The sequence below is a fragment of the Papio anubis genome, chromosome 7 (assembly GCF_008728515.1).
Source record: "Papio anubis isolate 15944 chromosome 7, Panubis1.0, whole genome shotgun sequence".
In the NCBI taxonomy this organism is placed as follows: domain Eukaryota; kingdom Metazoa; phylum Chordata; class Mammalia; order Primates; family Cercopithecidae; genus Papio; species Papio anubis.
The window spans coordinates 135,270,013-135,340,117 of record NC_044982.1 but is presented as its reverse complement, the minus strand read 5'-3'; the positions used below and the strand labels follow the sequence as shown (position 1 = coordinate 135,340,117).

At 37.7% G+C, this 70,105-nt stretch overlaps 2 protein-coding genes across 4 annotated transcripts in view; both read right to left on the bottom strand.

The window, feature by feature from the left end:
- The window catches only part of LOC116268508 (cAMP-regulated phosphoprotein 19), a 36,807-nt gene extending 29,637 nt beyond the window's left edge, over positions 1 to 7,170 (bottom strand). The window contains exon 1 of one of the 2 annotated variants that reach the window (XM_031668668.1): positions 7,075 to 7,170. In XM_031668668.1, the coding sequence (XP_031524528.1) occupies positions 7,075 to 7,109 (35 nt within the window). In that variant the 5' untranslated portion in view covers positions 7,110 to 7,170. The remainder of the gene's footprint in view (positions 1 to 7,074) is intronic. The other variant, XM_031668672.1, reaches the window with a different exon arrangement.
- Positions 7,171 to 10,972: 3,802 nt separating this feature from the next.
- Positions 10,973 to 44,953, bottom strand: LOC116275832 (protein FAM214A-like). Of its 2 annotated transcripts, XM_031668666.1 has the most exons (11): positions 44,487 to 44,667; positions 42,496 to 42,698; positions 42,044 to 42,169; positions 39,472 to 41,284; positions 36,029 to 36,142; positions 32,074 to 32,153; positions 31,104 to 31,212; positions 24,550 to 24,708; positions 18,089 to 18,157; positions 15,663 to 15,862; positions 10,973 to 11,965 (listed from the first exon to the last, which is right to left on the bottom strand). In XM_031668666.1, the coding sequence occupies exons 2-11, from the start codon at positions 42,633 to 42,635 to the stop codon at positions 11,812 to 11,814; spliced, it is 2,964 nt and encodes a 987-aa protein (XP_031524526.1). In that variant the 5' UTR covers positions 42,636 to 42,698; positions 44,487 to 44,667; the 3' UTR covers positions 10,973 to 11,811. The 2 variants fall into 2 exon arrangements, with proteins under 2 accessions (XP_031524526.1, XP_031524527.1); XM_031668667.1 differs by lacking the exon at positions 18,089 to 18,157 and having other exon boundaries at positions 11,490 to 11,965; positions 44,487 to 44,953.
- Positions 44,954 to 70,105: the final 25,152 nt, after the last annotated feature.

The following is a 70,105-nucleotide window of genomic DNA, read 5'->3' as shown; positions in this document are numbered from 1 at the left end:
TGTGATAGTTTGCTAAGAATGATGGATTCCAGCTGCATCCATGTCCCTACAAAGGACACAAACTCATCCTTTTTGATGGCTGCATAGTATTCCATGGTGTATATGTGCCACATTTTCTTAATCCAATCTGTCACTGATGGACATTTGGGTTGATTCCAAGTCTTTGCTATTGTGAATAGTGCTGCAATAAACATACGTGTGCATGTGTCTTTAGAGCAGCATAATTTATAATCCTTTGGGTATATACCCAGTAATGGGATGGCTGGGTCATATGGTACATCTAGTTCTAGATCCTTGAGGAATCGCCATACTGTTTTCCATAATGGTTGAACTAGTTTACAATCCCACCAACAGTGTAAAAGTGTTCCTATTTCTCCACATCCTCTCCAGCACCTGTTGTTTCCTGACTTTTTAATGATCGCCATTCTAACTGGTGTGAGATGGTATCTCATTGTGGTTTTGATTTGCATTTCTCTGATGGCCAGTGATGATGAGCATTTTTTCATGTGTTTGTTGGCTGTATGAATGTCTTCTTTTGAGAAATGTCTATTCATATCCTTTGCCCACTTTTTGATGGGGTTGTTTGTTTTTTTCTTGTAAATTTGTTTGAGTTCTTTGTAGGTTCTGGATATTAGCCCTTTGTCAGATGAGTAGATTGCAAAAATTTTCTCCCATTCTGTAGGTTGCCTGTTCACTCTGATGGTAGTTTCTTTTGCTGTGCAGAAGCTCTTTAGTTTAATGAGATCCCATTTGTCAATTTTGGCTTTTGCTGCCGTTGCTTTTGGTGTTTTAGACATGAAGTCTTTGCCCATGCCTATGTCCTGAATGGTACTACCTAGGTTTTCCTCTAGGATTTTTATGGTATTAGGTCTAACATTTAAGTCTCTAATCCATCTTGAATTAATTTTCGTATAAGGAGTAAGGAAAGGATCCAGTTTCAGCTTTCTACTTATGGCTAGCCAATTTTCCCAGCACCATTTATTAAATAGGGAATCCTTTCCCCATTTCTTGTTTCTCTCAGGTTTGTCAAAGATCAGATGGCTGTAGATGTGTGGTATTATTTCTGAGGACTCTGTTCTATTCCATTGGTCTATATCTCTGTTTTGGTACCAGTACCATGCTGTTTTGGTTACTGTAGCCTTGTAGTATAGTTTGAAGTCAGGTAGCGTGATGCCTCCAGCTTTGTTCTTTTGACTTAGGATTGTCTTGGAGATGCGGGCTCTTTTTTGGTTCCATATGAACTTTAAAGCAGTTTTTTCCAATTCTGTGAAGAAACTCATTGGTAGCTTGATGGGGATGGCATTGAATCTATAAATTACCTTGGGCAGTATGGCCATTTTCACGATATTGATTCTTCCTATCCATGAGCATGGTATGTTCTTCCATTTGTTTGTGTCCTCTTTTATTTCACTGAGCAGTGGTTTGTAGTTCTCCTTGAAGAGGTCCTTTACATCCCTTGTAAGTTGGATTCCTAGGTATTTGATTCTCTTTGAAGCAATTGTGAATGGAAGTTCATTCATGATTTGGCTCTCTGTTTGTCTGTTACTGGTGTATAAGAATGCTTGTGATTTTTGCACATTAATTTTGTATCCTGAGACTTTGCTGAAGTTGCTTATCAGCTTAAGGAGATTTTGGGCTGAGACAATGGGGTTTTCTAAATATACAATCATGTCATCTGCAAAGAGGGACAATTTGACTTCTTCTTTTCCTAACTGAATACCCCTGATTTCTTTCTCTTGCCTAATTGCCCTAGCCAGAACTTCCAACACTATGTTGAATAGGAGTGGTGAGAGAGGGCATCCCTGTCTTGTGCCAGTTTTCAAAGGGAATTTTTCCAGTTTTTGCCCATTCAGTATGATATTGGCTGTGGGTTTGTCATAAATAGCTCTTATTATTTTGAGGTACGTTCCATCAATACCGAATTTATTGAGCGTTTTTAGCATGAAGGGCTGTTGAATTTTGTCAAAAGCCTTTTCTGCATCTATTGAGATAACCATGTGGTTCTTGTCTTTGGTTCTGTTTATATGCTGGATTATGTTTATTGATTTGCGAATGTTGAACCAGCCTTGCATCCCAGGGATGAAGCCCACTTGATCATGGTGGATAAGCTTTTTGATGTGTTGCTGAATCCGGTTTGCCAGTATTTTATTGAGGATTTTTGCATCGATGTTCATCAGGGATATTGGTCTAAAATTCTCTTTTTTTGTTGTATCTCTGCCAGGCTTTGGTATCAGGATGATGTTGGCCTCATAAAATGAGTTAGGGAGGATTCCCTCTTTTTCTATTGATTGGAATAGTTTCAGAAGGAATGGTACCAACTCCTCCTTGTACCTCTGGTAGAATTCAGCTGTGAATCCATCAGGTCCTGGACTTTTTTTGGTTGGTAGGCTATTAATTGTTGCCTCAATTTCAGAGCCTGCTATTGGTCTATTCAGGGATTCAACTTCTTCCTGGTTTAGTCTTGGAAGAGTGTAAGTGTCCAGGAAATTATCCATTTCTTCTAGATTTTCCAGTTTATTTGCGTAGAGGTGTTTATAGTATTCTCTGATGGTAGTTTGTATTTCTGTGGGGTCGGTGGTGATATCCCCTTTATCATTTTTAATTGCGTCGATTTGAATCTTCTCTCTTTTCTTCTTTATTAGTCTTGCTAGTGGTCTGTCAATTTTGTTGATCTTTTCAAAAAACCAACTCCTGGATTCATTGATTTTTTGGAGGGTTTTTTGTGTCTCTATCTCCTTCAGTTCTGCTCTGATCTTAGTTATTTCTAGCCTTCTGCTAGCTTTCGAATGTGTTTGCTCTTGCTTCTCTAATTCTTTTAATTGCGATGTTAGAGTGTCAATTTTAGATCTTTCCTGCTTTCTCTTGTGGGCATTTAGTGCTATAAATTTCCCTCTACACACTGCTTTAAATGTGTCCCAGAGATTCTGGTATGTTGTATCTTTGTTCTCATTGGTTTCAAAGAACATCTTTATTTCTGCCTTCATTTCGTTATGTACCCAGTAGTCATTCAGGAGCAGGTTGTTCAGTTTCCATGTAGTTGAGCAGTTTTGATTGAGTTTCTTAGTCCTGAGTTCTAGTTTGATTGCACTGTGGTCTGAGAGACAGTTTGTAATAATTTCTGTTCTTGTACATTTGCTGAGGAGTGCTTTACTTCCAATTACATGGTCAATTTTGGAATAAGTACGATGTGGTGCTGAGAAGAATGTATATTCTGTTGATTTGGGGTGGAGAGTTCTATAGATGTCTATTAGGTCTGCTTGCTGCAGAGATGAGTTCAATTCCTGGATATCCTTGTTAACTTTCTGTCTCGTTGATCTGTCTAATGTTGACAGTGGGGTGTTGAAGTCTCCCATTATTATTGTATGGGAGTCTAAGTCTCTTTGTAAGTCTCTAAGGACTTGCTTTATGAATCTGGGTGCTCCTGTATTGGGTGCATATATATTTAGGATAGTTAGCTCTTCCTGTTGAATTGATCCCTTTACCATTATGTAATGGCCTTCTTTGTCTCTTTTGATTTTTGATGGTTTAAAGTCTGTTTTATCAGAGACTAGTATTGCAACCCCCGCTTTTTTTTGTTCTCCATTTGCTTGGTAAATCTTCCTCCATCCCTTTATTTTGAGCCTATGTATGTCTCTGCGTGTGAGATGGGTCTCCTGAATACAGCAGACTGATGGGTCTTGACTCTTTATCCAGTTTGCCAGTCTGTGTCTCTTAATTGGAGCATTTAGTCCATTTACATTTAAGGTTAAGATTGTTATGTGTGAACTTGATCCTGCCATTATGATATTAACTGGTTATTTTGCTCATTAGTTGATATAGTTTCTTCCTAGCCTCGATGGTCTTTACATTTTGGCATGTTTTTGAGATGGCTGGTACCGGTTGTTCCTTTCCATGTTTAGTACTTCCTTCAGGGTCTCTTGTAAGGCAGGCCTAGTGGTGATAAAATCTCTAAGCATTTGCTTATCTGTAAAGGATTTTATTTCTCCTTCACTTATGAAACTTAGTTTGGCTGGATATGAAATTCTGGGTTTAAAATTCTTTTCTTTAAGAATGTTGAATATTGGCCCCCACTCTCTTCTGGCTTGGAGAGTTTCTGCCGAGAGATCTGCTGTGAGTCTGATGGGCTTCCCTTTGTGGGTAACCCGACCTTTCTCTCTGGCTGCCCTTAAGATTTTTTCCTTCATTTCAACTTTGGTGAATCTGGCAATTATGTGTCTTGGAGTTGCTCTTCTCGAGGAGTATCTTTGTGGCGTTCTCTGTATTTCCTGGATTTGAATGTTGGCCTGCCCTACTAGGTTGGGGAAGTTCTCCTGGATGATATCCTGAAGAGTGTTTTCCAACTTGGTTCCATTTTCCCCCTCACTTTCAGGCACCCCAATCAGACGTAGATTTGGTCTTTTTACATAATCCCATACTTCTTGCAGGCTTTGTTCATTTCTTTTGCTTCTTTTTTCTTTTGGTTTCTCTTCTCGCTTCATTTCATTCATTTGATCCTCAATCGCTGATACTCTTTCTTCCAGTTGATCGAGTCGGTTACTGAAGCTTGTGCATTTGTCACGTATTTCTCGTGTCATGCTTTTCATCTCTTTCATTTCGTTTATGACCTTCTCTGCATTAATTAGTCTAGCCGTCAATTCTTCCACTTTTTTTTCAAGATTTTTAGTTTCTTTGCGCTGGGTACGTAATTCCTCCTTTAGCTCTGAGAAATTTGATGGACTGAAGCCTTCTTCTCTCATCTCGTCAAAGTCATTCTCCGTCCAGCTTTGATCCGTTGCTGGCGATGAGCTGCGCTCCTTTGCCGGGGGAGATGCGCTCTTGTTTTTTGAATTTCCAGCTTTTCTGCCCTGCTTTTTCCCCATCTTTGTGGTTTTATCTGCCTCTGGTCTTTGATGATGGTGATGTACTGATGGGGTTTTGGTGTAGGTGTCCTTCCTGTTTGATAGTTTTCCTTCTAACAGTCAGGACCCTCAGCTGTAGGTCTGTTGGAGATTGCTTGAGGTCCACTCCAGACCCTGTTTGCCTGGGTATCAGCAGCAGAGACTGCAGAAGATAGAATATTTCTGAACAGCAAGTGTACCTGTCTGATTCTTGCTTTGGAAGCTTCCTCTCAGGGGTGTACTCCTCCCTGTGAGGTGTGGGGTGTCAGACTGCCCCTAGTGGGGGATGTCTCCCAGTTAGGCTACTCAGGGGTCAGGGACCCGCTTGAGCAGGGAGTCTGTCCCTTCTCAGATCTCAACCTCCGTGTTGGGAGATCCACTGCTCTCTTCAAAGCTGTCAGACAGAGTCGTTTGGGTCTGCAGAGGTATCTGCTGCTTTGTTATTGTTTACTCTGCCCTGCCCCCAGAGGTGGAGTCTACAGAGACAGGCAGGTTTCCTTGAGCTGCTGTGAGCTCCACCCAGTTCGAGCTTCCCAGCAGCTTTGTTTACCTACTTAAGCCTGAGCAATGGCGGGCGCCCCTCCCCCAGCCTCGCTGCTGCCTTGCCGGTAGATCACAGACTGCTGTGATAGCAATGAGGGAGGCTCCGTGGGTGTGGGACCCTCCCAGCCAGGTGTGGGATATGATCTCCTGGTGTTCCTGTTTGCTCAAAGCGCAGTATTGGGGTGGGAGTTACCCGATTCTCCAGGTGTTGTGTGTCTCAGTTCCCCTGGCTAGGAAAAGGGATTCCCTTCCCCCTTGCGCTTCCCAGGTGAGGCAATGCCTCGCCCTGCTTCAGCTCTCGCTGGTCGGGCTGCAGCAGCTGACCAATACCGATCTTCCGGCACTCCCCAGTGAGATGAACCCAGTACCTCAGTTGAAAATGCCGAAATCACCGGTCTTCTGTGTCGCTGGCGCTGGGAGTTGAAGACTGGAGCTGCTCCTATTCGGCCATCTTGCTCCGCCCTCATCAGTGTTTTATAAATTTCCTCATAGAGGTCTTTCACTTCTTTGCTTAAATTTATTCCTAGGTATTTTACTTTTTTTATAACTATTGTAAATGTAATTGCTTTTGTTTTCAGATTGATTGCTACAACAAAAGGTTTTAAAATATTATATAAACTTAGCTCATAAAGCAGTGGCCAGGTTTGAGAGGACTGACTCCAATTTTGAAACAAGTTCTATTGTGGGTAGGTAAAATGCTATCAAACAGCATTGCATGCTACAGAGAAATCTTGTGTGAAAGGAAGAGTCAATTGATGAGAAACTTCATTGATGTCTATTTTAAGAAATTCCCACAGCCACTCCAACCTTCAGCAACCACTACCCTGACCAGTTGGCAGCCATCAACATCAAGGCAAGATCCTCCACCAGCAAAGATTATGACTTCTTGAGGGCTCAGATGATTGTTAGTATTTTTTAGCAATAGATTAATTTTTTTTTTTTTTTGAGACAAGGTCTCACATTGTCACCCAGGCTGGAGTTCAGAGGTGCCATCATAGGCCACTGTAACCTTGAACTCCTGGGCTCAAGTGACAATAAACTATTTTTTATTTTTATTTCTTTTAGAGACAGGGTCTCACTTGTCACCAAGGCTGGAGTGATCTTGGCTCACTGTAACCTCAAACTCTTGGTGTCAAGTGGTTTACCTGTCTCAGCTTCCCAAAGTGCTTGGATTACAGGTGTGAACCGCCATGCCCAGCCCCATCATCTGTTTTTTGTTTAGGGTGTGGTTTTAGACATGATGCCATTGCACACTTTTTAGACATGATGCTATTGCACACTTCTAAGGTATAATATAGTATAAACAGAACTTTTTAAAATTATTATTTTGAGGGGAGTTTCACTCTTGTTGCCCAGGCTGGAGTGCAATGGCATGATCTCAGCTCACTGCAAGCTCCGCCTGTCGGGTTCAACTGATTCTCCTGCCTCAACCTCCCAAGTAGCTGGGATTACAGGCATGCGCCACCATGCCTAATTTTTTGTATTTAGTAGAGATGGGGTTTCACCATGTTAGTCAGGCTGGTCTTGAACTCCTGACCTCAGGTGATCCACCTGTCTCAGCCTCCCAAAGTGCTGGGATTACAGAGTGCGCCACTGCGCTCAGCCAAATGTAACTTTTATATGCACTGGAAATAAAAAAATGTGTATGACTTACTTTATTGCTGTGGTCTGGAACCAAACCTGCAACATCTCCAAGGTATGTGTGTATTCTAGATTAGTGCTGTCTCATAGCACTTTGTGTGATGGAACTGTTCTATATGTGTGCTCTCAAATACAGTAGCCACTAGCTACATATGACTATTGAGCGTTTGAAATGTAACTAGGGCAACCAAGGAATTGAATTTTTAATTAATTCTATTAGCCATAGGGAATAGAATCACAGAGTGACCCTTTAGACAGATATTCTCATTAAGTTTGGGGCAAGGTCCAAGAATTGATGTTTAACCAAAGTTCCCCTGGTGATTCTGATGCATACACGCACAAAATATTTTTTTGATTTGGAACTTGATAGGTGTATAAAAGCTTTAAAAAGAACAGGGTTCCTTTTGAGGTTTAGTTGGCCTAGTTCAAGAGTTTATAGGAGTAAGGAGATGAAGTAATGTCTCCCTCCATTCAATCCTCAAACAATTGAGAGAGGAAGTCCACTTGCATCATCAGAGTGTAGCAAACACCAAGAACAGAACACATTTTGAATGAGAGGAAGAGACTGGAAAATCAACTCAGGGAAACCAAGTGACATACTGAACACCAAAAATCCTGGGATGAATGGTGATTTCTGTGAGCAAAGCCCAGAGATTATTAACTGAATAAACAGGTCAGATAACTGTAAACAGCAGTTTCAACAACTTGCGTGTTGAAAGTGGAACTTAGAAAGTGGATGATCCCACTTCTCTAGACTTAGTGGTTGGAACAGGAAAATTTTGAATAAATTAAAAATAAAGGGCTGGGTGTGGTGGCTCACGCCTGTAATCCCAGCACTTTGGGAGGCAGAGGTGAGTGGATCACTTGAGGTTAGGAGTTTGAGACCAGCCTGGCCAACATGGTGAAACCCTGTCTCTATTAAAAATACAAAAATTAGCTGGGCGTGGTGGCAGTGCCCAGCTACTCAGGAGGTGGAGGCAGAAGAATTAACTGAACCTGCGAGGCGGAGGTTGTAGTGAGCCAAGATCATGCCACTGCACTCCAGCCTGGGTGACAGAGCGTGGCTCCATCTCAAAAACCAAAACCAAAACAAAACAATACAGTGAACAATAGGGTAAAAGGGGATCTGGAAGAGACCTGAAAAACTGAGTCTTTACCTCATGCCTCCTGATAGTATATTACGTTGAATAGCCTCTGAGTTGCATTAGGATATTCATTCCCAAAGTTGTAGGTTTTAAAAAAATTGGACACTTGAGGTAGGCATTTCCTTACTATACCTCACTTACCACGTGGAAAGTTATTATCTTTACTTCCAAGACTATTGATGGAAAGTATATTTCTGGTGGAAAAATACAATGGAAATGAGGAAAAAAGGCAAAATATCAGTGTAGTAGAGTGAAAAAGACACTCTTTAACTCAGATTTGAATTCTGGTTCTTCTACTTATTGCCAGTATGACCTTGGGCAAGCTTCAAACCCCCTTTTAACTGGAGAATAACTGTAGAATTTTCACTTTTTCTGAAGCATGGTTTTTAAGGACTCTGTGACATATAAACTGCCTGTACAATGCCTAGCACATTGCAAGCATTCATATGTTCTCTTCCTTCTCCCCATGTCCACATTTTTGCTGTATCTCCCACAGACAGCCTATGATGGAGTAGAATGGGCTGATTCCAGTGCTATATAGGGATAGTCTAGGGATTTAGAGTTAATGCTCACCAATATGAAAAGCCTACTTCCATTTAGATTGATCCTGTTTTCCTAGGTCTAGTAAACCATATGGTGTATCACATACCAAATTTTCAGCAGTCACCAGCCCTGTTAAAGCAGTAGCTGCAAAGATCAACTTGAGGGAGGGGACTTTTTCATTTACTTTATATACTTATATGGTGTGAACATTTTTTATAATAGACATGTATTTTATAAATTAAGTCAGAAAAGAATCACCACTTTATTCACAAAGTTAATTAGGAAAGAGTGAGGATTTCAAAGATGAAGCCTTTGAAGGAGAAATTTTCCCCTTCGTTAGCCCTCAGGGAATGACAGATCTGGTGAGGGAAAATGGCAAGAGGGGAGAACCTTCTGTTGGGTATTTTCCAGCTAGACCTCATTTCATCACTTTGATTTTTTTAATTCTCATGACAGATTTTAGCATTGTAATCGAAGAAAATCTCCACAGGTTATTTGTGATCCATAGTTCCTTTTTTTTTTTGAGACGAAGTCCCGCTCTGTCTCCCAGACTGGAGTTCAGTGGGGCGATCTCGGCTCACTGCAAGCTCCGCCTCCCAGGTTCACGCCATTCTCCTGCCTCAGCCTCCAGAGTAACTGGGACTACAGGCATGCGTCACCACGCCTGGCTAATTTTTTGTGTTTTTTTTTTTTTAGTAGAGATGGGGTTTCACCATGTTGGCCAGGATGGTCTCGATCTCCTGACATCATGATCCGCCCGCCTCGGCCTCCCAACCGTAGTTCCTTTTTAAAGGGAGTTAGTTATCAGTTATGACTCATTTTATTGATCTGCAACACTGCCAACTGGGCCTGCAGTAAGATCTCTAGTATCTATCACAGGTAACAATGTTGGTTGTCTGCTGGTGTCTTTCTGTGCATGCCAACACTCAACTGTTATATAATCTAGTGATATAACTGAATACAGATAATAGAGATGTGGTAATGCCTTGGCCTACCAAGGGTAGAAAAAGAACCAGTGTGATAGAGATAATGCCAGGGCAAGTGAGAACAGACGCTGGGTAATTTTACCTCACAGAGGAAAAACATAAGTGAAAAAGGCCCTAAGAAGTAGAGGAGCAAAAGGTCAGCACGTGCTTGCTCTGCACAAACTTACCAGGAAGAAAGCACAGGATGTACCCAGGTGTTCCATTCAACTTCAAAGTTTCTAAAAACTGCTCAGAAAGGTTGGAAGACCATGTACTAGAAAGAATTCCTGAAAGACTGCAGTGTGGTATCCATGCAAAAAGACACCTGCACACAAGTATGTGACTATTTTTTGGGTAAACTTTACTGGAGAGGTCAAAAAAGAAATTTTAAAATGTTTTTGATGTTTTCCAAGTTTTATATAAAATTATCAATATTGACTTTTACCACATGCATATCTAGATTTATATATTGAAATACTTATTTCAAGAATTAGATAACAGAATTTAAGAAGAGAAGGCACATTAATCATACTCTCGCCACATTTTCTCAATCACACAGACCTGGAAACATTAGGGGATTCCTGGAGTCAGTTCCATTAGATACCATTAGAGCTGGGACTACAATCCAAACCTTTGGGTCCTTGTCCCATCTGTTTTCCACACAGTCTAAAGATTGAAAACAATCTTCATAAATTTGCACCACTGAAATATATTTTTTTAGTTTTATGGAATATAAATAGCCTTTTTAAACTGATATTTTAAAAGAAATATATTAAGAGGTATCTGCTTGCCATTCCACAGTCTGCTGGCCTGCAGCCACATACTCATCACCTGGACAGATAGATTCTCTTAAGCAGTCTGTCTAATGCCTGGGTCCGAAAGTAGACTTTCCCCTTTCCCAATTCCAGACTGCTTACCAGGTTCTAGATTCCCAGGTCTCCTGGGTCTGGCCTACTTGAGTGGTATGTTTTTTTAACTTGTAGTCATAGATTTCTACCAGCATTTCTAGTATTTTTGCCTTGTTATTTAATCTGCTGTTGCCCACTGTCTGAGCACGAACATCTAAAAACCACCCTGTTTTTTCCAAGGGTGTTGGAAGACAGACTTCTGATGTGCTTAGTGATAAACTGGGAACAACACTCAAGACATCTTCCCCCTTCCTCTTTGCAGCTGTAGAGCTAGAATGAAAATGCCTAATGGCTAATTCACTCAATCACATAAATGTCTCACCTACAAATAAAAGCCAAGTACACGTGTCTTAGTTTTTTTTGCATATATTTACAATATAAATACTAATTTGTTTCCAAAGTACATATTCTTTTAACAGTTTGAGAAAATTATCTAGCATAGGACAGTAATTTAATGTAAAGACTCTATAGTAGTGATTAAGGAAAAATAGAACTGTTTGGGGGATAAGGAATCCTGGCTATGAATGGGCATGATGATCTGAACTTGCAAAGGGAATGTGAAGCAGCTTAGTCCACATTGCACTGCTAATACAATACGTTAAAGGGCTACTGTGTGAGATAGCAACCTGGATATGGTGTTATAAAAACTAAACATGAGAGATATAAGAAGTACACATGCTTGCATAGTGTGTTAATTTTAAAGAAGCTCAACATTTTATTCTCATTTTCAATAACTTAAATGAACAGCACTTAACACATCACACAAAATTAAAGACTTGTGCATATATTTCAGATTTCAACATTAATGTCAAAAATACATAGTATGATTTTACATAGGATTTGTGCTACATTAGAACAGTAGAGACAAACATCACTTGAGTATTAAGGAAAACATTAAATATTAAATAACTGAGAAATAAAATGTGTAAACACTAATCTAACTGGGGGTTTTGCTATTGCAACACGTCCAATGAAGTGGTTTCAACAGTACAAAAAGTATTAGGACATGAGTTTTTCCAGTCTACATGGAATATATGGATTTCATTTCAGGAATCCTTTCATAAAAACTGGTCCAGGATAACGGGAGAGGATCCACTCTCCTGATTGTTAATTTGGTACACTCCATTCTATGCTAATTTTTACTTGCAAACTTGGGTACTGAGTAAATACTTTAAATCATCACTCCTTATCAACATCTTGGTGAAAACTGAGGGTTTGTTGGCGATTCAGTGTAAGATTTGAGTTCATATGCAGCACCGCTATCAACCTCCATTGACTTTCTAGAGAACAGGAGCCGTACATCTCTATGGAGGTAGATCTTTCCAGATTTAGAACTCTGGAACCTAAACAAATAAACAAAATATAAAACATTTCAGAGAATGAGTCTTTAAAATAAACTAGAATAATTAAAATTTGAAAGCAGGAAGAACTAATCTTGCTACAATATTAGGTCAACACTAACTCTTTAACATGATATTTAAGGTCTTTTCTAAAGACCAAAGCATATGCTTTTATTTAAACGTGCTCTCTTACCATTCCCTAAATACCTCATACTCCTTTTCCTTCCCTCAATGCCTGAGATGCTTCTTCCTGTAAATCTTGAGTGTCAAATAGAATCTTACTTTTCCTCCCTGACTCCACAGTACACGCACCTTTCCTCATCTGCAGGTTCACATGGCAGTTCACTCACATTACTCAGTAACATTACATTTGGGCTCTGTAGCCCTGGCATCTTCTAGCTCCATAGACCCATTTCACACAACTTAGCCTCCCATAATTTGGGGCAGATGATAAAAAACTGTAATCAACAGTGGCTAGGCTAAGTAAAACCCAGCCACCATCAAAAGTCAAGAGAAAAGTTAGCAGTAAAATGAAAATGGCTATCAAAACCGTATATGAAACTGTTTCTATCCACTGCCAATATCTGTAATACAGTGCAGGGATTTGGAATCTTCACTCACATTAACTTACCTACCAAACAGACAAACATACCCTGTAGTGTTAACTTCTCTTTGTTTTTCCCTTGGCATAGCATAAATACTCTCTGGGTTTGTGGATTTTACTCCTGAACTAGCTGAAAGATGTAGTGGTTACAGCTCTGTATGTTAAAGCAGACTGGCTCTGACTGGGCTTACTCTTCCCTCCTCTCTGAAGTTTTTCACCTTCCCAAACTGAAGGAGAACATTCTTTGGGAAGTATACCGTTTTCCCTAAAAAGGTTTCTTTAAAATGTCCTGTCATTATGTGGAGATTATAAAAGCTAAGGTGGCTGATTTTTACTCTGGCCAGTATTGGTTACAATTAGCTATGGTTGTTAAACTTCAAGAGGAATGGTGTCAAATGCAAGTTTAACCAGAGAGGGTTGAATCTTTTTCTAGGTTGGGAGGTATTCTCATAGTCTGCAATTTCATACCATGTCATTCATTTATTCACTCATTCATTTATGAGACAGAGTCTTGCTCCTTTGCTCAGGCTGGAGTGCAGTGGCGCGATCTCAGCTCACTACAACTTCTGCCTCCCAGGTTCAAGTAATTCTCCTGCCTCAGCTTCCTGAGGAGCTAGGATTACAGGCGTCCACCACCACACCTGACTAATTTTTGTATTTTTAGTAGAGATGGGGTTTCACCATGTTGGCCAGGTTGGTCTTAAGCTCCTGACCTCAGGTGATCGCCTGCCTCGGCCTCCCAGAGTGCTGGGATTATAGGTGTGAGCCATCGCGCCTGGCCATACCATGTCTTTTAAAAAAAGTTTTCCAAGTCTGTTTTTCATAGATTTTTCATTCCCACAATCTGTGTAACATTTCTCATGTGGCTTACATCAGGTAGTATCAGGTTTGGTTTAAATATGCTGGCTGAACATGTCTTTTGCATACAGAACAACAGGCAGAAGACTGAGATGAAAGAACTAATTAAATAGTGCTTTGGGAAGAATAATTAACAGACTTTCATGTATGGGACCTGAGCGTACAGCTCGCTGCTTTTTCACTCTAGATCACCACTGCAAGGCATATATAAAGAAAGATAGGGCCGGGCGCAGTGGCTCAAGCCTGTAATCCTAGCACTTTGGGAGGCCGAGACGGGCGGATCATGAGGTCAGGAGATCGAGACCATCCTGGCTAACATGGTGAAACCCCGTCTCTACTAAAAAATACAAAAAACTAGCCGGGCGAGGTGGCGGGCACCTGTAGTCCCAGCTACTTGGGAGGCTGAGGCAGGAGAATGGCATAAACCCGGGAGGCGGAGCTTGCAGTGAGCTGAGATCCGGCCACTGCACTCCAGCCTGGGTGACAGAGCGAGACTCCGTCTCAAAAAAAAAAAAAAAGAAAGATAGCAGGTGGTCACCATCAGCAGTAACAGATTGAAGAAGTCTTCTGCCTGGACCTGAGATGAAAGTTGACTCCTCTTGATGAGTAACGCTCCTTACTGTAAGGAGTTAGTCTAAGATAAACATCACTGATGTGACTGAGGACTTTCTATGGAAGGGATCAGACAATTATTAGAAACAGAGTTACAGGCAAAAGTCTACTGAGCCCTCTTTTAACCAATCAATTCGCTCATTGATCCTGAGAGCTAAACTAGGATTTCAGGGCTGAAAACCTTACCCTAGTATACTGACAACTTTGACCTCAAGAGCAAACAAGTGGCTTCTCGCAACCTTGAACCATGAGTTGGGTAGTAAAAGTTAGAGGGAAAGATATTTATAATGGAAGGACTAGAGTATAAGCTCTACGAGAGCAGATTTTTGTCACTGCTGTTTTGCTAGTGTCTAGAAGCATGCCTGGCCCATAAACATCAGTTGAAGAAATGAATGAAGTTTAAGAACTTCTCTTTCCAATACAGTAGCCATTAGCCATATGTGGTTATTGAGCATTTGAAATGTAGCTAGCTCAAATTTAAGTGTAAAATACATACTTGATTTCAAGGAGTTAGTGATATTAAATATCTCATTGATAATTTTTATATCAGTTATATATTCAAATGGTAAAATTTGGATAGGTTGAGCTAAATTTGGATAGGTTGAGCTAAATAAAACATATTAATTTACCTGTTTATTACTTTTTAAACATGGCTATTGAAAAATATAGAATGATTTGGCTGGGCGTGGTGACTCACACCTGTAATCCCAGCACTTTGGGAGGCGGAGGCGGGTGGATCATGATGTCAAGAGATTGAGACCATCCTGGCCAACATAGTGAAACCCCGTGTCTACTAAAAATACAAAAATTTAGCTGAGTGTGGTGGTGGGCACCTGTAGTCCCAGCTACTCGGGAGACTAAGGCAGGAGAATCACTTGAACCCAGGAGGCGGAGGTTGCAGTGAGCCAAGATTGCGCCACTGTACTCCAGCCTGGCAATGGAGTAAGACTCCGTCTCGGGAAAAAAAAAAAAAAAAAAAAAGAAAAAGAAAAATATAGAATGATTTATACGGCTCACATTACTTTTTTTTTTTTTTTTTTTGAGACGGAGTCTCACTCTTGTCACCCAGGATGGAGTCCAGTGGTGTGATCTTAGCTCACTGCAACCTCCACCTCCCAGGTTCAAGCGATTCTCTTGCCTCAGCCTCCTGAGTAGCTGGGATTACAGGAGCCCACCCCCACGCCCAGGTAATTTCTGTATTTTTAGTACAGACAGGGTTTCACTATGTTGGCCAGGCTGGTCTCAAACTCCTGAAGATGATCCGCCCACCTCGGCCTCCCAAAGTGCTGGAATTACAGGTGTGAGCCACTGCACCCGGCCCTCGTATTATATTTTAAAATAGTATTCATTTAGAAAATGTGTTTCATTGCCCCAGATGCATTTGTTTTGGCATAAAATATTTTATATTAAACAGCTATAAATGAAAACTTCCTTAATTCAACAAGTAATAACAACCACAGGAAGGTATGTCATGTACTTTCGGCATCTTGGCACATCATCAAGAGTCCCCAAGCTAAGCAAAGTCCCAAGGGACACTGGTCTAGTTAGAGTCACAGTTTAAAAAAAAAAACTAAAAATTTCGGAGTTGTTCTAAAGTAACATTTTCATATTAATTTGAAGCATTACCTCAGATGTATGAGGTAGCGTAATAACCGTTCTTCTGTGTGTCGGATGTTCTCTTTATTAACACTTCTCTTCACTTCTTGTTTAACAGGTACAGAAAAAGTTCTTTGTCGTAGGAATGTCTGATGATTGGCTGGCATATCTCGTAAATCATATATCACAACAAACATCTTCACCACAGTCTTATTAGGATTAAATAAGGTCTGAAGAAACAATATAGAAATTATTCCTTAAAAATAGTGATTTGTTGTGACTCAGAATGATTGTGCCAATAATCAAACAAGATTTTAAACAACAAGGTAATACTACTGAATATAATTCAGTTTCAGGGACTAAAATTAACATAATTTCAAAAGTTTATGAAATAATATTCAGTATTTTTTAAAAGGTTCAATTTTTTGTTTTACAATAATATAAGGTCCAGTAAAAATCAAAATCTTTAGTCACAAATTTCATATGTATAAATTTTACTCCTTGTTCAGAGGAGTAACTTTAAGGAATAGTTCTACTAGCTTAAGCAAAATACATCCTTATTGGGTTAAAATATTCCAGTTCAATTATTTCAAACATAATAGCTTTGCTAAAGAGTATCAACTTCAAACTTCTCAAAATTGAGTTTTAATTTTTCTCACATTTTAATACCAAATAGAATATTTCAAATAAAAATACAAGCTCAGTAAAATTAGCATGTTTGATGTCTTAAGGACATATGATTATTATAAAATTTAAAATAGGTGCTCAAAGAAGAGACTTTTTCCTATCTGAACATTTCCCCAAGTTTAGAAAACAAAGCTCACTAGATCTATTAATATTAGATCTAAAGTAGGCTTAATACTTCATTTACTCATACATGGAATCACTTCAAAATCTGTAGCAAAACTAAGCTTTAAAAAAAATCCTCAATATCATTATAGACCAAAATATGTATCCATGGTGACGACTGAATTAAATTCAATTGTTGCTTGGTTATGAATAATTGAAGGAATATTATTTTTAAAGTACTCATTTTTAAACAAAACCCCAAGCTGCTGATCTGACTTTAACCAAATTACCAACACATCAATAGGTAACTTGGTACCCATGCTTTCAGAAGCTCATCCGTGGCACTGGACATCACTCACTGAATCAAAATGAGAAATATATCAATATCATAATCCAATTTTTGAAATCTAGTGAGTCTTAAGATTAAGGCTAATACATTCAACAACCACACCTCATAAGCCAGGAGTTCAAATCATGTTTATACACAGTTAAACTGTACACAGGATAGAAGACATACCCACATTTCATACTTATAATTAACCACTAAAGTTGGCAGTGTCCAAACAAGAGGTGAATGTGTTACCTCCGAGTTTATGCTTCGCTATGATCACAACTGACAGCTAGCTTTCTGCTGACCCACACTTTCTCATGAGCTACATAGCCAAAGGCAAGAGAACACTGTCACTCCTTTACTTCAAGAAATCGGTTTACTTGTGGTATTCTTGTGGTAATTCCTCCTCAGCAAAACTTATATAAATATGTATTACTATATATGTGTATATATATATACACACGTACACATATTACATAGTTCTGTTTCATTCCTGTGTGATAGGAAATAAACAAATGTACAGATTCCTTGCAGTATTGGAACAATGATGATGAGTAAAAGTGATCTGACAAAGTACTGAACACACTGAGGTCAAAGGTCATAAAAAGGCTTGCTGGATTAGATCAAATCCTGGGAATGAGGAGCAAACCTTAGCTAGACTCTCTTTCAGTCTGCAAACTCTATAATAGATTTGAGGGCTTGCAGGATTATGCTGGGTCAGATCTAGAGTGAACTCAATTTCAAGCTGGCCTTAATATCAGATTATTCTTCTCAGAACCCTAGACCAGGGATGATGAAAGACTGTTCTGAGATAGGAGGACTCTCCTGAGCCAAAACGAGATCAATGCCTCCACCAAAAGGAATGATGCCTTCTCTGCCCTGACATCTGTCAGACTATATTTCTGCTTCGTGTGGTCATCTCATTAAATCAATTTTAGAAATTATTAGAAATAATTTTGTTTCCCAAGTTTTCCTGCCAAAGCAATTCTAATATTTGGGGTCTCCTTTTAAATAGGTTCATTTCAATCTGATTTATTAAAAAGAAGGCACCAGTAATATTAGGTTCTAAATATATTGAAAAGAGCCCTATTGAAGTTATGCAAACTGTCATATGCTATTTTTCTTAAGTATTCACCTTGATTAGCTTATTAATGCTTTCCTTTTATGGAGGTCCCCAAATGGTCATTCCTGGGGCAGAGCAGGGAAACTCCAAACAAAGCTGCAGCCCCACTGTTACTTACCAAAGTTGTTGCAGCAGCAGTAGCAGGAGAAAGGGCTAAGTTCTATATGTATGTGAGAGAATGATTATTGCAATTGTAGGCTATAAAACACATACCACTTGTATTGTTCCTGAAGGAGGTACTCGATAACCCCTTTTACCAAGGGACTCTAAAGTAATCACACCCTTTAAATAAAAGAAGACAAATTGAGTACAAACTGATGCATATGTACATAAAAGACTAAAATAACTCATGTAATTTATTAAAATTTCAGAATTCTATTTCTATGGAAAAACATTCATATTGAATTAATAGAGATACATTCTATGTTTCTACCCCTAAGGAAACACTTTACTGTTCTTCCTGGTGATGTCACTATAAAGAATATATAACATCAATGGCCACAGCACTCAAAATTACTATTAAGATATAGGAATAAAAGTAAGGAGTTCCTAACTAAAAAGGAAATGAAGGAAGGTAACAGGACCCTTTCCATGTATCTTGAGGGAGAGGGGAAATGAAGAAGCAAGTAATTTATTGGTCTTTGGGCATGTAAAAAGTCACAAGTGTAGGAAAGTAAGTCTTGGCCCAAAATAAAGTCAATTCTTCCGTCTGGGAGTTAAGTTACATAACTGGATTTCCGAATAAAGACAGAAAAAAAATAAAGGAATTTGGAAGTCTGTAGTTCCTGCCTGGTACTACTTTATGGGATAAGAGATGTTTAAGACAAAATGTGGAAAATGAAAGTTAAATCAATAACTTTCAGGCTGTGGAATGTTCTATAGTAAAGATATAAAATCTCACTTTCCTAAAATTAAATATTTCTTCAGAAACAACCTTATATCATGTTGTGTTTTAATCTGGATATTATTAAGGTATTTTGCTTTTGTTTGGTCATTTACTTGTTAAGGAATCTAAGAATCCAAATTGATTCTAAATCAGAACACAATGGATTGAGAGCTGATTTGAGTCAAGGTTAAAGCTAAATGAGGGTCATTTCATTAGAGAAGTCTAAAAGAGGACATTAGGAGTCCTCCAGTTGTTCTGGTACTCAAAGAACAATCCTCAGATGAGCATCATCAGCATCACCTGTGAACTCGTTAGGACTGTGAAATGTCTGGCCTCTTCCAGACCTTATGAAGTCAAATATACATTTTAACAAGATTCTCCAGATGATATCAATTTACATTAAGGTTTGGGAGCCCTGCTCCAGTATTTGAAGTAGTTTTTCTCAGGATGTTCTCATTACTGCAAAATCCAATCAATGGGGTAAAAGCGTATTTGTTAAAACAAGGTAAGTTCAAACGGAATGTGTAAAAGTTTCTCAATAACCAGGATGATCAATAACTAGGATAACCAAATGACTATTGGTGGTAATTGCGATACTTTTTTTTTTTTTTTTTGAGACGCTGTCTCACTCTGTCACCGAGGCTGGAGTGCAGTGGTGTGATCTTGGCTCACTGCAACCCTTGCCTCCCAGGTTCAAGCGATTCTTCTGTCTCAGCCGCCCAAGTAGCTGGGACTACAGGCGCTCACCATCACACCCAGCTAATTTTTGTATTTTTAGTAGAGATGGCAGCGGGGGGGGGGGGGGGGTTCCACAATGTTGTCCAGGCTGGTCTTGAACTCCTGACCTCAGGTGATCCACCCGCCTCTGCCACCCAAAGTGCTAGGATTACAGGCGTGACCCACCGTGCCCAGCCTGTGATACTTAAGAGCTTTAAAAAATGAATGCTGATGCATTTATGTTAACTGGGATAATACTTTTCTTTCAAGCAGTTAAGGTAGTTAAGGAGAACTGTATGTTCTACATTTCATGATTCCATTATTATACATTGTACATGCCAAACTTATGTAAAAGCAAATATAAAACAGGACTGTCCTATTAGGTGACATCTCTCTGTTGGGTTCCAGGGTTAGGAAGTAAAAAGGAGTGGATAAAGGTAAAAGGGAAAGCCACATTCTGACATATGGATTCCTCAACGTCAAGTGAACAACACTTGACATCAGATTATTAAATTAACACGTTAAGGTTAACACATACGTGGTTCTTGACAAATCAGATTTGTCAAGTGGTTATTTAAAGCATGAAAAAAGCACATCAACAAACTGCAACCCTAACCAAAACAGCAATGAAACTTAAACAATTTATCTCTTACAATCTGCCCTACATGCCTAATGAGGTACTCTGTATACCACATTTTTTTAATGAGCACAGTGTGGCTATTTACTCTACATGAAAAAGGTATGGAATATTATATGCGTCTTCTTCCTAGTTTCAGAAAGAAAAAGTAAAATATACCTAAATAATAGCTATCTTTAAAATCACATAACTACATGTAATATACTACCGTTCTTCCTTGACAGCCATCGGCCTCCCCACCAAATACATACAGTAAAAGTGGTAAGGCAACTACTACCAAGTTTATGCTTGTTTCCTTTAATACATTCAATTCCAATAGTTTTTAGAACACAGTAACAGTAACTAAATCAATTTATTTAAAAAAATAGCTTTTTGAAAAAAACCATAAAGTTTAAGGCAACAATTTAAAACAATTTGTAAGCAATGTTAAGACTAGTAGCATTGGCAAGTTAGGAATTTTAGAAAGGGACTGGGAAATTATTTGGAATTTTATTATTATTCATCATTATTGTAATAATTTCATCATTTTAACTGATCAGCATATTAATACCTACGAAAAGTTACCATATTTAACACAAAAGAGAAAAACACATTTTCTTCTGGCATTTTTGTTTTTCTTTTTTTTGAGATGGAGCCTCATTCGGTCATAAAGACTGGAGTGCAGTGGCACAATCTTGGCTTAGTGTAACCTCTGCCTCCTGGGTTCAAGCGATTCTTGTGCCTCAGCCTCCCGAGTAGCTGGTATTGCAGGCACCCACCACCACACCCAGCTAATTTTTGTGCTTTTAGTAGAGATGGGGTTTTACCATGTTGGCCAGGCTGGTCTTGAACTCCTGACCTCAAGGCATCCGCCTGCCCCAGCCTCCCAAAGTGCTGGGATTACAGGTGTGAGCCACCATGCCTGGCCTTTCTTCTGGGATTTTAAAATGGAATAGTAGGGTTAAAATAAATATGGTCAAAATCTTATACAAAAATTCCTCAAATTATTATGGAATAGTAAATATGCACAAATAAGTGGAAAACTGAAAGAAATGTATCTTGATCTGGTTAATTACAAATGAAAGGAAATCATACATGGCCCTGATAATATTATAATGAAAGTCATATTATAAATTTGCCACTGGCACACCTGCCTTAGATATTTCTGCCTGGTTTCACAATACAACAGTTTCTAGACAGCTAAGTGTTGTCATATAACACTTGGAGAACATTTTTACCACTAACTCCCAACCGGAGAATAATATTATATGGCTTTGAGTTAGTCTTTAAGGAATCATTTAATGAGAAATCCTATACCACCTCTATACCACAAAGATAGGATTTTCTGTGCTAAAATTTTACCCGTGTGAGTCATTTCTATAATCTGTGATAAGAGGTCCCAAAATTATTATCAGAGTAACAAGGTTATTATAAGAGTAACAAATAGGAGTTTTATGTCTTCGCCCTGCTGGTCTGTGATATGCATAGTCTTACCAAAACATAATCAGTTCTTTGAAAACAGACTCAACTACAAAAGTATAGAGAATATTCCCTGAGGAACAAAATTAATCCATAGCAGGAAACACTGGGACTGGGTCATTTGCAAAAAGAATGCATTCCTAATAAGTAAACTTTTAATAGAAAAATACAGACTATTTTTTGAAAATATTCTAATTTTTTCATAGGAAAAATATAAACGGGATAGTTGATTGAAGAATGTTGTCAGAGAAAAGAAAATCAGAGATTCTCAAAAGGATAGATTAAATTCAGTAACCTGAGTCATACCCTTGCCAATATCTATTCAACGATCTGCAATCATCTGTGTGTACATCTCTAGTACTTTCTGGAGTGATAAAATCTTTTATCTCTCAATCCTTCATTTTTTAGACATCAACTAAGGTGAAAGATTAATGCGTTTTGCTTTTTAAAAGCATAGTTCAAATTACCTTTTGCTCATTAATTTCCATCAAAGATATTTATTTGAGCTGATTTTCAGCCAGTTTACCCTTTTATCTTGTTTCCAAGCCATCCTAATGGCCAACAGGGACTCTGTTCACTAATGACAGATCACAGTATTTTATTTTATTTATTTTGAGACAGAGTTTTGCTCTTGTAGCCCAGGCTGGAGTGCAATGATGCGATCTCGGCTCACTGCAACCTCTGCCTCCTGGATTCAAGCTATTCTCCTGCCTTAGCCTCCCAAGTAGCTGGGATTATAGGCGTGTGCCACCATGCCCAGCTAATTTTTTGTATTGTTAGTAGAGACAGGGTTTCACCATGTTGACCAGGCTGGTCTTGAACTCTTGGCCTTAGGTGATCTGCCAGCCTCAGGTGATCTGCCCGCCTCAGCCTCCCAAAATGCTGGGATTCAGGCATGAGCCACCGCACACGGCCAGATCACAGTATTTTAGACCTTATCTTTCCATCCTCTATTACTACATGCCAATAAAAGGTGTGAAACTGATGAGATTCTTGATGTCCTGGTAAGGCAAACAGGCTGTAGATATACTCTCATATTGTAAGTATTTGAGTATGATATGCATTTATTCTGGTATTAAACTTATCTCAGTGGTACTTTCCATTTCATTAATTGTCCAAAATTATTTTTTCCAAAATAATTCTGGGAAAGTGGGTACATCTTTCTATGGTAAATGAACAGGTAGCATATGTAATAACTGGGCAGGTTTGTGAAGGGGGGCCTCTTCATTCGATAATAACCTATGCTGGGCATCTTCACGCTTATGACCCACAGATGTGAATGTTGTTGGGAAAAGAAAATTTTGAATAAACAAGCAGACACCACTATGCTTTTTCTATCAAAGTGTGAAACACTAATCAAGCTCTTGACTAAAATCTTCACCCTTAGAATGGAGTAAGCTTTCCTTGAGGAAACTGGGCCAATAATGAGTAGGTCACATATAGGTTCCTAAGAGTAGCTTCCTTTCCTGTCTGTTGTTTCTCAATTATATAGATGTCCCTTTTTACAGCTTTTATTTAATAACAAAAGTCATTGTTACTAATGTCCTTGAAAACCTAGAAGGTTGGAGACAGGCATGTTAGGAGAGGAAGCAGTTGGGCCAGGTAGTAAGTTAGGAAATTCAAGCAGCAAGACTAGGCTATAATGTTCAATGCCTACAGTAATCTGCATTTCTCAAAAGTAACACCTAACATGAAAACCCAGATTTGACTCCATATTTGATACCATCACTGTCAACTTTTTACAGACCTGCATAGCTAGCTACTTACCTCTCTTTGTCTTTTGGAAGAGGGCTGATACTAATCATATACTAGTACTCAGTATCGTTTTTGCAAATGAATGCTTATATTATCCACAAGCCATTGGAATAAAAAAAAAATCAGAAAGGTAAAATCATAAATTGATCTTAAGGCTCAACACTATAACTCAGAGGTGTCCTATCTTTGGCTTCCCTGGGCCACATTGGCAGAAGAATAATTGTCTTGGGTCACACATAAAATATACTAACACTAACAATAGCTGATGAGCTAAAAAAAGAAAAAAATCACACAAAAAATATCATAGTGTTTTAAGAATGTTTACAAATTTGTGTTGGGTTACATTCAAAGCCTTCCTGGGTTGCATGTGGGCTGTAGGCCGGACAAGCTTGCTCTAACTCCTCTTAGTTATTTCACTCTCCATTAAGACATTAGCATGAGTCTGAAGTAGCTAGTATCCTAAAGAACTCTAGGATTAGGCCAGTTGTGGTGGCTCATGCCTGTAATTCCAACACTTGGAAGGCCAAAGTGGGAGGTCTGCTTGAGGCCAGGAGTTCAAGACCAGCCTGGGCAACATAGGGAGGCCCTGCCTCTACAAAACATAAAAATGAGCTAGGCATGCTGGCGCATATCTGCAGACCCAGCTACTTAGGAGCTCCAAGGCAGGAGGATGGTTTGAGGCCAGAAGTTTGAGGCTGCAGTGGGCTATGATTGTACCACTGCACTCCAGCCTAGGCAACAGAGTGAGAGCTTATCCAAAAAAAAAAAAAAAAAAAAAAAAAGAACCCTAGGATTAGAAAAGAATAGGCCCAAAGACAAACCAAACCAAACCAAACAGGAGAAAAAGGAGTAAAAGGGCCCTACAGAAGCCTTATGTCACCAAAGCCTTGTAGGACTAGAGGGCCGAGTGCACAGTAAGCATTTGAGAATGTGTGTGAACTCAGCACGATGGAATTACAGTGTCACTAATCAATTTTTACCATTTTTTCAAGACAAAGAGAAACAAGTACGTTTTTAGTACCATCCTTAAATGTAAAAGAGGTTATCTGTTGTTTGAACTAGCTTAGAAAGAAGTCGTGAGGTAATATTTTGGCATGTTAGTTTGTATTCAGCTCTTAGGAAGTGATTTATACTTTCAAGTATTGTACCAAAGCACTTAAAGAAATTTGTTATTAAGTCGGTTGATTTGGCAGGAAAACACACAATATAAAAAATACTTGCCATATAAGGAGAGGGAGCATTGTCATCTGAAACACTGTAGAATGACACTTCAACTGGAAGAGTCAAATGTGTGGGGCAGAAAGCACCACTTGCCCCTACCTCGGCAGTAAAACCATCAACAATGCCGAGAGGATCTAAACGATAGTTCAAGACAGATTCCTGGAAGACAAAATAATTTTTATAACTCAATTTAAAAAGCTAACACATTCATTTTTTTTCTATTTAAAGAAATATACACTTAGCCTAAAGGCAGAGAAGTGATAACAAGAAATATATTACTATGCTTTCTAGCACTAGAACAGTGGTTGTTACCATTGCCATGTCCTTATTTCTGCTTTTCATCTGACTTGAAGTCAACTCCATCTCCCATCAGTCTTCTACCATCCTACAACAGTTTGGTCTTCTCTCACTATTCCAACTCACACTGAATTCTCCTGCAACTTCAGCATTAGTTAGGCCTAACTATTTACTACGTTGTTTTTGTATCTGTAAATTTAAAAATATGCTCTATCAGAGCAGGTATTTATCCCTCGCAGTGCCTATTCATGGTGCTAGGCACAGAGAAACACTTGAAAACCTAACAGGTTATATATGGAAGTTCCATTAAAAGATGAAGTCAAGCACTTATAATTCTAACCAAGAAATAATTGCTTCTCTTATAAATACTGTAGTATGTGACAAGTTTTATTTCGTTTAATTTAAAACATAAAAACATGCATTTATAAAAAGTTAAAAGTACAGAAATAGTACAGAAGCCCTTATCCATCCCTCACCCGAGGTCACTTAGTGAGATAACTACTTTTAACAATTTAGTGGTTATCTTCCCAGTTATGAGAAACATATAAAACTTTTCACAAGCTTTATTTTATATACATATATCAACACATATATGCATACATCATGAAACGTGAGTAGCATTCCTTCAATTCTTTGAAAAGAAAGGTTACAAAGCCTCATGATTCTAAAAGTTTGTGTAGTCTAAATGCGAAACAGTGACATATCAGCAATTCTAATCTCCTGATCAAAAAGATAAAGCCAAATGACCTGGGTCACAATCAACCTTCTATATCTCCTTTTTGCCCTCTAATCAATCCAATCCATATCCTGTTGATTTTACCTCTCAGTCTCATGGCCTCATCTCCATCCCCATCACCACCACTATCCTAGTGACCTAGGTGATCCTCATAACCTCTCCTCTAAATTAACGCTCCATCTTCTAATTAGTCTTTCTATCTGTAGTGTATCCTCTGTAGTACTGCCAGAGTTCTTTTTTTTTTTTTTTAAAGGCTTATAGTATCATCTACCACTTAAAAACTTTGTTTCCTGCTGTCTATAGAATGAGGTCAACATTCATAGCACAGCACTTAAGCTCCACCATGCCTCTTGTTTCATCTCTCCCAATATGTACAGAGTCCCATGCTCCAGCTCCAGCTGATCCTTTCCAACATCGCCATGCTCTTTTACATTTGCACATATGCCTTTGCACATGCAGTTCCCTTTGTCTAGAATCTCTGATTCCTGCACAAATTTACTCGGCAAATTCCTTCTCATCTTTTGTGACCAAGCTCAAAGAACAGTTCCTCAGTAAAGCTTTCCTCAATCCCTTTTTAGCAGAGACAGTAGATATACAAGTACTAGGAAACTTCTATTACAATGCTAATTACTTGAGTTTATAAATTATTTACCCATCTGGGTAAATTATATGCCCACCTTCTCCAGTAGACAATAAACGTCTCTAAGGCAGGAACTTTATCATTTAAACTTTGTATTCCTAGCATATAGTAAGTACTCAACTAATGTGTCCTAAATAAGAAGTCCATTCTGAAGATGCAAAAAATTTTCATAGGAGAGGCACATACAAAAATGTTTATGGATTAAGGCAAATGACCAATATTAGTTGCTGACTCTATCTGAGATAATTTAGATTTTTGTAAATTTAATATACAGGCATATATGCTAGGCCCCACTCAGTGCAGTATGACAAGAAAAAAAAAAAAGGCATGAAAATAAAAAGCCAAAACTATCCCTATTTATAGAGGACAAGACTGTCTGTGTAGAAAAATCCCAAGGATTATTTTTAAAAATCTACTGAAATTAATGAGTTGAACAAGATCACTGATTTTTTATAGATAACACACACACATACATTCATTTAAAAATACTAGCAATGAACAATTGACAATTTTTAAGTTACAATATCCCAGAAAACATGAAATACTTAGGTATACATCTACAAAAATATATCAAAAATCTGGGCTAGGCGTGGTGGCTCACACTTGTAATCCCAGCAGCTGGGGAGACTGAGGTGAGCAGACTGCTTGACGCCAGGAGTTTATGAAAAGCCTGTGCAAACACAGCAAGGTCCTATTTCTACAAAAATTTTTTAAAAAATTAGCTGGGTGTGTTGGTGCAAGTGTGGAGTCCTAGCTATTCGGGAGGCTGATGTGGGATGAATGCTTCAACCCAGGAGATCGAGGTTGCAATGAGGTATGATCACGCAGCTACACTCCAGCCTGGGTAACAGAGAAAAGTCCTTACCCCTATTTTTTAAAAAAAAGATGTCTGAGATATGCATGCTAAAATCTATAAAACACTGATGAAAGAAATAAAAGAATATCTAAATAAATAGATTTCATGGACTGAAAGACTTTATATTTTTAAGATGTCAATTTTCCTCCAATTGATCTATATTAAAGTAAGCCAAACAAAACCTCAGCAGGCTATTTTGTGGAAATAGACGAGCTGATTCTAAAATTTATATGAAAAAACAAAGGAGCTAAAATGGTTTAAGCAATTCTGAGAAAAAACAATAAAGTTAGGACTCACATTACCTGATTTCAAGACTAGAAAATTGAATATCCATATGCATAAAAAAGGGAACCTTGACTGCACACCTCCTATCATGTAAAAATCAACTCAAAATAGATGACAGATCTAAACATATGAGCTAACACAAACTTTCAGAAGAAAACAGAAAAAAAGCTTTGTGACCTTGGGTTGAGCCAGTGGTTCTCACCCAGGGGATATATGGTAATATATGAAGACATTTTTGGTTACTAGAACTGGAAACGGGGGTACTATTGGAATCAAGTGGGTAGAGGCCAGAGATTCTGCTAAACACCCCACAAAGCACAAACAGCCCTTCAGAAGAATTATCTAACTCAAATGTCAACAGTACTAGTGTAAAGAAGCCTTGGGCTAGGCAATGTTTTTTTAGATTCAACATCACAAAGTAAGATTCATTAAAGAAAATGTTACTAAATTAGACATCAAAAAACTTAAAATCTTTTACTCTTGTAAAGACACTGTCACAAAAATGTACAGCCAAACTTCAGACTTGGAAAACATATATGCTTATTTGGCAAATAAGTGCAGGAAAAGAGGCTCAACATCAATAGTCATCAGGGAAATACAAATTAAAACCACAATAATTAAGGTGAAAACGACTGATCATTGCAAACATTGGCAAGGATGTAGAAGAACTAGAACTCTCATACAATGCTGATGCAAATTAAAATGGTATAATCACTTTTGAAAATAGCTTGGCAGTTTCTTAAGAGTTAAACATACATCTATCCTATTACCTACTCTACTCTACTCTACTCTACTCTACTCTACTCTACTCTACTCTACTCTATTCTATTCTATTCTCTCCTCTCCTCTCCTCTCCTCTCCTCTCCTCTCCTCTCCTCTCCTCTCCTCTCCTGGGTAATTACCTAAGTGAAATGAAAATTTATGTCCACATAAAAATTCATACACAAATGTTTATAGCAGCTTTATTTTTAATAACCCCAAACTGGTGACAACCCAAATGTCTAAAATCAGGTGAATGAATAAACAAACTGTGGTCTATCCATACAACAGCATTAAAAATGAATGAACTCTTGATACACAGGACAACACGGATTATCTTAAAAAAATGACACTGAGTTAAATAAATCCACAAGCCACCCCCCTAAGAGTACATACTGTGTGACTGTATTTATATACAATTCTAGAATATACAAGCTATTTTATACTGACAGAAAGCACTAAGATTCCCTCATATAGGAAAAATAACTCATTTCCAATGGTTGTATTATGCTTGACTGAACTGACTGAAGAAAATCACAGGACAGATGAATTGAATGGATGATGACAAGGTTTTGCAGTAGAAAACTCTAAATCAGGGGTGTCCAATCTTTTGGCTTCCCTGGGCCACACTGGAAGAATAATTGACTTGGGGCATATGTAAAATATGAATTGTCTTGGGCCACATGTAAAATATACTAACACTGGTTGGGCATGGTGGCTTATGCCTGTAATCCCAGCACTTTGGGAGGCTGAGGCAGGTGGATCACCTGAGGTCAAGAGTTCGAGACCAGCCTGACCAGCATGGTGAAACTCGTCTCTACTGAAAATACAAAAATTAGCTGGGCATGGTGGTGTGTTCCTGTAATCCCAGTTACTTGGGAGGCTGAGGCAGGAGAACTGCTTGAACCTGGGAGGCAGAGGTTGCAGTGAGCCAAGGTTGCGCCATTGCACCCAGACCTGGGGAACAGAGTGAGACTGCCTCAAAAAGAAAAAAAAAAAAATCTCTCTCTTTCTCTCTCTATATATAGATAGGTAGATACATATACCCACACATTAACAATAGCTGATAAGCCTAATAAAAATCACAAAAAAAATCTAACAACATTTTAAGAAAGTTTATGAATTTGTGTCGGGCTGCATTCAAAGCTGTCCTAGGCCCCAAGCTGGACAAGCTTGCTCTAAATGGTGGCAAGAAAAGGTGACTATTAGCTAGTAGACTATTTGGGTGTTATTCTGTGTCCATGTATTTCCAGACTCCACCTAATGCCCCACAAATAATGTCTAAGGATGATGATTTCCCCCAACAACATTACAGGGATAAGACTTTCCCTGTTTTCACTAAACAAGTCTAATGTGTCATTTTAGTGACTCAAGTCTAACCCCATCTTTTATTGCACAGAATGTCAAATTCACTAAGCTGAGGAAATATCTTCTGTAATTTACTTAAGAAAACATCAAATTCATCATAAATAAGACCTATGGGTTGGACAGTCTCAGAGTATCTCTATTTCTTCCTTAAGTCACTTGAAAAATGTATGTATATCTGCACAAATAGAATCCTCTGAAAAAAACTGTGTACTGATTTTTAACTATCTTCCCTGATATGGTTTACATATTGTCTCCTTCAAATCTCATGTTGAAATGTAATCCCCAATGTTGAAGGTGGAGGCCTGGTAGGAGCTATTTCGGTCATGGAGGTGGATCCTTCACGAACGGTTTGGTTCCGTCCTTGCAATAGTAGGTTCTTACAAGATCTGGTTGTTTAAAAGCATATGGCACCTCCCCCCTCGCTCTCTTGCTCCTGCTCTCACCATATGATTTGCCTGCTCCCGCTGTGCCTACTACCACAAGTAAAAGCTCCCCGAGGCCTCATCAGAAGCAGATGCCAGCACCATGCTTCATGTAAAGCCTGCAGAACTGTGAGCCAATAAACCTCTTAAAAATTATCCAGCCTCTGGCATTTCTTTATAGCAATGCAAAAACAGCCTAATACACTCCCTTTTCTAAACTTTTCACATATCAGACTGCTTTCTTTTTCCCTTATACATTTTTTGTAGTACATGCATGCCTCAAAAGGAGCAATAAAAAAAATTTCTTGTAGTACAAAGGCTGCAGAGCCACCCGACCCTCACAATGGCCTATGCACTTTTAATTTGATGACAAAGAGGAATAGAAAGCTTGACATCTTTGAACTGATACCTTGGAAGTGACATGGAAAAGACTTACTTACCATGAAATATCTTTTCATTCCCACTAAAACTTTGGAAGATAGCTTCACTAGTAAAATAGTTATAAAGCAAATGGTTAATATATCAAAACACAACTCCTGTAAAACTATCTTAAAAACACAAAATTTTAATTATTTTCCCCTAAAAAAACTCACCAGTTAAAATCACTTCAAAAATGTCATTTACACGTTCATGTTTAAGGTTAAGCTGATTTCTAATTATAGACAATTGAAACCCATGATTTCTACTTGACCCCAAGTAAAATATTGGGAGTAAACACATCAGAAATCTTTATTTGAATTTTTAAAAAATAACCTTGTTACTTTAGAATAGCTGTAGATTTACAAAGAAGTTGCAAATAAAGTACAGAGAACCTTTTGGTTTTGTAAATCAACTTTCCTGATTATGAAGAGGCTGCTAATAGTCCCCCATTATTTTCTCTGGGTCCTAGACCCAATTTTACCAAGTAAGAAGATGTAGCCAAATCTATCCTCCTGGCTTAAGTACGAGATTCCTCAATCCAACCTAATTTCACCAGGTCTTCTCTTCTCCACTACCAGCTACCCAAATCTAAGATGTCAGTGCCAACAATTCTGACTTCCCTTCTTGTGAAAATAAAGTAAAAAGATTTCAAGGCTTGAAAAAAGACAATTATTTATTTCTTTTTCACAACCAAAGTTAAAGACATAAAATGACATCCTGGAACCTAGGGTATAAAATTTTCATTTAAAAAACAGTTTCAAAGCACATTACCTCAAAATTTCCTAGGAGACTAAGACTTGTTATAGGTGGAGCACTAGAACTCAAAAATGGTTTTTCATGAATATCTGGATCATCTTCAATGTTTAAACATGGTCGAGGACTATTAGAAAAACAAATCAGCAAAAGAACACATTAGCCACAATACTTTATTTTTTTAATCTTGACACAGGGTCTCACTCGGTTACCCAGGCTGGAGTACAGTGGCACCATCATAGCTCATTACAGCCTCAAACTCCTGGCTTCAGGCAATGCTCCTGCCTCAGCCTCCCAAAGTGCTGGGGATTACAGGTGTGAGCCACCAAGCCAAGGCACAATATTATTACTTTGTACATAATATTATGTACAAAATTAGGAAAATCTGAACAATCCTACTCAAACTACCATATTAATGTTACCAAATTTTACAATATAAAATTTCAAGTTTAAAATTCCCAATCAGATTTTATCTTTGTTACAATATTTTATAAACACACATACACATATCCTAAAAGATTTCGAGGTGGAATTTAGAACATATCACATAGTGGCATCTACTGGAAATAAATAATTCAGACTTCTATATCAATCTTATTTTAAGTATGAGAATACAAGGGCAAAATTTTGTCACTAAAGAATATAATCAGAGTATTATTTGCCAACAGGGAAAAAAATGGCCAGGGTTGTTTTTTTTTCCCCCCTGAAAGAGTGAAAGGTAGTAGAGGTTAGTAACTAGAAATATATAAAACCATTTAAATGTTAAAACCAATGTAAGAGTTCATTATGATGACCACTATATAGTTGCTACTCACTGCCTTAATTCCTTCCACACTCATCCTTAATAACTGTGTGTGTACATGGTATCATGCTGTAAATAAGATTCCTGTTACAATTCTGATTTTTAGAATCAACATTATTTATTGTTAAAGACCAGAATTTTGTGAAATTCTGTTTGAAACACACAAATGAATTTTGAGATAAATACCTTTTAGATGAGAAGCTTTTCAGATGCAGTAATGAAGAATCCAGATCAAAGCAACCTGATTGTGTTTTTCTCTGAGGAACCTAAAGTCAAAATGATCATTTGTGATATTAAAAAAAAAACCGTAATTTCTTTCTCGAATTGATAAAAGAGTTTTTAAATGAAATTTAAGCATATCTTTGAAATACTACAACTTCTCCTATAATTGCTTATTTAAAATCATGCTGTTCATTACATATTGTTCTTATTTTTACTTTATTAACTAGTGTTGAAAAAACAGATGATTAATAAAAGCACTTTTACTATGTTTTGATTTTTTAAGAAGCAGAAACAGTTTTTTCCAAAACCTGTTTGGAAAAACATGGAAAAAATTGCATGGAATTCCAATATATAGTATAAATAATATTTTGCTTTTTTATATACTTCTCTATTTTTTGGGGAGGTGGAAAACACTTCCAACTTTAAAATAAAAAGGAAAAAAAACAAAAAAACAAAAATACAGATAGGAGCCTGAGGTCCCGCCAGCACTGCCCACTCTTTGCCCATTCCACCTACTGCAACATTTCCAAGAATCCTATGTTTTACAGAGAATAGATTTGAAAAGTACTACACTCCTAGGTTTTCAACCATCATTGTATACCAGATTACATTTAAAGCAAAACACCACCTAGCTCAAAATATCCTAAAATAAAATACCTAAATGTTAATTAAAGGTAAAATCATATACAACATACAAGTTAGACAGTTTCGTTTCTAGAATATTAAATATGTGTACCTGACTCTCTGGTCTAATTGGTGACTGAAGAGACAGATGACACTGAAAATTTAAACCACCTCAACATTTTGGAGAGCTGTACAAGTGCACCATGTTATTTACTGTAGTCAGAACTTAATTGTGAAATTTTCAATCTAAATCCTCATGTCTTCAATTCTGCAAAGTTCTCTACCTTCATTTCTAATATTGCATTTTCTTATTCTATTTAGTCTTTCCTTTTAAACTTCTACCAGACTTACACTGAACATCTCATTCTCTTTTCTTTATGGCTTTTTCGTGTTTTACTATTTCTCTTCCTTTTTGTGATTCATTCTAGGTGCTTCCTAAATATTTGTCCGTCCACTCACAAAATCTCTATTGAGTTGATCCTAGTCTGCTGTTTAATTCATCTGTATGCGCATGCAAGTGTGTGTATACACTTCATGTATTTTTCATATCTAGAATTTCTATTTAGTTCAAATCCATGTTCTTTCATCTAAATTCCCTATCTTTGCCTTCATTTCTCTCCCAGAACACTTAAAAGAGTTTTTAACTCTCAAGTTGCTCTGATAACAGAGTTCCTATATGTGCATCCTTCCATTTCTTGCTCCTGCTGATTCTTTTAAGGTGCTCTGTAATTTTTTTTTCCTCTAAGATCATCTTCAGTAAGAGGTATCTTCCATAAAAATAAATCTTTGCTGCCCTGGGTTATAGATGTGGGATAGTTTCATGTTTCCCCTACTAATACTAAATGGATTTCATGGGTTCTTTAGTTTTTATGGCTATTTCTTAGCTGGACATCTCTGAATCTCACAGGTAGCATAAATTCAGAACCCCTACTATGTGTGGCTTAGATTTAGGTACAATTTCTTTCGGGTGCTTCCTTTCCTCCCATGTACTCCACCCCTGAGTAAATAGATGGATATTTTTTCCCCCTCTCTCATTTAGAGAAGGCCAGTCTTCCCTGTGCCTGGCTTTATGAAGAATCTGGTCTCAGCTAAGATTGTTACAGACTTGCAGCCTTGACTCCTGTCTCAGCAGGGGCATTGAACCCTAGTGCTATTTTAGGTTCAAATATCCTAGCGGAGCAAAATTTGACCCAGGTTACTCCTTGGGAATTTTTCTTTCTTGCTCTTACACAACGTTATGCATTTGGAAGTTATTATACCTCTTCTAGAACCTCTGTGGGGGGAAGGGGCAAGTGTCTTCCTATATTGACTCAGTCCACCATATTGACCAGAAGTCTGTGGTGCTTTTTACACTAGCAAGACGCTGAAAATTTTTTCCCTGATCTCTTGGGCATTTTAAATCACCGCACAGGTAGGTCAAACATTTGGAGTTTTTATTTTAAAATGGACAAAAAAAATCTGAACAGACGTTTCTCAAAAGACAACATGGAAATGGCCAACAGGTATATAAAAAAATGCTCAATGCCACTAACCAGAGAAATGCATATTAAAACCATAACGAGATGCTGTCTCACTCCAGTTACAATGACTCTTATCCAAAAGACAGACAATAATGGATGCTGGCAAGAATGGAACAAAAGGGAAACCCTCATACACTATTAGTGGGAATGTAAATTAGTATAGCCGCTGTGGAGAAGACTATGGAAGTTCCTCAAAAAACGAAAAATAGAACTACCATATGACCCAGCAATCCCACTGGTGGGCATATATCTTAAGGAAAAAAAAGGGAAATTAGTATATTAAAGAGAGAGCTGCACTCCAATGTTTACTGCAGCACCATTTGCAACAGCCAAGATATGGAAGCAACCTAAGTGTCCATCAATAGATGAATGAATAAAGAAAATGTAGTATATACACAATGGAATATTATTCAGCCACACAAGGAATGAAATCCTGTCATTTGCAACAATATGAACGAAGCTGAAGGACATTATGCTAAGTGAAATAGGCCAGGCAAGAAAGACAGATATTCCATGTTCTCACTCATATGGGGGAGCTTAACAAAAACAATTGAACTAATGAAGATAAAGGGTATAAGGATGGTTGCCAGAGGCTTGGAAGAGTTGTGAGGAAGCAGGGATACAGTGGGAATGGTTAATAGGTTCAAAAACACTGTTGGATACAATGAATAAGATCTAGTATTTGGTAGCGTAACAGGGTGACTACAGTTAACAATAATTTATTGTATATTTAAAAATAAGAGTGAAATAGGAAGGTTCCTGACATAAAGAAATGATAAAGGCTTGAAGTGATGGATAATCCATTTACCCCGAATTGATCATTACACATTGTATGCCCGTATCAAAACATCACACGTACCCTATAAATATATACAACTATTATGTACCCATAAGAATTTTTTTAAAAAACAGCAAAAACCATTTGGAATTGTTTAAAAGTTGTTTGGACTTTAATTTTTCTAAAATAGAAGTCTGAGGTCCACGTTATACATTTAAATTCTGCGTCTATTGTCCAATAATTATTTTTTGAACATATACAAGATACTGTATTTTTCTAGTTACTAAAAAACACATACAACTAAAAATACGTTTGTAGCAAATTAAAAGGATTTTTAGTTCTGCTACACAATTTACTGCTTACCTCAAGTTTAACTGAAATGGTAGCCATACCAACTAACTACTGACTGCTTACATGAAAGAGGGATGATACTAACCATCCTCACAACACTAAGGTAGACATTATCATCCTGATTTACATATGAGGAAACTGAGACTCCAAGAGATTGTGTCGCATAACTAGGGGGAAGTCAATGTGACTCCAAAGTGATGCTTTTAACCACTGCACTCAGATCTGTAAATCTATTTGTAATTGAGGAGTGGACAGATTTATATGTCTCAAGATGATTAAGTGAAGGGATTCCAAATCAAAAACAGCAATAGATTTAACTTGCAGATGACCCAGTTAGTGGTATCAGTAAGATACAAATCCACTTGATGGTTTTTGCTTTTTTCACATCTAGTAACAGTTAAAATGTTAGGCAAAAGAATTTCAGAGAAATTTTATAACTCTAATACATTTCATTTTTATTCACATTTTTGTCTTTCCCTGTATTATCACATAGCTGTTAAATGTGTGATCAAAAAATAAAATGTTTCATAACTGGAAATTTAAAGATATTTAAATTTTTTTCAATTAAAATTCAAATGAAATTATTTGTAAACCTTTCAGATGTGTGCAAGTTCTAAGCATGAGATAAGAAAAAAAAAATGCTTACAGGGCTTGAAAGAAGAGGCAAACCAGTTTGAGGATGAAAGGCTCTGGTTGAAGTTCCATCCAAGGAATGAAAATTATGTTTTCGCCAGACATTTGAATGTTTCAGTGTAGTCCTCTGTTAGGAAAATAATTAGATTTTAATTGTAATATTTAAATACCATTTAAAGAATGTGGACAGCTTTTTCATTTTTAGACTCGTTCCTAATACATTCTGAGGTATTGCTGGTGAAGTTGGTGATATACAAGTGGGATATCCCTTATCCAAAATACTTGGGGACTAGAAGTGTTTAGAAGTTTGGATTTTTTTTCTAATTTTGGAATACTTGCATCCTATATACTTTACTGGTTAAGCACCCCAAATGCAAAAATCCCAAATCTGAAACGTTCCAATGAAAATTTCCTTTGAGCACCTTGTCAGCAATTAAAAAGTTTGGGATTTTGGAACATTTCAAATTTGGCATGCTCAACCTGTATATCTACATCTTATGTTTACACACAATATATATATTTCAATTGGAAAATAATGTCTAAAATGGTTATTGTAATATGTTGAATTAAGTTCTAAAGAAAATATGTCCAAATGTAAATGCCTTATATGTTCATGTTTGTTCAGAATTTATCATCTAGCAAGCTAATATTTGATTATTTCAATTTGTGAAAAAACTACTATGGTAGTCCCCTCTTATGCTCAGGGGATATATTCCATGAACCCCAGTGGATGCCTGAAATCACGTGTAGTACCAAACAATATATATATATTTTCCTATACATACCTATCCTAAAGTTTAATTTATAAATTAGGTACAATAAGAGATTAGTAATAATAAAATACAATTATACTAATATGATGTAATAAAAGTTATGTGTGAATGTAGTCTTTCTCTCTTTCAAAGTGTCTTTTTGTACTGTATTCACCTATTTTCTGACCTGGTTGACCATGAGTAAACTGAAACCATGGAAAGGAAACCATGGATAAGGGGCGACTACTGTACTCACAGGAAAAATTAGTATAATGTTACTATATTATATAAATACTAGTATAATGAAAAATATAAAACTATGTCAATATTAAAACCATTTTGAGATGATATAATTTGGTGGAACATCATATAGAAATATAAGAAACACTGTAAATTTAAAATAATATATAATGCAGTCACAGCACTATGTTTTTGATGTGATACAAGAAATAGGTTAATTCTTAAGGACTGGACAAGCTTATACCCAAAGATCAGAAATTCATAAAAATTACATGAATAAAAATTATAAAATACTATTCTGGGTCTTGGCTCTACCATTTATTAGCTTTGTGACCTGGGCAAGTTATGTAATTTCCCTAGCTCAAGGTCCTCATTTGTAAACTGGAGTTAGTAAAATCACTTAATCTCGTATCAAAGTGAGAGGGATTAAGTAAGTCAACATGTGTAAAATATTCAGATGGGGCACACAGTAAACTGTTTATTATATTTAAAACAGGTACATGAAAAAAATGAATTTTAGTGGGCTTGAAAAATACCATGGCCAGGGTTAAGCCTCCCTATTAGATAACAGGATCAAAAGAACCGAATATTCTTAAGGCCAGTGTAGGTTTTTGTGACAATTATGCTTTTAGAAAATTGGAAACTACCATTTGATTAAACCCCATGTTAGGGCGAGATCTTCTGAAGAAAAATATAAACTGGAAACATGGCATAATTTTGAAATGTCCAGAAAAACGAATTTGAGTGATAAAAAAGACAAACCAAGGTCATTTAGACTTGGATCAAGGTACTTAAGAAGAAGTTTTCCATATAATTGAGATACTGCTTGGAAAAGTAAAGGAAAGTGAAGCCTAATGATTTTTAGAAATTAAAAGGTAGTTCGGTAGGAAATCAAATAAAATGAAAATAACTTAAAATATCTTTTATGTATATAGTACATTAAGGACCACAAAATATTTATAAATTGTTTATCACTGCTCTAAGGCAAAAGATATTAATCATGAATCTTGTAAAATTGAGGAAACAGGTTTTTAGAAGTAATATGACTTATTTATAGTCACTCAAGGATTAAACTGTGAAGCCAGGACTAGAACTCAGGTGTTTTGACCAGTAGCTTGGTGATTTCCCTATAGACAATTTGAAAGTCATTAACTGACCAATGGCATAGCACAATCGGCACACCGCTAATATTGGGTCGGACCTGCTAACAAATAATACATTAAGCTAATACAAATTTGATTTCTGACTCTTGTTTACACTCCAAGAATTGTTTGTAAGTGCTGAAATAAACAAAAAAGGGCAGCAGGAGGGATTAATTTGTTTTCTCAACAGGAGGGATGAACCAAGGACTTGTATAGTCCACAAATTTGTCCTTGATTATTGTCAGGTAGTAGAAAGGAGCCTGGATTAGGAGTCAAGAGACTGGGGTGAGGGTGCCAGTTGAATCACTAAGGACTTTGTACAGCTACTGGTATGTCAGTTATTCTCTTTGAGTCCCAGTTTCCTCATAACTGTCCTACCTGTCCCATATGGTGAAGTACCACAAAGAACCAAGTATCCTATTAGGTTCATGCAAAAGCAATCGAGGTTTGCCATTCCTTTCAGTGGCAAAAACTTCAATTACTTTTGCAGAAACCTAATATGTAATATAACTGAACGTTATATACAAGCAACATACAAAATCCTAGTAATATTTTATAAATATTATATAGTATTCTCTTGACATTACAGATCAAATATTAAAAAGCTGAGTGCTTCTGTGTTTTTTTTTGGTTGGTTGGTTTTTTTCTGTTTTTGTTTTTTTGAGACAGAGTCTCACTCTGTCACCCAGGCTGGAATGCAATGGGACAATCATAGCTCACTGCAACCTTGAACTCCTGGGCTCAAGTGATTCCCGCACCTCAGCCTCTCAAATAGCTAGGCCTACAGGCATGTACCACCATGCCTAGCTAATTTTTAATTTTTTTTTTTTGTAGAGATAGGGTCTCATTATGTTGCCCAGGCTGGTCTCCAACTCCTGAGCTCAAGTGATCTTCTGCCTTGGCCTCCCAAAGTGTTGGGATTATAGGCTGTGAGTCACTGTGCCTGGCCTGGGTGCTTCTGACTAGAAGAAAAAGAGGCCTTTAAGATGGGGGAGCAGGCGGAGAACAGAGCTAAAAGACCTAAATAATAGACGTAACACCTCATGAAAACAATTACTGTCCTATTAATAGCTTTAAAAAAAGGTACCACTTCCTAGTTTTTAAACAGCCTGATCTTTATTTCCTCCATTTACTTTTTGTTCTTAAGAGAGTGGGTTATTTGCAAGGATGTTAATACTAGTTCTGTAGGTTTATTGCTGTATCAGATTGTGTGTCCTATAGATAATGGAACCTTGGGACTTTATAACTAAATCTCCTGTGAACAAAATTTAAATCATAACAAATATTTCAGAATTATATTTGACATATTAGATGTTACTTACCAATACCTCTGTATTTTTTGGTTGCTCACACGTAGAAAAACAGTCTTGCATACTTCTCTGAGAATAGTTTTGGGATTTTTCATTAGTTGGATCTTCTTTCTTATCCTGTTCATTTTTTAATTGGTCTGACTTTTTACATTTGAAACCTTCATTATCTTTATTGAGATAATTCTCTATGCTATTGAGTTGAGTATTTTGCTCACATGTCTTAGGCCTTTTTGAGTCTTTATTTGAGGACATGCTTTCATATTTGTTCAAATATTCAGACATTTCCAACACAGTAACTTTTATTTTTGAGTCATTTTTCTTTGAATCATCAGATTGAAGATTGCCAAAGAATTTTGGATTATAGTTCTCATTTATTATTTTTTCCTTATACTTATTTGTACAAATCTGTTTGTCAATACTGCTGCAATTTGAATACTGCTTATCAGTTCCATTGCTCATTTCTTGCTCCTTAAATCTGCTTGTCAAATCTAAGTTATTTTCTTTGTGCTGAGACAAAATTGAGGAAGTCGACAAACTAGAACTTTTGTTCCGTGTTTCCTGATATGTACTTTGGATGATTTCACTAGGATTGTTCTGACATTGATTTCTTGTTTGACGTTTCAAAGAACACTTTTCTTTACTATTATTTTTAAAAGAAGTAAAACATTTATTAGATACTAAGTTTTTCCCATCACTGGTGTCTCCTAACAAGGAACATTTTGTGTGAGAAATGGAAACTGAGGACTTATCCTTATTTTTCTTCAACAAATTTTTGTCTTCATATGAACTCCTAAACACTTTAGATGCAACTGAACTGGAGTCATGCATGTTGAATGACGGCCGGGGGATATGTGATGCTGTTGGATCAATGTGCTCCAAGTGTTGAGCAATCCTTGCAATAACATCTTGCCGCTCCTGGAGTAAAGAGCCTATCAAAGGATTAGTCTCTCCAACAGGCATATGAGAAGAAAAGTCATTAGAAATACAAGTTTCACTTCGAGGAGTTTCTGGTTTTAGTCGAATTTTCCCTTCATTGCTGTCTTCTGGGGAGGTAAACTCTGGATTACCAAAAGACATGGAGAAAGTTTCTTTACCTTTTCCCACATTCTCATTTTCTTGTGAAACACGGGAAAGTTTTGAATGGAGTGAACTAGACTCTTGAATATTAAATGGATGTCCAGAAACATGTGAAGTGCTTGGATCACAATGAATCAAATGCTGGGCAATTCTTGCAATGATTTCTTGCCGCTCCTGAATTAAAGAGCCTATTAAAGGGTTAGTCTCACCAGCTGACTGCCAGAAACTCTGGCGGTTAGAAACACTGGAATCAACCATTGAAAATGATTTTAAAGTTCTCACTGATGTTTCATGTGATTTTATATCGCCTATACCACTAAAGCCCAGAATATTGGCTTGAGATGTCCCATGGTCAGATTTACTGCCAGTGCCTGGATATAGTTTGACGTTTTTGACAGCTGCAGTATATTCTGGACTTGGGCCACTTTTTGCATGTAATACACTTTCAGGTGCCATGGTCCAAGTTTGTTTGCTACACAGACGCTGTGAACTGTTTGTACCACATTGTTCTGCTTCATTTGGATTATGGTGCTGATGGGTTTTAAGTTTATGTTGTTGAATTCTTTTCTCATAAAGGCCAATATTAGTGTGAATACTGCAGGTCAAAACTGGGTAATTAGATTGTCTGGGCAAGGACTGAACACTGACTTTCAAGGCAACATTGTGAGAAACATTAGGAACAGGAAACACATGCTCAATTGGAGTCTGTGAAAAATTCCACTGTAGGTCTACATCAGCAGCACTGATTCTAGAATCACACAGAAAAATACTGTATTAATGGATTACAAAGGTTATATCCTTATTATTGCATATTATTGTAAATGTAAAGCAGTCATACACTTATTTTTGTTTGCATTAATTACCACTGAGGTTTACTTTTAGCCATTTTACCATGCATATAATTCTGATAAAACCAATGTAAGTAATACAATAGCTTATGCTTGGAAGAGATGACCTTTTTAAGAACACAGATCACTTAAGCATTAAAGCTCAAGAATATTATAATTTAAAAATATTTGTTAAAACAGAAAAAAAGGACTTTGTAATTACTAGTACATAAATGGATTCAGCTAATTTTATTGTGCAAGGTGATTAAGAGACACCCTATCTCATGGCCATTTGCCTAAAAAGCCAATTAGCTAAACAGCTAATTGTTAACAGCCTGTTAACATTATCCAAGATGCCAAAAATTAAGTAAAACACAGAAATTCAGCAGCCCAGAAAACTTTTCTACTTTATAATAGTAGCATTAAGTCCATTGGTTCTCTAAAGTAAGCTTAAAAGTTCTCTTGATATTATTCTATATCAAATTTAATACAACAAACAAAATTTATACTGATTCAATCTAAATCTCTCTAACTTGTTTTGAAAAACCTCAGTAAATTTTATCCATTTATATTTAGAATTGCAGGAAATAATCCATTTAAAAGGTAAAATACCATTCGGTTGCTAACCAAGGTGTTTGAATATGCACTGTCCTTTTTTTTTTTTTTGGCCCTAGACATACCTGTAGAGAATATTTCGTGGAATAGCACCATGAGAAACACTCAGCCACGCACTTAACTGAGAAAAAAACACAAATGAGCGGACAGCCAACAGAAGTGTCTTCTCTTCAATAAATCGGTCACCATTCCTAAGGGAAGTAACAAAGCATAATTTAAATGTAAGCACGTACAAAATGACTGAATTTTAGAATGGCAGAAGCTGATATCCATAAACTTATCACTCAGGATTTGTGCTTTGAAGAGCATAGGAATGCACTTACGATGTCACTTGAAGTCACAACTACTAAATGTAAGTACTACATTTACTCATATTTAGTGCCAAATATAAATACTATCTCAATTTTATTACATAAATAGAGGAATTAAAAGACATGATACATTAAAATAATTTATAGGAAGTAATGGAAAACGTGATTTACCAAGAACAACTCTGAACTAACGTTCAACAACTTACTGTCGAGGAACTGGCTCCAAGATCCATCTTTCTAATAATAATGCATCTTGCTTAATTGCAGGATCATTTAGATCAATTCCCTCTGTGGTGGGCCCATCATCGCTGTAGCAGCAGTCTGGTAGTAGCATCATTTCCACCATGACTGGAAGGTTATTCTTCCACAACAATGTGACCTCAGACCTAGTTCGTCTGGCTTGGCGGCACTTAGAGAAAATGAATATGAGCAAAATGTCTCAAAAACCCACCTAATTTTGTATTATAGAAAATTATAATTGTAAAGTAGACATTTGTATGAGAAATGAGTCATCTATTGTAGAGCTTTTGCTCAGAATGCTATCTAGGTTTCCTCATTTAATAATGGATCTATGCTAGTGAGCTCTAGAGTGCAATGATTAGTACTGAACATTTATTTTATTTTATTTTTTTGCGACTGAGACTCACTCTGTCGCTCAAGCTGGAGTGCAGTGGTACGATCTCAGCTCACTGCAACCACCGCCTCTCGGGTTCAAGCGATTCTCCTGCCTCAGCCTCTCAATTAGCTGGGATCACAGGCGCCCGCCAGCATGCCGGGCTAATTTTTGTACTTTTAGTAGAGACAGGGCTTCTCCATGATGGCCAGGCTGATCTCAAACTCCTAACCTCAGGTGATCTGCCTACCTTGGCCTCCCAAAGTGCTGGGATTACAGGTATGAGCCACTGTGCCCCGGCTGTATTGAACATTTGTAATGCAAATTTTCTTGAGGAGTGTATCTTTGCTCTACCTTGTGGAAAAAGAACTGCTATATCCAATGTCTGACAGGCCTCTGAGTTGGCCCAGCCTTGACTACTTTATTAATTTCATCATTTCACAGGAAAGATTACTTCTTAAATCTGAACACCAAAATATTAAAAACTCATTTTCATTAAACACTCAAAATAAACAAGATCTTTTTTTTTTGAGATGGAGTCTCACTCTTGTTGACCAGGCTGGAGTGCAATGGCATGATCTTGGCTCACTGCAACCTCTGCCTCCCGGGTTCAAGCAATTCTCCTGCCTCAGCCTCCTGAGTAGCTGAGATTACAGGCACCCGCCACCACGCCCAGCTATGTTTTGTATTTTTAGAAGAGATGAGGTTTCACCGTGTTGGCCAGGCCTCAAAATAGACAAGATTTTTGAAGTTTAAAATTTTGGATCACATTTGAGAAACTAATAAGTGGGAGAAAAATTCTTAAAGCAAATTGTTTGCTACCTACACCAAAATATTTTGAACAATGTTACACAAAAATCTTACCATTAAAAAAAAGGAATACAAAAGGGAAATTGGTTAATGTGGGGAAAATAATCATAACAACATCAATTTACCAAATGAATAACAATACAAAGTGGAAGAGCCAGGGTTGAGATTCTAAAAATAAAGCAGGCCGGGCATCATGGTTCATGCCTGTAATCCCAGCACTTTGGGAGGCTGAGGAGGGCGGATCACGAGGTCAGGAATTGGAGACCAGTCTGGCAAATATGGTGAAACCCCATCTCTACGAAAAATACAAAAATTAGCCGGGTGTGGTGGCACGCACCTGTAGTCCCAGCTACTCAGCAGGCTGAGGCAGAAGAATTGCTTGAACCCAGGAGGTGGAGGTTGCAGTGAGACAACATTGCGCCACTGCACTCCAGCCTGGGCGACAGAGCAAGACTCCATCTCCAATAAATAAATAAATAAACAAAGTAAAATCCAACAGCATAGATAGTCTTAAATCCAGCTTATGAGATGGCCGGTATGAAACTGGGTGCCCACCTCCCCACTGATCAGCAAAACTACCTGCAATGCCTTCAAGAGCCTTATTTGAGAGCTAAGTTTATTAGCTATGGTCCAGGATTTGGATTTTTTTCCCTTTATGATTATGATCAATTTTACATTGAAATGTGATAATTATAATTGTAACAAAATAAAGGTGATGATGAACATAAACTAGTTTATATAAAAGATATAAAGCATTCAACACAAGATTCTCACCTGGGCCAGCTTGTCACTACATTCATGTTTGGTAGTTACTGGGTAACAAGACTGTGCTGGAGGGCAATGAAAGCTTTCTGTTCGACCTTTTACAGAACATTCAGGTGTTCGTCCTTCTGTTATCAGCAAGGCCAAAGAGACCAAGAACTCCTCTGCATCATATTCAAAATATTCATCCAGAGTATCTGATATTAAAAAAGGGGCAAAGGGTCCTCAATTTAATGTACTCTTAGTAAGAACTCATCTGGTCTGCCTAAAATAACTAATGTCACATTACACATTTAAGAATATTCATTTAACAAAGAGTGAAAATAATAAAATCAAGACAATCAAAATATACTAAACTCTTGATTCACAAACTATACAGAAGTGAGGAGATGATGGATAATTCCAAATTCTAGTTGAACTGGTTAAAATTATGGAATTGTTTTTACATAAACATTAGTTAAAACACTGAAGGTTTAGAAATACATTTATCATCCTATGATAATAATACTAATTATTATTTTTTTGAGACAGAGTTTCATTCTTTTTGTCCAAGCTGGAGTGCAATGGCACAATCTGGCTCACCGCAACCTCCATCTCCTGGGTTCAAGCGATTCTCCTGCCTCAGCCTCCCAAGTAGCTGGGATTATAGGCATGTACCACCATGAATGGCTAATTTTTGTATTTTTAGTAGAGACGGGGTTTTGCCATGTTGGTCAGGCTGGTCTCGAACTCCCGACCTCCGGTGATCTGCCCGCCTAAGCCTCCCATAGTGTTGGGATTACAGGCATGAGCCACTGCGCCTGGCCTATAATAATTATATTTTTGGGTCAGATGTGGTGGCTTACTTTTCTAATTAAAAAGTAACACATTTTCTGAGAAATTTATAAAATTCAGAGAGTAAGACAAAAATAACTCATTTTTCAGAGATATCTATTTTAACTTTATAGCCTATAATAATTATATTTTTGGGTCAGGTGTGGTGGCTCATGTCTGTAATCCCAGCACTTTGGGAGGCTGAGGTGGGCAGATCACCCGAGGGTGGGAGTTCGAGACCAGCCTGACCAACATGGCGAAACCCAGTCTCTACTAAAAATACAAAAATCAGCTGGGTGCAGTGGTGCATGCCTGTAATCCCAACTACTTAGGAGGCTGAGGCAGGAGAATCGCTTGAACCCGGGAGGTGGAGGTTGCAGTGAGCCAAGATCGCCCCATTGCACTCCAGCCTAGGCGACAGAGCAAGACTCTTGTCTCAGAAAAAAAAAAAAAAAAAAATTATATTTTTGGATGTCAGGTACAATAGTTTTTGCACACAAATAATCACTAATAGCTAAAAGGTTAAAATGTCTTATGTCGTATTTTTAGCTAAGATGTTCTATTGCTATTATTTACATATTAGAAAAAGATACAGATCCACTGCATGTTTCTCTTTCTCTCCCCCTCCCTTCCTTTACTAGTTCCTTAGTTTCACAGCACTAATTCTGTGACATGAAAATTCATAGTCATGGGGTCCTCTGTGCTTTTACTATATAGTAGTAACAATTGCTAAGGAAGAAATGCTATACTTATCCAGCAGCGGCACAAAGCCTGATTTGCAATATGTGGAATGTGGTATTTTGGTTATTACAGTTTCAAACAATCTAATCTATAGATTTTTTTTCATGTAGTTATGGTAATTTAAATATTTCTCACGCGTGCTCCTAGTTTTTTAACAGTTAATTTTAAAAACTGTTAACCCGCTATACAAGTTGTTCATACACAAAAGTGCACATACTATTCAATTTGTTGTATAATTTGTTGTACAAAAAGTTGCTCTTATCTCTGCCAATTAAGCAACAAATATTTCAAGTGCCTATTATACCTCAGGTAATAGGGGGACACAGAGTCATATGCACATAGTTCCTAGTTTTGAAACCTTTACAATTCAAAGAATTTTAAAAACAAACAGAACAATGCAGCATGAAATGGGAAGAGAGAAGGTGAATTTGAGCAGAGATTTCTTATAGAGAAAAGTATGCAAAAAGAAGGACTGGAGCCAGATTATGAATAGCTTTGAAGAGTATGATGAAGAATGCTCTTTTCTAGCTTCAGGAAGGCTTATCAGAAAAGGAAGAAGCCTTAAAGTAAACTTTATTGAACTGGCATTTTAAGACCATTCAGAAAAGTTTCTCTAAAGTGACCATTTGGAACATATAAAATGACAGCCAACATTTGGTAATTTATCACTGTCAGTTCGAAGTACTTTCTACACATCAACTCATTTAATCCTCGGAGCAGCTCTAGAAGGTGAGGACTATTGCTTCTATTTTTCAGATAAATGAAGCATGGAAAGATTAAGTAACTTGCCCAAGATCATCAATTAGGAAGTAGCAAAGTTGAATTTGGAAGCTGGACAGTTTAGCTCCAGAACCTGGGCTCTAGTTCTATTCCCAGTCAATTCATTCAGTTTATCATACATCCCCAGGTTAAAAAATACATGGATCATACACTTTAAAAATTCTCAGAGCAGCAGACACAACAACCAAATACATACCATACTGTGATAACCACTCGTACAGACATTAGCAATCTATAAGAGCACAGACTGGTGGCCAGTAGTTGGGTAGGGGTATGTGGTGGAAGACAGTGGTGAGGAAAGGTTCTAAAGGGGTATGTGGTGAAGACAGTGGTGAGGAAGGGTTCTACAGGAGTGACGTGTTGCTTGAGACAAGTCACTTACTGTTTTCTTCCATTAAATGAGGGTAACATCTGCCTAGTTGTCTGAAAGAGCTTTAGGAAGATCACATAGAGCAAGATTTTAACAGTGGCCATTGTCAAGAGTGAACACTGGCAGCCTTCTTTAAGTTGTGTGACCCCTGGTTGGAAGTGATGGTTCATGCCTATAATCCTAGCATTTTGGGAGGCTGAGGCAAGAGAATCCATTGAGCCCAGGAGTTTGAGACCAGCCTGGGCAACACAGGGAGACCCTGTCTCTACTATATATACAAAAAAGTGTGACCCTGTTTCCCAACCCCACCAAAGCCAATTGATTCAAAGTGGGCACTTGACCCATCCTGGGTCAGTCTATTTCCCAAGACACTGGAGTTAGGATTCAGAGATGTTAGTTTGTCCCTATCTGCTATGACTTAAACTGAGGCAACGTACACCCAGGAGCTATGTAATGATCATAGACTGCCATGGGCATGGAACAGAAAATAAGAGAATGAAATAAGCTACATAGTGAATGAGAGAGAAAGGAGACTTTGTAGCCATAGAGAGCCAGAAAAAGTAGTTGCCTGATTCCTGACAATGTTCCAGTCCCTCATAAACCTACTGAGAGAGAACTCTGTATCCCTAGCAATCAATTCCTTTAAGCTTGTTGAGTGAATTATTTCTAATCAAAAGCACCTTGACTAGTAACTAAAATATAGTTATGAAATTAGAGAAGATAATCATCAAAAATAAAAAAATTGCTAGTCTATAAATGAGAACTGAGTGATGGGCTGAATCGAAATTCATATGTTGAAGCCTTAGCCGGCACTGTGACTCTATTTGGAAATAAGGCTTTTAGGAGGTAATTACAGTTAAATGAGGTCATAAGGGTGGTAATGCAGGTAGCTTTAAAAGAAGAGAAAGTGACCTCCTCTCTCCCTGCTTTCCCCCACCTCCCACAGCCCGCATGTGTCTCCCTCTCGTTTTCTTTCTCTTCAAGGAAAGGCCACATGAGCACACAGGGAAAAGGCAGCTAGCTGTCTGTGAGCCAGGAAGAGAGCTCTCACCAGGACCTGAACATGCTGGCACCCTGATCTTGGACTTCCAGCCTTCGGAAATGTGAGAAAATAAATTTCTGTTGTTTAAGCCGCCCAAGTCTATGGTATTTTATGGCAGCCTGAGCACACTAAAACATTGAGGAAAATAAAACTTTCCAAAAATGTGACTATTTCAAAATTTAAATAATGATTTTCTAACTAAAAAGTAACACATTTACTGAGAAATTTATAAAATTCAGAGAGTAAGATAAAAATAACTCATTTTTCAGAGATATCTATTGTTAACTTAATAGCCTTGTTTTAAGCATATATACAACTTTTTTTTTTTTTTTTTTTTTAGACGAAGGGGACTCCCCTTTTTTCCCCCGCTTGGGGGCAGTGGCCGGATCTCAGCTCACTGCAAGCTCCACCTCCCGGGTTTACGCCATTCTCCTGCCTCAGCCTCCCGAGTAGCTGGGACTACAGGCGCCCGCCACCGTGCCCGGCTAGTTTTTTGTATTTTTTAGTAGAGACGGGGTTTCACTGTTTTAGCCAGGATGGTCTCGATCTCCTGACCTCATGATCCGCCCGTCTCAGCCTCCCAAAGTGCTGGAATTACAGGCTTGAGCCACCGCGCCCGGCCGCATATATACAACTTTTAAAACAAACTTAGGTTCATACAATGTAGCTTTTAATCTTATTTTTCACATCACATTACATAGTCTCCACTTCTGAATAAATATTATTTAAAATAAATAAATAAATATGTAAAATTTGTAAGAAAGCCCATAATTCTTTTAAAACCAAATCCACATAATTGTAACACATAATTGACTGACTACCTCTGCATTATCACCTTGGTATCAAGCATGACTCATCTGCAGGCCTCTACCCAGAGCATTAATGTATATGATCTCCCCAAATACTGTATACCAAAGCCTGGCTAAAAACTCATCATTGCCCTCATCTATTTTTCTTCACTCTTTTTTTTTTTTTGAGACAGAGTCTTGCTCTGTCACCCAGGTTGGAGCGCAGTGGCACATTACTGGCTCACTGCATACTCTGCCTCCCAGGTTCATGTTCATGCCATTCTCTGGCCTTAGCCTCCCGAGCAGCTGGGGCTACAAGCACCCACCACCATGCCCGGCTAACTTTTTTGTATTTTTAGTAGACATGGGGTTTCACTGTGTTAGCCAGGATGGTCTCAATCTCCTGATTTCGTGATCCGCCCACCTCGGCCTCCCAAAGTGCTGGGATTACAGGTGTGAGCCACCGCACTCAGCCCAATTTTTCTTCACTCTTAACAAGGATGTCTCTTAAAACTACTTTTTAAACACTACCACTACCACTATACATATCCTAAAGAGCACCTGATCATTTCTGCAGAGATAAAATTCTGCAAAACTAACAGGTTAGATTAGGAAAGGACATACAAAGTGGGGAAGAAGGTGGAGAAAGTGCAATGACTGAAAGATAGATAGATGTTACCAGGACTCTATGACTTGTTATCCTTATGCCTGCAAAACTGCAATACATTTCCAAAGCTCCTGGAATGGAGTGGCTAACTCTTGCAGTAGGAATTATCAAGTTTAAAGTGATAAACACTGAACTGTTACAAAAGAGTATTTTCTTCTTCTTCTTTTTTGTTTTAGAGACAGGGTCTTGCTTTGTGGCCCAGGGTGGAGTGCAGTGGCGTGACCATGGCTCACTTTAACCTCAAACTCCTGGCCTCAAGCAATTCTCCCACCTTGGCCTCCCAAAGTGCTGGGATTACAGATGTGAGCCACTGCCCCAAGCCACTTTTAAATAATGTAACATTGGACTAAAATTTGGTTGCTTTGGTCATTGTCTCTGTAGGGTACAAACTAAACAAACTTCAAAACCATGACTGGAGTTTGCAATCCCTCAGATGACTTACTGAACTTAGGGTGTTAAATGTTTTTTTTTTTTTTGAGACAGTCTTGCTCTGTCACTCAGGCTGGAGTGCAGTGGTGCGATCTCAGCTCACTGCAAACTCCGCCTCCTGGGTTCATGCCATTCTCCTGCCTCAGCCTCCCGAGTAGCTGGGATTACAGGCGCCTGCCACCACGCCCGGCTAATTTTTTGTATTTTTAGTAGAGATGGGGTTTCACCGTGTTAGCCAGGATGGTCTTGATCTCCTGACCCCGTGATTCGCCCGCCTTGGCCTCCCAAAGTGCTGGGATTACAGGCGTGAGCCAGGGCGCCCAGCAAGGGTGTTAAATGTTTAAATGAAAAATCTGAAACAAAGATTAGAGATGATACTAGTTATCTGTTAATTACTGGTGTAACTATTACATAAGTATTGAAAGGAATACTATGGATTATACAATGGTATTTTGAAACACATAAAGTATTACCTAAGTACAAGTGATATGTGATGACAACTTTTAGAAATTTGTCAAGAATGTCTAACTTTAATAAACGAGAATACTAAATCATAGTAGTCCTCAGAACAGTTACATTGTTATAGATTGTCCTTGAAAATTGGCAGTAAAAAATTTTTTTAAAGAAAAGTTACATCATTAACATTTTTATAATGTCAACCTCTAAACACAACAGCAGAGTTTACTGAAGAATATGACCAATAATTGCGAAATATGTCGGACTAAAGAGAATTCAATAGATCTAATTTGATATTCTGAGGACACAGCTCACACTAGAAATAAAGTTTGATTTTAGAGCACCTGAAAAAGTCTACTTTTACAAAAAAAAAAATGTTTCAAATCTAGACTAATATGAACTGCTAGGCCTTCTTACCAGTTTCGCATGTTAGAAGAAATAAATTATTTGGCCAGGTGCGGTGGCTTACTCCTGTAGCTCACTCCTGGAGGTGGATCACTTGAGGTCAGGGGTTTGAGACCAGCCTGACCAACATGGTGAAACCCTGTCTCTACTAAAAATACAAAAATTCGCCAGGCATGGTGGTGCATGTTTGTAATCCCAGCTACTTGGGAGGCTGAGATGGGAGGATCACTTGAACCCAGGAAGTGGAGGTTGCAGTGAACTGAGATTGCACCACTGCACTCCAGCCTGAGGGACAGAGAGAGACTGTCTTAAAAAAAAAAAAAAAGAAAAGAAAAATAAATTATTGGACACAAAATGTAATATTGAAGAGAACAGAAAGTATGTTATAAATTTTCACATGCTATGAAGGACAGATCACTGGACACCAGTGATTAACCAATGAAAACACAGTTCTGGGGGTCCCTTTACCTAAGACCTCAATGAGGATTGTGCTTGCACTAGGCTGTCTGGGAGCTATGATCAGACTGACTGCTTTTGCATGCTCTTCTGGTTCTGGAGTGTAGCAGCTTCTTAAAATTCCCCACCTGTTCTGTCCATCGAGAAAAGTGAACAACTTAGCCATTGGGAAAACTTTGAACAACCGGAGTGATCCGTAGACGAAACAGACTAAGAAGTAAATTCTTCATTGCTAGAGGTGTTCAAGGAAAGTTTCATAAACACTTGCCAGGGTGTGGCTGAAGAGATTTATGTAAGCGAGTGGCTCAATTAGGCTTGTTCTCAGGTTTTGTCCAACTCTGAGAATTTATGGTGCTTTGCTCTTCAGAAAAACCACAGGAGAGAGACCAGAACCACTAACTCCTTCTTGAGAGACTCTAACCAGGAGCCCAGCTGAAGCACTACTCATTATATACACATACATCTTGATTTAGGAAAACAAACAAACAAACAAACAAACCAGGATGGCTCAAAGCTACTTCAATGGGAGTGAAAGAAGAGTGTCTTTCCCATTGCTAGGCTGTTATATACGCTGTTTTTTCCCTAAGGCCTGCCAGGGAAGGAGAAGGCGCCTAGGCCTCTTATGCCATGAATTAACATGGAAAAGGAGGCCTGGGAACAGCCTGGGGAATTGCTGCTAAGAAAGTTTATCTAAAAATAATGTCCAGCCAGGGGCAGTGGTTCATGCCTGTAATCCCAGCACATTGGGAGGCTCAGGCAGACTGATTGCTTGAGCTCAGGAATTCAAAATCAGCCTGGCAACCTGGCTAAACCCCATCTCTACAAAAATCAGCCGATGTGGTGGCACGTGCCTGCAGCTGCTCGGAAGGCAGATGAGGGAGGATCACTTGAGCCTGGAGGTTGAGGCTGCAGTGAGCTGGGATTATGCCATTGCACTCTAACCTGGGCAAGAGAGCGAGACTCTGTCTCAAAAAATAAAATAAAAATAAAAAGTGTCCTTTTTACTTCATGATGTACAACTGAGTATTGCGAATAAAAATTCTCCTTCTATGAATTTATCCCCAGAAAATAACGGAAGAAGTACACCAAGCCAAATGTCCAAGGATGTTTATGAAAACGTTTATACCAACTTAAAAAAATTGGCATCAACCTAAATATTCAACAATATGAGACTGGTTAAATATACTGTGGTTCAGTTAGATCTAAAATAATGACATATCTACTTTTGACAAGGAAACATATCTACAATGTAAGTAAAAACCTAATGTTTAACAACAATGTTAGGATTATGTATCTGTGGAATCACAAGCATATATAAGCACAGACAGACATATATACAACAAAATATTATCAGTCCCATAAAGCAAACACATAATCCCATATACTAAATTGTAAATAAATCACTATTCTCTGACTAGCATTAGGTAAGTAACTCCTATTAACTGAAAAATAATATGCAATAAAAGCAGTCCCAGTGTCCTATATTTTTAATTAATGAGTTACTACTTTTTGTAACCCCTACTGATATGGTTTGGCTCTGTACAAATCTCACCTTGAATTGTAATAATCCCCACCTGTCATGGGAGGGTCCCAGTGGGAGGTAACTGAATCATGGGGGTGGGTTTTTCCATTCTGTTCTTGTGATAGTGAATAAGTCTCCTAAGTCTCATGAGATCTGATGGTTTTATAAAGGGGAGTTCCCCTGCATATACTCTCTCTTGCCTGCTGCCACTTAAGATGTGCCTTTCACCTTCTGCCATGATTGTGAGGCCTCTCCAGCCACGTGGAACTATGAGTCCATTAAACCTTTTTTTCTTTATACATTATTCAGTCTTAGGTGTGTCTTTATTAGCAGCATGAGAATACACAAATACACTTACTATTTCTTTTCTTTCTTTCTTTTTTTTTTGAGACAGAGTCTCGTTCTATCACCCCGGCTGCAGTGCAATGACATGACCTTGGCTCACTGCAACCTCTGCCTCCGGGGTTCAAGCAATTCTCTTGCTTCAGCCTCCTGAGTAGGGATCACAGGTGCGCTTCACCATGTCCGGCTAATTTTTGTATTTTTAGTAGAGATGAGGTTTCATTATATTGGCCAGGGTGGTCTCAAACTCCTGACCTCAAGTGATCTACCAACCTTGGCCTCCCAAAGTGCTGGATTACAGGCATGAGCCACTGCACCAGGCCTACTATTTCTTAAAGTAGGTCCTAGTTTGGTTACTTAATACTGGCATTTGTGAAGACACACACAGGTAACAGTATACTGGTTCTGGTATTGAGAAACTGGAACTTAGTATCTGAAACACTTTTTCTTTTTAAAAACAAATGTTTAAAAAAATTAGATAAGAACTGGAATGTCAGTGAGATTCCATATGAGAAACATATGGAAATGAGATGAGGCACCTGAGAATGGATATTAAGAATTAGTGGAAGAGGTTATGCTCAAAGAATGGGACTCTCAGTTAACATAACCACTATGTAGGTACTAAGACTTCATTTATTCAACAAATACCATAAAAGTACCAGGTTCCAGGCACTTTTGTAGACAATGGGGCTTGGAGCTTATATTGTTGTGATGGCACAGAAAAACAAAAACAAATTAATAAAATATCAGATGCTAAGTACTATGCAATAATTATAAAAAGGATGATGTGATATGAGAATGATTCTGGCAATGCTTTCTATCAGGTGGTTAGGGAGGGCTTTTTGAAGCAGGTAACATTTCAGCTGAGATCTAAATGACAAGGAGCTAACCATTCAAAAATTAGGGGAAAGAGCATTCTGAGCAATGACAAAGGTGGGAACGAATGGGTCAAATCCCAGGAACTAGAAGGTGAATGAGGCTGAAATTGCAGTGGGGAGAGAGAGAAAGCAGTAAGAGATGGACATTTAGCTAGGCAGGGTGGCTCACACCCATAAACCCACCACTTTGGGAAACCAAGGTGGGTGGATTGCTTAAGCCCAGGAGTTTGAGACCAGCCTGGGCAACACAGTGAGACCCTGTCTCTATTTAAAATAACATAACATAACATAACATAACATAACATAACATAACATAACATAACATAACAAAACAATAAATAAAGCCAGGTGTGGTAACATGTGCCTGTGGTTCCAGCTACTTGCGAGGTTGAGGCAGAAGGACTGCTTGAGCCCAGGAGTTCAAGGCTGCAGTGAACTATGATTGCACCACTGTACTCCTACCTGGGCAACAGAGCGAGACCCTGTGTCAAAAAAAAAAAAGTTTAGAAAGGTGGTCAGGGACTAGATCATAAAGGATTTTGAAAATAGGGTAAAAAGTTTAGATTTTATTCCAAATGGAATGGGGAGCCATTAGAGGGTTTTAACTAGAGAAATGCATGATCCGATTTACATTTAAAATGATCACCCTGGCTGCTATGTGGATAAAAGAATAGGGGGAAAGAATGAAAGTAGCTCTACTAATTAGGAGGTTATTATAGTTGTCTGGGGTTGTAGGTATAGCTTTGGGGATCACTGGCATTCAGATAGTATTTAGAATCAAGAGTTACCTAGAGGAGTATGTAGAGGAGAGTAGGGAACTCATGACAGAGCCCTGGGGGCACTGCAACAATTAGAGAAGACGAGGAACAACAAAACGAGCTGTCAGGTATGGTATAATGGAAGCCTCGAGAGAATAGAAAGTTTCCAGGAGTGCATGATCAATGGTCTCAAACACTGGTGAAGTTTAATAAAATATAAACAAAGAAGTGACCATTGAATTTGACAATAAGGAAGTCACTGGTGACCTTGAAAATAGTGAGCTCAGTAGGCGGTGATGATGGAAGATTAGACAAATGTGACATACACTGTCTATTATTCTGCAGAGTATATATGATAAATGCAAAAGTCTACTTTCTTAGTCCTCTCTTAACACAATGGGCATTCATATAATACAATAGCCCTTTCTAGAAAAGTATTAAATATGCAATATCATCACTCATAGAAAATTATTTCCAAATCTCAAAATGAGACTAAAAGAAGTTTTAACTGCTTCCCTTCTAAGTCTATGGCACAGGTGGTAGGAGATTCTCCTGTATAATCCTGAAATTACTAAATTTTAATTTGTTTTAAATTTTTCTCAGAATTAAACTCTTCCTTTTTATCCTGAAAACAGTTATCTAGTTAGGTTCTTATTAATTTATACCTGAATTACTACAAGTTTCCTAGCTATTGTCTAGGACTCTAGGCACCTCCTTATCCATCTTGAATCCTAATGCAGATTAATCTTCCCAAAAAGCCATTCCATTACAATCCTCTCAAGCTTAAATGTTTTTGGTTTTGTTTTTTTTAACCTATCAAGCATGACTTCCTCCTCTCCTTCCCACGAACTCAAAGTTTTCCGGACTCCCACTCTTTTCCATGAAAAAACCCATTCCTAACTCCTTTCCACACTGATCTTTGACTTACTTTGTACTCTTCCCCAGAATTTACAGAAGCCATCTAGGCTATAAATGGTTACTGTCGGGTGTTGGTGTACCAACCAAAGGTCATGAATTTCACCTTCTCATGGGTAAATTTCACTCTGTTCCACGGACAGACTGTACTGTTAACTTCAGCCAAACTTCTCCAAAACTTAGGGCATTAATCACAAATGTGACCATGAAAAAGGAAAGGACATATCAGTGCAAATGAACCACACTTCAGGAAAAATTCAGCATGATTTGACAGCTCTATAGTTATATCAACCTATTCATTTTTTTAGAATTTTCTTAACATGTTATGGACGTATATCTACTAATGGGTTAAATTTCACAATCACTGAAATATTTTTGGCTTCTCCTTTATGTGTTCCAGTCTCAAAGGAATATGTTATGTGTACCTGGTTTTTTTTTTTTTTTTTTTTTGAGACGGAGTCTTGTTCTGTCACCCAGGCTGGAGTGCGGTGGTGCGATCTTGGCTCACTGCAACCTCTGCCTCCTGGGTTCAAGTGAAGTTTCCTGTCTCAGCCTCCAGAGTAGCTGGGATTACAGGCACCTGCCACCATACTCAGCTAATTTTTTTTATTTTTAGTAGAGATGGGGTTTTACCATGTTGGTCAGGCTGGTCTCAAACTCCTAACCTCACGTGATCCACTCATCTTGGCCTCCCAAAGTGCTGGGATTACAGGTATGAGCCACTGCACCTGGTCATGTGTACCTGTTTTAAGTGAGAATTGTAAAGGATCTTAGAAATCATCTTAGCCTAACCTACTTTACTTCCAGATGAGGAAAATAAGGTACAAAGACATCAACTTCCTTGCTTCAATAATATACTAAAAACCAGGCAATAGCGAACTACAATTCAAGTTTCTCAATACCTAGTACAAGTCATTTTATATACCATGAAAAGTCTTCAAGCAGAGAATAAGAGGCAAAGCTGACATTAGTGACAAGTGTGAAAAACAGTGGCCACGGCTATAAGTGAAACAGCAATTTTATGTGTACACTATTATTTTATTATTAGTTATACATAAATATTCTCATCTACAGAACAGTATTTTCTAATATGAAAATACTCTCTATTCTTGGTCTTGTTAATCCACAACAAAATTTATTTATTTTAATCCTCAGCACTCTATTATGAAAAAAGACAAGTAATCAACTTATCAACTATGATAAATAACAAATTTATCACAGACTGACTTTTAAAAGCAGTTTTCTGAACTTGAGCATGGTTTGTTTAGGTTCAACCAAGTATCTCTGCTCTACACCTACACAATAACCACCAAAGTTCAAAATTATGACTAAAACACTGTAATATCATAAGGTGCCATCTAAAAAAACAAGTTATATGTTTTTACGGTAATCTAGCTCTTTAAAAATTGGCTATTAAATTCATTGTCATGTAAAACCCAAACATTCAATTAAACAAAGATGATCCCCATCAACCTGAGTTGTGAATTGTTTTATCAAGTTAGTCCTCATGAAGCAGCATAGAGCAGTAGTAAAGGGCTCAACTCTGAAGTCTGTCTGAAGTCTGTCAACCAGCTCTGCTACTTGCTAGTTGTTTGGATTTTACACAACATCTCTTTCCTCAGTATTTCACCTAATTAAATGGGGATAATAGTATCAACTTTCAGAGGGCAGTTACAAGGATTATTATTTATGTAACTTTTAGAATGCTGCATGTGTTTGTTAAATTTAAAATAAAACTAAATGCTATGATACACATCTTTCCCCATTTTACAGATGAGAATCCTAAATTTATAAAATCATTTGCCCAAGGCCACACACTTTACCAGTAAGTGGAGGATCATCTTGAAGCCCATTGGTATTACATGAATTCAGACAGTTACTCCTTTTGTTCCGCATGTCTCCCCTTTCTAAAGCTCTCAATTTAAGTACTATGGGAAAAGTCTAGATCATGTGGTTCCAGAAACAAGAGGATATCCAACTTAGAAACATTATCCTTATAATGCATGGCAAAACAGTACAATTACATCTGGTTATATATAAAGTGTTTTAATGTTCTGCTTTGTGCATTAAAAAACACCTAGAGTTAATTAAAACTAAGCTTGGTCCCTTTATCATCAAAGGGAAATAAGCAGCTTCTGTGGGAGAAAAGATAAGGGAAAGCTGAAAAAAAAAAAAAAAAGAGAGCGAGAGAGAAAGGCCAAGAGGTTTTTTTTTTTTTTTTTTGTAGAATTCAGGATATATTTTCATTTATTTACAGGTGAGGAAATTGGACTTCAGAGAGGTAAAGTGACTTGCTCAGGCATACACGGCAACATAATGGTAAAGGGGGCCTTAAACCTATGTCTCTCGTGTAGGGAAAATGTCAGAAATTTGGGGATTTATTTCCAAATCTCATCCAGTGTGCCAAACTCCACCCCCTGTTATTAGTTCAACTCCAGTTCTGGCTCAGGGAAGAATTACGGAAAGAGTTCAGAGAGAACATGAAGCTTTAGGTATTTGTTGGTTTATTGTCAAGGTCATTCTTGTTGCCTATTCTGTACTAGTTATTCAGCCTCTTGAGGTCTGATCGGTGTCCTTACTGTAAAACATGTTGGTATTTAATTCCCAATCCCAGTTTTCCTATGAATTCTAACTAGGTTTTCCAGTTCTCTATTCTGCTTTCCTGCTAGAATGCTTTGTTTCTCTGCCCATGCAACCCTTCTGACTCCTATTTTTGTCAATGAGACATAACATTAGTTGTGTTTCCTCAATGTCAACCATATTTGATAGACTCCTGTTTGCCAGAGTCACCCAAATTCTAAACCTGATACTTTCAAAGTTGCAAAAGAAGGTATGTGAATGAGTTAGAAAATATCTGAGAGGGAAGGGAAGGAGAAGGGTAGACAACTTAACTGAAGAGTACCCTGTCACAAACTGCACATTTTTCAATGAAGAAACTGAAAATTTGCCAACTTCTAATCACTGATTTCAGGTAATTTCAATTATCTTATTGTAATAGCCTGTTTGCCTCTAACTCGACTATAAACTCTATGAGCAAAGAGGCCAGGTCTAAATATTCATCATTTTATTACCAGTGCCTAGGACACTGCTTGACACATAGGAAGTACTCAGTAAATATACAAGCAAAATGAAAGCAGGCATAAAAGTGTAGTGATTTAGCTTAGCTTATTGAAAGGCACTAGCACTTGTGAATCAACTTTGATCTATCCTGAAGTATGACCAGCTGAAGAATTCACACATAAGACAGGCAAACTCAGATTATTAGCCCTACATTAAGGGAGAAAAAATGTCAGATTGAAGGTGGTCAGAACACATAAGAAGTCCTTTTGCTTTTATTTTACTATGATTTTTAAAAACAGAATTTAACTTATTCACACTGATTTTAATAAAGAGTTGTTAACACACACAGGACTGAAATGATTACATTCATGTATGTTCCTGGGCCTCAGCCATCAGCATCTCAAGAGAATTTATAATGCCACTTAATAGCCAATTCTGCCATCTGATAGTGTCTTCAACAAAATGCTAAAAGTAGGTCCCTTTCAACCTCAAGTAATTTTGAGAGGCAGATTTCATCACACTAAATCTCACAGAAGCCAAAGGAAAAATCTTTGGCTAAGTCTCTAATTGCTAATTCTCGATTGTGAATAATTAGGACAACTAGAATCACCAATGGAAATGAAGGAAAGAAAAGCAGGCTTGGTGACTGACAAGACATGCGGGAATTTGGAATTTAATTCTTTCCAGTGCTCTAAAATGTCTCTCAGATATATCTAATGCTGTTCTTCATGTCTGCAGACATTCTATCAGGCCCACACACACTCTTAAGATGATTATGAACAAAATCAATATAAAATATTCACTCAATGATTTTTAGATATTTTAAGATTAATAGTATTTTATAAAAAGCTCTTTGAGCTTCTTGGAACAATGAATCTAAGTAACGTTAAAATCCAAGTATTTCTAGACAAAAGACTTAAAAAGAACCTAAGAGAATTCTGGAAACACAGAAGATGCTCCTCTGATATGAGCCATGCCAGGGCTGTGTACTCAGAACTCAGGCCACACTGATTTTCTGTGACGTTCTCTAAGTCAATTACAGCTAAGTAATAAAATGGGTACTAATACCTTTCTCACTTTTGTAAATACTGCAAAACGTAAAACAGTAATTACTTGTCAATCTGAATTGGTTACCATAACTATTTACTACAGTAATTTAACAACTACAATGTGATATCGTTTTTGAAAAACACTATCCTAGATACAGCAAAACTTTTAAAAAGGCCTATTTTTAATGTTATTTAAACTCCTCAAATGATATTATGAATAGATTAAAAGCTTACATGACAAAGAAATGGATGTCATGTGATTAGTTTTTATGTATCTTCCATTAAAATAATTTTAACTACTTAAATTGCTATGAAAGTATAACACGAAACAAAAACTTTATTTCAATAATAGTACAATTGATGACTTCATTAAATAAATTTCAATCTATTTTATGCAACTACTTAATTTTTCACTCAATTGTTAACAAATATATTTTCTAGACCACAAAAATCTGAAGCTAAGGAAGGTAAATCTCCTCCTTTATACAATCCTGAAAGGCCATTCTCTTCCCAGAAAACTAAAATTGGCTGCCATAACAAACGTCTTCCCCTTGCCAATTCAAATTCTTAATTATAGAAAGTCTTCAATCTGTAAGTGCTGTCCACATTCCCTTCCTGGCTGTTTAAGAATTCAAACGTAAGTCATTGGTAAGGGTTTTTTTGGTTTGCTTTTAACTAAAGGTTTTTAAAAAAATTCAGTATCATGTTAGAGGTCATATAAAGACGTTTTAAGAGCAGTTTTAAGTTTACAGCAAAACTGAGTGGCAAGTACAGAGATTACACCCACTCCCCAACACCTGTATGGCCTCCTCCATTATGAACAACCCCAAAAGAGTGGTACATTTGTTACACTTGAGGAACCTACACTGACACATCATAATCACTCAAAGTCCATAGTTTATGTTGGGGTTCACTCAGGATGTCATATATTTTTTGGGTTTGGAAAAATGTTAATGACATGTATCCACCATGATAGTATCATACAGAATCCTTTCATGCCCTAAAAAGCCTCAGTGGAGGTAAGGGTAGTTAAAAAAAAAAAAAAAAAGCCAGGCATGGAGGCTCATGCCTGTAATCCCAGCACTTTGGGAGGCTGAGGCGGGCGATCATGAGATCAGGAGTTCGAGACCAGCCTGGCCAACATGGTGAAACCCCGTCTCTACCAAAAATAAAAAAATTACCTGGGTTTGGTGGCGGGTGCCTCTAATCCTGGCTACTCGAGAGGCTGAGGCAGGAGAATCGCTTAAACCCGGAAGGCAGAGGTTGCAGTGAGCTGAGATTGCGCCACTGCACTCCAGCCTGGGCAACAGAGCAAGACTCTGTCTAAAAAAATTAAAAAATAAAAAAACAGAAAAGACTAGAAGGATAAGTAACTAAGAATTGAAATCAAAACGAAGACCTTTGTAGGTATGATATGCTTCATAATTTTAAAAAATTTACATTGTCTCACGTATGACAAAATAAACCTGTTTTTAAAATTTCAGCATGTATATGGAAAACTGAAGTCTGGGAATTCTGCACAACATCTCACTCTTGCCAAGGTCTCACTGTTTGTAAAGCAGCACTAGTTAGTGAAAAATAATCACTGTGCTGGATTTCATGAGGTCCACATTCTCCCTATTAACCTCTTTTGTTCTACATTTCTTTAACCATCGAAGTACACCACTTCTTAAAAAAAATCTTCCAACTTTTAAGATTTTATGAGTTGATGAAAATATTAAGGTGAAGAATTATGGTATAAAGGGAAAAAAGATAATATTCAACTTATAATATTGTTTAACTTTCCATAGGATACAAAGCTGATAAATCCAAGTAATAAGACAAACACCTAAGCCTGTGTGTTATGGTAAATTAGTTTGCCATATATATATAATTTCTAGAAAGCATTTTATATTTTTTAATGTAAGAAACAAGTTTTAAAGCAAGCAACATATCTCAAATTGAACACCCAAACTGAAAGCTACAGACAAAAAGTTAGATTTCCTTGTTGGCAGGACAAATAACTAAAATGTTCTAAAACACAATGCTGACCCAATAAATTGCATAGTCCAAAATGTGTTTTGAAATTGAATAGGCAGTCCTTTACTTTTACATGAGCATAATATTTACTTTGGGGATAAATGTCAGTAAATATGCAATAGACCTATTCCATCATAAAGTTGTACAACTATCACTTGTTTCACTGGGGCATTACCTGCATTGTGTAATGTAGTTCTCTAGAAGTCATGGACTTCCTTGTTTGTGGCAGAATTTAAATCAATTCTATTGGTAAGTGAATCCTTTTTACAAACTGTTATTATTTACTTATTTAATATGGTTATTACCCATCTGCTTTCTGTAAATTCCACAGGGGCAGAGATTTTGGTCAGTTCTGCTGACTAACACAGATCTAACATCTGGAAACTATGACTGGTACATGATAGGCACTCAGAAATATTTGTGGAAGTGATTAATTCTACATTATGAGGAAGCTAGCTATATAAATCAATACTACACCTAGCCAAGAATAATGATGGTATTTTCTTTTTGTTTTTCTTTTTTTTGGAGACAGAGTCTTGCTCTGTTGCCTAGGTTGCAGTGCAGTAGAACAATCATAGCCCATTGTAACCTCAAACTCCTGGACTCAAGCGATCCTCCTACCTCAGCCTCCCAAGTAGAAAGGACTACAGGAATGTGCCATCATGCCCAGCTATTTTTTTAAACTTTTCTGTAGAGACAGGAGCCTTGCTATGTTGCCCAGGTTGGTCTCAAACTCCTGGCCTCAAGTGATCCTTCAGCTTCAGCCTCCCAAAGTGCTGGGATTACAGGTATAGGCTGACAGTGCTGGGAATACATTGCACCTGACCAGACAGTACTTCTTAAATAATTTTCCCTTCATTATAGGAAGGTAGCTGTATACCCATTGACTAAAAACATCTTAAAGTGGAAAAGACTAATTTCATCTGAATTTTAGTTCATGATACTGTTCAAAAGTTACAGTGCCTCAATTTAGTGAGCATAAAATATTGACTACAACTTAAGCAAGTAGTTCTCTTAATCCTTATTTCTCTAGTAAGAGATGATCTATTGCTTGAGAACCATGTTGCTTATAATAATTTCTTCTGTTTGTTTAATAACACCATAAAGGTTAATTTTACTAAGGGTTAAATAAGATTCCAAAATTATAACTAATCTTATACCTGAAATATTGAAATCTGATACTTTTTTATGGAACTGTGATGGTGAAACACTGTAGCATAACTAGGAGAAAAGAATAGGCTTTTTTGATCAAGTAGGCATAAATCCAAATACCGAGTAACTCTGGGAAAGGTGAAATAATAATTCTTGCCCCTGAGAAATTTATGGGGGAAAAAAAACTCTGCCCTTTGATTTTTGGCACACTTTGCTATGATAGGAATTATTAGATTAGTTTTCAGTTAATATTTGACCTTTAAATAGCAAGCCCAGTGTAGCTGACAAGTATTTATTTTAAAACTGACTATAAACATACTGCTCCATACAGTCAGAAGATATTCTAAGCAAAGCTTTTATACAAAGGACCAGAATATAAATTAAGAAACTACTGATTTCATGAAGTATTTCATTCATAATATATTTTATTCAAGGAATGTCATGAAGCATAAAATCTTCCCCCCTTAAGAAATGAAATGGGATTATATGTAACATAACTGATGGCCAAGGAGAAGTGATAACTAAAATTCATACAAAAGATTTGAAAATAAAATTGTCCTTTAATAACTATTTTGTAACTGTGGTAAGTAAAACATTTACTGTATAATTCAATTTTACAAAGAAGGGAGTAAGATCCAATAAGTTCAATCTGAGCAAGTTCAGGCATGTTAGTTCATTTCTTCATTTATGAAATGGGAATGATACGTGTTAGGGGAGAAGGGAACCTTTTCTCTTTATTCAGGTTGGGCCTGTATACACAGAGAGGACAGGACTTTACCATAAGCCTTATCTTCCTACTAGGTGATAGGCTGGAGGGAAAACCTGATTTCTATATTCACTCCTTTTATGAATTTTTCCACAAGGCTGGTGGGGTGGCTAACTGACTGTGAAAATCACTGGGCTGTTTTCAGCCAGGACAGAGTAATAGATCTAATTTATTCTCACACTTTAAACCACTCAAAATACATAAAAGAACTGTTTTCAGACATTGACCAGCAGACAGGACAGGACTGTTATCCCAGATGGGGAAATAAACGGGTGAGCCCAACAACTGCCCCACCTTACTGTCTGGAGCAAGTTTCCAGACTGAAGCACTGGGAAAGCCACACAGAGGCCAGCAGTCTCCCTAAATTGATGGCAAAAGAATGAGAAGGGAAGGTTCTAAGCAGTTAAAGCACCGAAGAGGAGAGAGTAGCACACAGAAAGCAAGCTCCAGAGAAATCGAGAGCAGTGAAAGAAAAAAATCCCATCAATTAGATTTAAAGAAACAAAGCAGAATACCTTTTTAGACATCAAAACACCGAAAAAAAATCACTATCAGCAGACCCGCACTATCAAGGAAGTTCTTCTGACAGAAGGAAAATAACATTATCTACACAAAGAGCACTGGAAATCACAAAATCATGTAGGTAAATATAATTTTTTCTAAGTTTTAAAATCACTTTTAAATATAATTATTTGAAGGAAAAATAATCATAATGCATTATGAGATTTATAACAGTCTAGATATAAAATGCGTAACGATAGCATAAAGGCCCAAAGAAAGTGAAATGGAAAGTTCTTACACTATACACAAAGTGGCATATTATTGCTTGGAGGTAGCCTATAACAAGTTAAAAATAATGTGCACCCTAAAGTAACTAGTAGTAAAAAACAAAACAAAACCCAAGAGGTATAACTAAGAAGTTAACAAATGAGATAAAATAGAATTTTAAAAAAAATCCAAAGAGCTCAGAAAAAGAGTGAAAAAGGGGCCAGGCACAGTGGTTCACGCCGTAATCCCACCACTTTGGGAGGCCAGGCCGGGCAGATCACTTGCGGTCAGGAGTTCGAGACCAGCCTGGCCAACATGTTGAAACTGTCTCTACTAAAAATACAAAAATTAGTCAGGCATGGTGGCGTAAGCCTGTAATTCCAGCTACTTGGGAGTCTGAGGCAGGAGACTCGCTAGCCAAGATTGCACCACTGCACTCCAGCCTGGGCAACAAAGTGAGTAAAAAAGAAAAAGAAAGAAAAAGGCACAAAGAAAGATGGGACAAATAAAATTGTAAGATAGTGGATTTAAGCCCATCTATATCAACAATCACCTTAAATGTGAATGGTATAAGCATCTTATTAAAAGGCAGAGGTTGTGAGATTAGATTTTTTTTTTTTAAAAGCCAGACACAACTATATGCTACTTACAAGATGTCAATTTTTCTTTCTTTTTCTATCTTTCTTTTTTTTTTTTTTTTTTTTGAGACAGAGTCTTGCTCTGTTGCCCAGGCTGGAGTGCAGTGGCATGATCTTGGCTCACTGCAACCTCTGCCTCCTGGGTTCAAGCAATTCTCCTGCCTCAGCCTCCTGAGTAGCTGGGATTACAGGCACATGCCACCACACCTAGCTAATTATTTTATTTTTGGTAGAGACAGGGTTTCACCATGTTGGTCAGGCTGCTCTCGAACTCCTGACATCAGGTGATTCGCTCGTCTTGGCCTCCCAAAGTGCTGGGATTATAGGTGTGAGCCACGGTGGCTGGCCAGATGTCAATTTTGAATATAAAGAAATAATAGGTTAAAAGTTAAGTGTTAAAAAAATATATACCATGCTAACACTAATCAAAAGAAAGCTGGAGTGGTTATATTAATATCAGATTAAATCGATTTCAGAAAAAAGTGATATTGCTAGTGATAAGGTCTATTTCATAATGATAAAAAAGCCAATCACCAAGAGTGTGTAACAGCCCTAAACATTTATGCACCTAACAACATAGCTTCAAAATATATGAAGCAAACACCAACAGAACTGTAGGGAAAAATAGAAACACCCACAATTTTATTTGGAGATTTCAACATACCCTGTTTCAATAATAATCAATAGAACAATTAACAAAGTATCACTAAAAATATAGAAAACTTGACACTTATAAAACACTCCACCATCAAAAGCAGAATGTAGATTCTTACCAGATGCACACAAAACATTTACCATGATAGATCATATTCTGGGACATGAAACAAGTCTCAATAAATTCAAAAGAATTTAGACGAGGTGCAGTGGCTCACACCTGTAATGTCAACACTTCGGAAGGCTGAAGTGGGAGGATCACTTGAGCTCAGGAGTTCAAGAACAACCTGGACAACAAAATGCGATACCTGTCTCTACACACACACACACACACACACACACACACACAATTAGCCAGGCTCACACACACACACACAAAATTAGCCAGTGATGTGAGCCTGCAGTCCCAGCTACTTGGGAGGCCGAGGTGGGACCACAGCTTGGGCCTGAGAGTATGCAGCTGCAGTGAGCTACGACTGTGCCTCTGCACTTCTGCCTGGGCAACACAGTGAGAATTAAAATCGGCCGGGCACAGTGGCTCATGCCTGTAATCCCAGCACTTTGGAGGCCAAGGCAGGTGGATCACGAGGTCAGGAGCTCAAGATCAGCCTGGCCAAGATGGTGAAACTCCATCTCCACTAAAAATAGAAAAATTAGCCGGGTGCGGTGGCAGGCGCCTGTAATCCCAGCTACTCAGGAGGCTGAGGCAGGAGAATCGCTTGAACCCTGGGGGCAGGGGAGGTTGCAGTGAGCCGAAATCGTACCACTGCATTCCAGCCTGGGTGACAGAGTGAGAATCTATCTCAAAAATAAATAAATAAATAAAAAAGAAAATAAAAATAAAAATAAGGATTTAAATCATAAAGTGTTTTCCAACCACAATGGAATTAAATTAGAAATCAAAAAGACATATCTGGAAAATCTCAAAATATTTGGAAACTAAATGACTGGTGATTTTGATAGTCACTGCACCACCCTTAACTCTGAAATGAGGTTACCAAGTGCTATGGGCTAAACTGTGTCCCTTTCAAAATTCATATGTTGAAGCCCTAACCCTCAAGGGGACTGTACTTGGAGACAGGGCTTTTAGGAGGTAATTAAGATTAAATGGGGTTATACCAACAGGGTCCTAATCCCGTACAACTGAGAATACAAAGGAATATTATGTTCTTTATATTCTCTTAAAAGATGAAGGCTCACATAAAGGCCATGCGAGCAAGCCAGTAAGAGTGCTTCACCAGAATAAAATCAGCTGGCATCTTGCTCTTTGGCTTCCCAAAATCCAGAACTATGATAAAATAAAATTCTGTTGTTTAAGTTACCCAGTCTATCGTATTTTGTTATGGCAGCCTGAGCTGATTAATATACCAAGGCTAAATAAAAGCCAGGAATTTGACTCCATATTTCCTGTTCCTTCCTGAAACTCAGGGGAAGTAGTCTTGCCCTTAGCTCTAGATTCCTGGATAAGGTATGATGGGGCCTGCACCTAGAGCTAGGTGTTCTCAGTTAATAAAGAGGGAGTTTTCCTGTTCCTTCCTGAAACTCAGGGGAAGTGGTCTTGCCTTTAGCTCTAGATTCCTGGATAAGGCATGGTGGGGCCTGCACCTAGAGCCAGGTGTTCTCAGTTAATAAAGAGGGAGTTAAAGTACCAGGAATAAACTGGGGTTTCCAGAAGTCTTACACTTGGGGAATCTGGGGATGCATGCTCAGATTAATAGTGTGGTACTGTATTCCACTACCAATTATTGTGTGTATGTACTTCTGGTTGGCACTCATTTGGAGAAATGGTACCTTGAATTCCCAGCAATTACAGTAACTATCCAACCACCTTACTAAGGGAAACTTAAGAGGAAGAATAAATTTGGGATTGGGAGATCAGGGGTAGGAGTAGGAAATGTTGGACTTCGTGAATGCTGCATGTATTTATCATTTTTGTTTGCTGTTAAACATCAAAGTCCTATGGCTTTAATTGTTATGATGATTAGAAGTGAAGTATATCAAACACTGAATTATCAATCTTACCCCAAAAGAGAAAAAAAAATCTTCTGTTCTATGGCATGGTGAAGTCAAGTTGGGGGACAGGAGAAAAAGGGAGAAAATTAAGACAAAAAGAATGAGGAATAAAGGGAAAAGGAAAATGATACATACACGTAGCATTCATGAAGTCCAACATCATTTTGTACTCCTACCCCTGCTCTCCCAACCCCAAATTTGCCCCTCCTCTGAAGCTTCCTATTTACCATTATCCATGCTCAATCACCCGAGCCAAAAACTTAGTAATTGGGTCTTATAAATTGTACCTCCTAATAGCTCTAGCCAAGTTTAGTCCTCACTGCCAATGCTACTAAGGCCATCATCTCTTTCATTGGTCTCTCTGCATCTCATCTCATACCCTTCCCATCTTTACCTCTCTTGTTAGAATTCTATAAAATGTAAATATGATTATATTGGATTAAATCTCCATAATGGACCCCACTATATACTAATAAGAGCCCAAACTCTTACACTTTTTAAAGCAGTTTAAAAGCCACTTAGTAGAAACAGAGGTGAAGCCTCCCTTACTCTCTCAGGCAGACATTTATTATTACAGTATTGCTATTACAGCTAATAACCAGTGACTTCCTATAAGAAGGAAGCTCTCCCAGTCACTCCTGTATCCTGAATATTAGGATTTTCTACATAAACAATCATATCACTGTAATGTAATGTTACTTCTTTCCAGTCTTTATGTTTCTACTTCTTTTTCTTGCCTTATTGTAATGGCTAGCTATACAATGTGGTATAAAAGCAGCTTGAGTGTCTTCTTTCTGATCTCAGTAAGAAAATATTCAATATTTCACCACTGAAGTATATTAGGTATAGATTTTCAAAGATGTTCTTTATCAGGTTGAGAAGGTTTATAAGGTTATCTTGGTTTGATGAATAGCATGTGATATAAATTTCTCAAGGACATTTTATTTTTCACTTAATTTAGAATGAACCATGAGTGCCGAAGAAATTTTAAAGCAACAAACTTGTTTGCTGAAGAATATGCCATTTTTCAAATTATTTATTTAAGAAACAGCCATATATTTAAAAATACCTATCTTCTATAACATGCCAGAAAAAATACATATCCTATTTACCAAGAGTAAACCCTAATGTAAACTATGGACTCTGGGTGATGGTGTTAAAAAACAGTACCACTGTGGGCCGGGCACGGTGGCTCCCAGCACTTTGGGAGGCTGAGATGGGCAGATCACCTGAGGTCAAGAGTTTGAGACCAGCCTGGTCAACATGGTGAAACTCCAACTCTACAAAAAATACAAAAATTAGCTGAGCGTGGTGGTGAGCACCTGTAATCCCAGCTACTTGGGAAATGGAGGAAGGGGAATCACTTGAACCCGGGAGGCGGAAGTTGCAGTGAGCCAAGATCGCACCACTGCACTCCAGCCTGGGTGACAGAGTGAGCGAGACTCTGCCTCAAAAAAAAAAAAAAAAAAAAAAAAGTACCACTGGGGTGAGTGTATATCAGTAACGGGAAGGTTGTGTGCATGTGGAGACAGAGGATATATGGGAAAGTTCTTCAGAGTTTTGCTGTGAACATAAAACTATTCTAAAAACAAATCTTATTACTAATTTTAAAAAATTACCTTCTATAAAGGCCAGAAAAACATATACTTATTTTGCACAGTTTTAAGAAATAAAAATAATCTATTCACTTATTCTAAAATTGTATTTAAGAAGCCTCCCTTGGGAAGCATAGATTATGAAGGAAAAAAACCAAAAATTACTGGAGAAAGCGACTTGAAAGTGACTTCAAGCAAAAAAGGAAAAGTATCAAAGCTCAGATGAGTCTTTTTTGTCCCAAAAAAAAAAAAAAAAAAAAGATGTCCACCCAAATAGGCTTACATTAAAAGTTTATCTTTTATATTAAGTATTTTACTATCTGATAAGTATGAATATATTTACAAGTCTTCAGGGCCTGAAAATCAGACTAGATTAGTTACTAGAAGGGATAAGTGCTAATTCTGTAATATCATCTGTTCCTGAACTTGTGCTACAAGCAAAAAAACTGTTAAGTGGTTAAGGGAAGCACAGTTCTCATAGTAACTGACATTCTCAAAGTCTACTGACAATAACCTTGTTTCTCATATAACCTCTGGTGCTGGGTTTCTTGGACA

Coding starts and splice junctions, on each gene's coding strand:
- LOC116275832 (XM_031668666.1), bottom strand. CDS start 42,635: ATGGTGGAAATGATGCTACTACCAGACTGCTGCTACAGCGATGATGGG. Junction 32,154..36,028: donor TGCCTCTTCTTTCAAGCCCT/GTAAGCATTTTT, acceptor TTTTGACTTTAG/GTTCCTCAGAGAAAAACACA. Junction 15,863..18,088: donor CTTCAGGAACAATACAAGTG/GTATGTGTTTTA, acceptor TTGTTTCTTCAG/ACCTTATTTAATCCTAATAA.